We start from the raw sequence: 72,089 nt of genomic DNA on the forward strand, positions 1-72,089 counted from the left end.
CCTGGGCAACATGGCAAAATCTCATCTCTACAAAAAATACAAAAATTAGCCAGGCATGGTGGTGCATGCCTGTAGTCTCAGATACTTGGGAGGCTGAGATGGGAGGATTACCTGAGCCTGGTTGGTAGAGACTACAGTGAGCTGAGATCATGCCATTGCACTCCAGCTCAGGAGACAGAGTGAGACACTGTCTCAAAACAACACAAAATCAAAAAGCAAAACCTAACCTAAAAAACTAAACCAAATCAAAGAAACCAAAACAAAAACCTCAGATAAGAGAGGAGTACTGTATATATTAAGACCCTAGAGGACAGAGTCAAAGGATGTATTTGGTTATAATCTCTCAGCATCTTCATTTCCAAAATGACATCTCTCACTTGAAAAGCAAGGGGGCTAATTGAAGCAATTATATAGATCAATTAAGCAAACAGAACAATACCTTTGGTTTGAATTATTCTTTTTTTAAATTTTATTATTATTATACTTTAAGTTTTAGGGTATATGTACACAACGTTCAGGTTTGCTACATATGTATACATGTGCCATGTTGGTGTGCTGCACCCATTAACTCGTCATTTAGCATTAGGTATATCTCCTAATGCTATCCCTCCCCCCACCCCACAACAGTCCCCGGTGTGTGATGTTCCCCTTCCTGTTTCCATGTGTTCTTATTGTTCAATTCCCACCTATGAGTGAGAACATGCAGTGTCTGGTTTTTTGTCTTTGTGATAGTTTGCTGAGAATGATGGTTTCCAGCTTCATCCATGTCCCTACAAAGGACATGAATGCATCATTTTTTATGGCTGCATAGTATTCCGTGGTGTATATGTGCCACATTTTCTTAATCCAGTCTATCATTGTTGGACATTTGTGTTGATTCCAAGTCTTTGCTACTGTGAATAGTGCCACAATAAACATACATGTGCATGTGTCTTTATAGCAGGATAATTTATAATCCTTTGGGTGGTTTGAATTATTCTAACAGATTGGAACTCAGGAAACTAATTCTTTTTTAAAAAATTTATTTTTTTAATTGTCAAATAATAATTGTACATATTCATGGGGTACAAAGTATCATTTCCATACATATAATGTATGGTGATTAGATCAGGGTAATTAACATATCCATCATCTCAAACATTTATCATTTCTTTGTATTGGGAACAGTCAATACTCTCCTTCTAGCTATTTTGAACTATGTAGTATAATATATATTGTACTATATAATACGTATTAATATATAATATATATACTGTTGTTAACTATAATATACTGTTGTTAACTATAGTCATCCTACAGTGGCATAGAACACTAGAATTTATTCCTCCTGTCCATCTGTAATTTTATAGCCTTTAATGAATCTCTTGCTATCCCTCCCTTCCCCCTATGCTTCCCAGCCTCTAGTATTCTCTGTTCTACCTTTGACACCTATGAGATCAGCTCTTTTTAGCTTCCACATATGAGTGAGACTATGTGGAGTTTAACTTTCTGTTTCTGGCTTATTTCACTTAATTTCCTCCAGTTCCATCTATGTTGTAATGAATGACAAAATTTCATTTTTTTTTTTTATGGCTGAATAGCATTCCATGTTGTATATATACATTTCCTTTATCCATCCATGTGTTGTTGGAAAATTAGGTTGATTCCATATCTTGGATATTGTGAATAGTGCTGCAATAAAAATGGGGATGTAGATGTCTCTTTGATACAATGATTTATTTTATTTCTTATTGGAACAGGAATTAATAAAAACCACAATGAGATACCATCTCACACCAGTTAGAATGGCAATCATTAAAAAGTCAGGAAACAACAGGTGCTGGAGAGGATGTGGAGAAATAGGAACACTTTTACACTGTTGGTGGGACTGTAAACTAGTTCAACCATTGTGGAAGTCAGTGTGGAGATTCCTCAGGGATCTAGAACTAGAAATACCATTTGACCCAGCTATACCATTACTGGGTATATACCCAAAGGATTATAAATCATGCTGCTATAAAGACACATGCACACGTATGTTTATTGCAGCACTATTCACAATAGCAAAGACTTGGAAGCAACCCAAATGTCCAGCAATGATAGACTGGATTAAGCAAATGTGGCACATATACACCATGGAATACTATGCAGCCATAAAAAATGAAGAATTCATGTCCTTTGTAGGGACATGGATGAAACTGGAAACTATCATTCTCAGCAAACTATCACAAGGACAAAAAAACAAACACTGCATGTTCTCACTCATAGGTGGGAATTGAACAATGAGAACACATGGACACAGGAAGGGGAACATCACACTCCAGGGACTGTTGTGGGTTGGGGTAGGGCGGAGGGAAAGCATTAGGAGATATACCTAGTGCTAAATGACGAGTTAATGGTTGCAGCACACCAGCATGGCACATGTATACATATGTAACTAACCTGCACATTGTGCACATGTACCTTAAAACTTAAAGTATAATAATAATACAATTAAAAAAAGAAATTAAAGAGTGTGTAAGCAGAAACTCAGTTGTATGTAAAAAAAACCAATTCCCCTGAGAAGAGAAAGAGCTGTAGTCCTTTAAAATTTAACTGCCTGTTTTTCTGTGGCTAGTGAGCCTTATCTCTCCTCCTTTCCCAGGCATTGTGAAGACCCTATTTCCCTAGATGTGAAGCTGCAAGGTCACAGATAAACTCAAGTCACAAAACATGTTTTTCCTTGAAAAGTAAGAAAAGATGTAATGCATGTCTCAATTGATTGAATAACTGCCTTTGTTTCTCGCTTCCGTAGTATGCTTCCCCCTAGACAGATCTCCCCCAACCCCACAAAATACTTAAAAGGTAACTTAACTCTTTGTTCAGGGCTCAGTCCTTTGGATGTTAATCCAATTAGACCAGTGCACCTAAATAATAAATATCCTCCTGAACCCCACTGGTGTCTCTGATTCCTTAAAAATCCCGCAACATTTCTGGGGGCTTCCCTGGGATTGGAGACGACAGATTTGCTGTCTCCTTTGCCTGTGAGAATACAGCCCCGGGGCCGGGGGAGACCCAGCATCCAAGACGCACTGCGGGGAAGATTCACCTGGATGGAGACCGGCTCTTCCCGCGTCCCAGTGGCCTGCCCAGCAGCGTAACGGAACTGGGGATGGGGTTGCAGGATGATACCAGCACTTCAGGAACCATGGTAAGGAGCAAGGGCCCAAGGCAAGGAAGCCCGTCGCATAAGGATGAAGGGGAGCTTGATCACCTCCTGGGGAACAGCCACTAATCCAACCCAGACGCGGCTGGGGGTGGCAGGAGTGGCTTGTCAACTTGGATGAACCTCATGTCCCCACTAATAAAGTGAAAATGGTTCACTGGATCTGGAGACAGGAACTAGTAGTGTGTCGGTGCATATGAACCTGCCCAGGACATGAGAGAGGCTCGTTTAGTCTGATGAGGTGCCCTGGGGTACGAGTGGTGTATGTATGTGTGTGAATGTGGGAGCCTAACTAGGCCCACCGGGGACATGAGAGAGGCTCATTTTGTGTGATGAGGAGTGCTGGGGCAGGGAAGGAGTATGAAAGTGTGTGAAAGAGAGACAGTCTCAGGAGAGGCCAATGCAGGGAATGAGATGGGGAGGCACAGATCCCTTAGCACGGGCTGTGTGCTCTGAGGCGACTGAGGGAGAAATCAGACCTAGGACACTGCATATGGCTGACCTTAGGACCACCTTCGCAGCTGCAGCAGGCTGTGATGGGGAAGGCACGTTCCTGCCTAAGCAGCATCCGAAACTCTTGTAATAGGACCCATTCTGGTGGACCCGAGAGTGAAAATGAGAGTGAAAGTGTGCCGCAAGGGAGGAAATGAGAGGGAAAGCATCGAAACCAACTCCTTTGGAGTGCGTGATAAAGAATTTTAAAAAGGATTTAGAGGTGATTATGGGATGAAACTGGATGCTCAAAAGTTAAGGACATACTGTGAGATAGACTGGCCTGCTTTCAATGTGGGTTGGCCCTCTGAAGGTACAATAGACATGGAAATAATTGGCCGTGTGTTTAATGTGGTCACTGGAGCTGGAGGATAACCAGGATACCCAGACCAGTTCTCCTATGTAGACTCTAGGCTCAATGTGGCACAAACTCGCCCCAAGTGGCTACAGGCCTGCCTAGAGGGATTTTACAAGGCATTAGTGGCTCAGGCAGCCCAATCAAAGGAAGAAAGAAAAAACAGAAATAGGAACAAAGAGATGGCTCAATTTATAGCTGCTACACTAGCAGAAAGTAATCCTGGATTTGCTAGAAGGCGTGGCCGAGTCAGAGGCTGAGGAAGGGGGCAGAAAAGACCGGGAGAGGAAAGCCAGTCCTGATTGGACAGCAACCAATGTGCAAGGTGCAGGCAAATGGGCTACTGGAAAGATGAGTGTTCTGAAAAGGAAAAGGATGAAAATGATGGTCAATGGTCTAACACCTGAGTGAGATGTTTGGTTGCTAGTCATGGCGCCTCAAAGGCAGATCCTGATTTGATTGGCTTAGCAGGGGCTGAGAATTTTGAGGACTGAGATAGACCGGGTTCCATCTTTTTAGGCCCGGGGAGCCTATGGTCTCTATGGAAGTAGGGGGGCGATTAATGGATTTTTTGGTCAATACTGGTGCTGATTTCTCTGTGGTAACTCACCCAGTTAGCCCCCCTACAAAGAACTGTGCTACTATCATAGGGGCTCCTGGGGCCAAAGAAAAGAGACCTTTTTGCAAATCCAGGAGTTGTGTTATCGGGGGACAAGAAGTGCAGCATGAGTTTCTATATATGCCAAGTTGTTCAATGCCCTTGTTGGGGAGAGACTTACTCCAGAAACTTCAGGCACAAATTTCCTTTACACCTAAAGGGAATATGACTCTGGAGTTTGGAAAATCTAAGGCGATGGTATTGACCCTGACTGTCCCAAGAGTTGAGGAATGGCGGCTATATGAATGTGTGCCAGAAGGCCACCAGAGTCAGGCCTACACAATATGTGGGGGATGCTTTTCAAGGTACTGGGTGTATGCACTCAGGACAACCCCCCTGGACTTGCTGCAAATAGACCCCCGGTGGTAGTAGAGTTTAACCCTCATGCTTCCCCAGTGTGAATCTGTCAATACCCACTACCCAGAGAGGCAATTGATGGAATAACAAAGCACATAAATTGGCTTTATATGCATGAGATTATAGTAAAATGCAAGTCCTCATGGAATACTCCTCTGCTGTCTGTGTGCAAACCAAGTGGGGAATACAGGCCAAGGCAGGACCTCCGGGTGGTAAACAAGGCCACTGTCACTATCCATGCCATAGTAACCAACCCATACAAAATGCTGGGACAGATTCCTGCTGATGACACTTGGTTCACATGTCTGGACTTAAAGAATGCCTTCTTTTGTTTGAGGCTTTCTCCCCAAAATCAGCCTATATTTGCCTTCCAGTGGGGGCAATCACAATATACCTGGACAAGGCTGCCACAAGGGTTTAAGAATTCTCCTACCATTTTTGAGGAGGCTTTGGCTACAGATCTTGAGGCTTTGCGCAACCTAGTGACAATTGTGTGCTATTACAATACATTGCTGATTTTGTTATTCGCAGCCCTCAGGAGGGAGGAATGCCTTCAAGGAAGAAAGAGGCTTCATCACCTGCTGTGTGAAGCTGGTTACAAAGTGTCCAAGGACAAGGCAAAACAAGTCTGTTTTCGGGAAGTTAGATATCTAGGATTCATGGTATCCCAAGGCCAGGGCAGGCTTGAAAGGGCACGCTAGGAGGCTGTATGTGCATTGCCCACCACAGTTAAAGGCAGCAGGTCAGGGAATTTCTAGGCACGGTGGGATTCTGCCGAATCTGGATTCTAAACTTCTACCCTATAACAAGGCCCTTACATGAGTCTACCAAAGGTGGGAAAAGAGAGCCCCTCTTATGGGAAAAGGAACAGGAAAAGGCCTTCAAGGATATAAAGGAAGCTCTCATCCAGGCCCTGTCACTAGGGTTGCCGGATGTAAAAAAAGCCCTTCTTTTTGTATGTGGATAAACAAAATGGCAGTCGGTGTCTTAACTCAATTGTTGGCCTCTTGGCATCGGCCAGTAGCATACTTATCGAAAAGACTGGACTTGGTGGCCTTAGGTTGGCCCCACTGCCTCAGGGCATTGGCAGCTACCACAATCCTCATGGAAGACGCCAACAAGCTAGCCCTAGGTCAGAAGTTAATAGTTCGGGTGCCACAAGCTGTAGTCACCTTAATGCAGCAAAGAGGACATTGTTGGCTGTCCAATTCTAGAAACTAAATAAAATTCAACAAAAAATGAATTGCATTTAAACCTCTGAAAACTCTTTAGTGTCCCTACTTGGTCACAATAGCCATGTAAAATTGAAATCTAATTTTCTTATTTTAATAGCTACCTCTTTTGACAGAAAGATCCAGCCTTCTAACTGATGGTTATATGTTTTATTTAAAAAATCAGTAGACTCTTTGATGTGACAATATTTAGCAAGCATATCATGATTGTGGAAACAAGATGGAAACACTAGCTTCAGGATCAGAAGACATGGGTTTATTTCTTACTGTTCCACTGTATTCATTCCATGACCTTAAATAGCTCTCCCTATTTCTACAAGTAGTTTACTTAGAACATTTAGAAGGTGTTTACAAGTTCTGTGATTATGTCCATACTAAGATATTTATTACGATAAATATTGCTATATTTTATTCTACAACTAGAAGAGGGAAAGTTGGAAGGGTTTTGAGTGATTGTGTGTCTGGAGGCCAGCAGCTGAATACAACTCCAAACTTTTCAATTTTTAATAAACAACTTATGAGATGTCCTCCTGGAATAAAAGGGATTTTAGATTGGACTAAGAAAATATAAGCTCTGCTCTTGAGTGTTTTGTTACTTTGAGAATGTGTTCTTGAGTCTATTGAAGTGCATTAAACTGCCCGTAAGAACACTGTCAGACATCTTATTTTTGTTTAATTAGCTCCTGACTTGGATCTGTCAAATGTTAAATGTACACTCCACTGGTTTCTTACCAACTGTTATCTGATCCACAGGTAATTTTTTTGCTTATTCTGGCTTACCTTTTTAGTTGGAAAAATCTGTGTTGCTTTCTCTTCAGTTTTTCCCACTCACTTTTGGATTTGTATTCTGGAAACAGACTTTTTCTTATAGCTCCAGGAACTCCTCTTTTGAAAAGTTACCTTTATGTTCAACCCTCTTTGACTGGGACCTAACTCTGTAGACTGTCCTTTCTTCACTCCATGCTACTCTACTCTGGGATCCTGGGAGCTTGACTAGACAGGTGTAGGGATTCCAAAGAACTCTATCTATCACCACTCTTAGCTATTCAAGTAGAGACTGGATGGCTACCTAATGGGCCATCATGAATGGAGTTTAATATTTTATTAGGTTGGGCATGATGACCTTGTAAGTTCATGCAAATTCTCTGATCTGGCTCTGTGCTTTCACTCCAGACTTGAAAGACAGTTCAAGACATTTTCACAGATGACAACTTAGCAAAATCCATGTTTATTATAGTTCTTTAGATAGTTTCAAACCCTCATTCAAACTTTGTCACCTACCATCATAAATATTATCATGGTACTACACTAGGTAAATGTTTCTACTAGGAGATAATTCTAACATGCTTCACAATTTGCAACAACATAACAGTTTCATGACACATTAGTTGTAAAGCAATAATTTAAGAATAAGAATCCTGGCCCAGAATTTAGAAGGCTTGGCTTCTAATTTTGCCTTGCCAGATGAGGTTCTAATTCCTTGATTTAGTTTTCCATGTTGTAAAGAAGGAATACTGATGCCTATATCTTTCCCAAGCCATAGGGATATTGTTAGATTAAATTTAAATGACTGAAATAAATGAATTTTACTACTCTGAATATAATTTAAGAATGTAATTATTTTCATCATTGTCATGTTAATCTAATTCCAGAATTAGCAGGAGAAACAACTGCTTTGAAGTACTGTAAGCTACAACTGATGAAGTGCCGCTATTATAATAGGAGTCATTACTATCACTTAATTTACATCTGAAATTAAAATTATAACAGATTAAAATTATGAAAGATAGGTTAATAAGGAAATATTATAATGAAAAATTTAAAAGTCAGTTAACCACCCAAATGTTTAATTTATACAATACCAAATATCCAGACTCCCTACTAAGTTTATTTGATACATTATCAAATGTCCAAATTTATAAGTGGTCAAGTTTATTTTTGACACAATGATTAATCTTCATGCAGACTTAAGCAAGCAGTTAAAATTAAAGATAAATGCTGCAAACATTCTGTTCTCATGTTCAGTTAAGTAACGTGAAACTAATTGGGCTGTAGGCAAGGTCTGCTAATAATAGTGAAATACCCGTGAGGTCTAATTAACCATAGCTAAGAAACTTTGCAGAATTTGCCTGCAAAGAGGATATGTGGTAGCACTTCTAAGACTCAAGAGAAAGGTACCATCCAAAGATGCCATTTATAAATCCACAAAGACCTACTGGAGCTGAGCTAGTTGGCATTTTTTATCTTACAGCTGCACTTCTTGATAAACTAACAGCTGCCTGGGGCTCTGGCCGTGGAGCTATGCCAGACAAGTTAATAGGTGAGATTTGTTTTTTAAGAAATCATATAAACATAGAACCTCAGGATTAAATGGACCTTAAAAATCACCCTTCTTCCCCACCAATCTAAGGTTTAATTCTCTTCTTCTGCATTTAAAATATCAAGAAAGATAGAATCAACTGTAATATAATCCCACCACTTTAGAAGTAAAAATATTTTAAGGTCTTTTTTTTCCCATTGACATATATTTAAATTAATTAGGATCATATTATGTATTCAAATTTGTGTCCACATTTTCCCCACTTAATATTACAACATAAAAATTTTCATTTGATATTACACAAATTTTAAGAACATTGTTAAAAACTACACATAATTCTGAGAGGCTCACTATATTTTACTTCCCCGCTTCTCTAATGTGAGACATTCCATGTAGTTTCTAATTTTCTGCAGCTTTCAATAGTTTTGTTGAACATATTAGTACTGAATGATTTTTCTTTTTTTAAAGTATTTTCTTTTAGGATTTATTCTTAGAAAAAAATATTGTGAAGTCCAAGGAAAAAGACAAGCTGACTTTAATTTATCTATGTTTATTTTTAGATCACGTTTATTATGTCTTCTCTTACTTTATGCACACCATACTCTATCAGATCTGCTTGGTCGACCTCAGAATAAGAGAAAACAATGAAGCGGCTGCACTTTGTTTTCACATATGTACACAATTTTTGTCCTGGACAATCAAAAAATAAACCCCTTTATAGACTTATTTTTCAAAAGAAAAATATTTTTCACAGAATACATTTTGTTATACTTATGTTTTCTGTATTCTTTTTTTTTTTTTTTTTTTTTTTTTGAGATGGAGTCTCGCACTCTTGCCGAGGCTGGAGTGCAATGGCGTGATCTTGGCTCGCTGCAACCTCTGCCTCCCGGGTTTAAGCGATTCTCCTGCCTCAGCCTCAACGAGCTGGGATTACAGGTGTCCGCCACCATGCCTGACTAATTTTTGTAATTTTGGTAAAGATCGGTTTTCACCATGTTGGCCAGGCTGGTCTCAAACTCTTAACCTCATGAGCCACCGGCCTCGGCTTCTCAAAGTGTTGGGATTACAGATGTGAGCCACTGTGCTCAGCCTTGTTTTCATATTTTTGGGAAATGTTTGTCTCCAAACTGGGATGATTTTTCCTTTTCTATTAATAATGCAGTTTTCTCAAAGCAAGAGTGATGTACGATGGATGTTAGGGAAGAGTGGGAGAAAAAGGCATGAGAATGTATGTAGCAGAAATAAAGTAGTAGAAGGTATTATTCATCTTGTGAGTAGGTGAATTGTTGTTATGTGGTAATAAAATGTCAGGGGAGAGCTGACAAAAGGGCTCTGTCAGGAACAAATTTATGATTTTATATGGGCAAACATACATGAATATGTAGTGTCCAATAAGTATTCCCTGAATGAGTGAATATGCAAGTCATAGATACTTACTTATAGTAACTAGTAGATTTTATATGTTAGTGTTTGTGTACGTGTGTGTATATATTTGTATAGTACTTTGTCTTATCTAGCAGTCTATTTCTGTTCTCTACATTGATTTTCTATTTTTAAAACTTTGAAAATAAGGGATTCTTTGGCTTTGACAGATTATGGACTGAAAAACTTCTCCAAGAGTTTTTTTACGTATATATACCTGTCTATAGAAGTTTTAAATTTACTGAGTTGAGACTGTGTTAAATTGTATGTAGAACATAATTTTGAAGAATAAACAATATTAATTAAAGAGCATGACTGGGCATGGTGGCTCACACCTATAATCCCAACACTTTGGGAGGCCGAGGTGGGTGGATCACCTGAGGTCAGGAGTTTGAGACCAGCCTTGGCAACGTGGTGAAACCCTGTCTCTACTAAAAATACAAAAAATTAGCTGGGCATTGTGGTGTGCACCTGTAATCCCAGATACTCAGGAGTCCGAGGCAGAAGAATTGCTTGAACTGGGGAGGTGAAGGTTGCAGTGATCCGAGATTGTACCACTGCACTCCAGCCTGGGCAACAGAGTGAGACTTTGTCAAAAAAAAGAAAATAACATTATAATTATATTGAGATCCAAATTACCCAGTAACATAGTCTTTCCTGCAGGCAATTGATACTTCCATCCTCATCCTATGATATATGCTAGAAACTATTAAACTGGAATGCATCTTCCTTTCAAAAGTTTGTTTATGTTCTCATAAGGTAGACAGCATGGATAAACAGAGTGGGAGGATAAGAGTACTTAAATTCCTAGGTTTATGGGCTGGGGAAACACATGCATCCTTACACATGGAGATGTAGGAAGGGAAGATGTAGGGGAATTCACCAAGCATGTATTCATTGCCTGGTAGGTGCCAGGCACTGAAAATACTCTGTCAACCACTGCATAGTTACAGTGAGGAAAGCAACATGAATAGCATATTTATTATGGTGGGTGCTAGGGAAAGTGTGTCTCTGACAACTTATGTTTCCCTAATCTGCCTGCTTACAATCGATATTTCTTGACCATGTCTTTCTCCCAGTTAGAGCTGTGGGTTCAAATGTAAATTCTGTGGGAAGAGAGAATAATCCTTACCTGTGTACAGCACTTTATAGTTTACAAAATCAATCTCACAACTACAGTTTGTAAACTCACAGATGTAGAGGAAGGCTCAAAAGCATGGGACACTGTAGTAACTTAGCAAAGTCAAATGGAGTTGGAACAAGAGGAAGAATCCAGATCTCATGTATATAGTCAAGTATGTTCTCAGCAAATTACACAGAAACTGTTGCCTTATATATGTTTTACAGGTGATAATACTAGATGTATTTACGTGAAGAGACTGAAAGCATCATGGAGGAAGTGGAAATGAATAATTTAAATAATTAATGGGGTGAGGGAAGCCAAAGACATGCTCCACAGTTAACTACCCTATCTCTATACTGTGAAATTCAGACTGTAATCCTTTAATGATTAATAATAATCTTTCTTTATCTATCTCTTGTAGGTAATTCAGACCCTAATACCTGGAAGGTATTACTCTCTGAATGGATCACCACATGCCTCCCAACAATGTGACTGAATTCATTCTCTTGGGGCTCACACAGAATCCACACTTGCAGAAAATACTCTTTATTGTATTTTTATTTATTTTTCTATTTACCATGCTGGCCAATCTGTTCATTGTCATCACCATCTCCTGTAGCCCCACACTTTCATCACCCATGTACTTCTTTCTCACTTACTTATCCTTTATAGATGCCTCCTACACCTCTGTCACAACCCCCAAAATGATCACCGACCTGCTCTACCAGAGGAGAACTATTTCCTTGGCTGGCTGCCTGACTCAGCTCTTTGTGGAGCACTTGCTGGGAGGCTCAGAGATCATCCTCCTTATTGTCATGGCCTATGACCGCTACGTGGCCATCTGCAAGCCCCTGCACTACACAACCATTATGCAACAAGGGATCTGCCACCTTCTGGTGGTGATAGCCTGGATTGGAGGCATCCTGCATGCCACTGTGCAGATTCTTTTCATGACCGACTTGCCCTTCTGTGGTCCCCAATGTCATTGACCACTTTATGTGTGATCTCTTCCCATTGTTGAAACTTGCCTGCAGAGACACCTACAGACTTGGGATGCTGGTGGCAGCCAACAGTGGAGCCATGTGCTTGCTCATCTTTTCCCTGCTCGTCATCTCCTACATAGTCATCCTGAGCTCCCTGAAATCCTATAGCTCTGAAGGACAGCACAAAGCCCTCTCCACCTGTGGCTCCCACTTTACTGTCGTTGTACTCTTTTTTGTGCCTTGCATATTCACCTACATGCATCCTGTGGTCACCTACTCTGTGGACAAGTTGGTGACTGTGTTCTTTGCAATCCTCACTCCCATGTTAAATCCTATAATTTACACTGTGAGAAACACAGAGGTAAAAAATGCCGTGAGGAGTTTGTTGAGGAAAAGAGTAACAGTTTATGCATAATGGCAAGAAAGTGATGATATATATAAACATGGAGGATTATATCTGTGGTAAATTGTGCAAGAGAATTCACAAATTTTACAGATCATTGACAAAAACTAAACAAACAAGCAAACAATTTAAAAAGGTCCCCAGAAACTAACATTTATTGAGTACTTAGTATTGGCTAGGTCTTTTTGCTAGGTATTTTGATAGATTTTAACATACTTTACCAACATTTTATGTTCATGTGCATTGATTCTGGATATGCAATGGAAAGAACAACCATAAATCCCTAGCTTGATAATTCTAGAGTATGTTTTTTTCTAGTCTCACTGTTACTTTGCTAAATTCTTCATACATATGTTACATACATGAAGTTGACTTTTGAGTAGAATCTTGATCTCAGAACTTTTAAAATTTTGCTTGGCTCATGGTAAAGCAAAAAAGAGGCTAGAAATCCCTAGACATGTGTAGACGGAGGGTGACAATTGAGCGAAAGAACCACTGGTGATTTACTTCCTTTGTTCATTTGTTCCTTCCCTCCCTTTCTCTCTTTCTTTCTTTCTTTTCTTTCTTTCTCTTTCCTTCTTTCTTTCTCTTTCTTTCTTTCTTTCTTTCTTTTTTCTTTCTTTCTTTCTTTTCTTCCTTCATTTCTTCCTTTCTTTTCTTTTCCTTTCTTTCTTTCTTTCTTCTTTTTCTTTCTTTTCTTTCTTCTTTCTCTTTCTTTCTTCTTTCTTTCTTGTCTTTCTTTTTTCTTCTTTCTTTCTTTCTTTTTTTTTTTAAGATTTTAACCACAGCATTTTTATTAGTTTCAACTTGGAAACAATTTAAATGTCTAATAATGGATTTAGTACTATAGTAATCTACATGATAAAATGTTATCCCTTTCTTTCTTCTTTCTTTCTCTTGTTCTTTCCCTTCTTCCTCTCTTTTCTTTTTATTTTTTCTTTCTTTCTTTCTTTTTCTTTCTCTCTTTCTTTCTTCTTTCTTTCTCTCTCTCTCTTTCTTCTCTCTCTTTCTGTCTTTCTTTCTTCCTTTCCCTCCCTCCCTCTTTGTCTCTCTCTCTCCCTCCCTTCTTTTCTTCCTTCCTCCCTTTCTTTCTTTCCTCCTTTCTTTCTTTCCTCTCCCTTCCCTTCCCTTTCCCTCCCCTCCCCTCCCCTCTTCTCCCCTCCCCTCCCCTTCCTTCCTGCTTCTTTCTTCTCTCTCACTTTCTCATCTTCAATCTACTGAAAGCAAAGAGATACCCACAAAAAAGACAGACATAATTAATAACCTATCTTAAAATTGTTTTCCTCAGTGTGAAAAATAAGCTGAGATTGCACTTAACTTGTTCTGATTTTCTTAAATCTCCTCATAGCTCACAGTTTTTCTTGAATATAAAGGACTTTGTTTTGTTTTCCTCACCAAGATTTGAGAAGCAATTTGAAGCAGGAAGATTAAACATTCTTTTATTTATTCTCAACAAAAGGCATATGCTAAGTTTCCAAAGTTATTGCTCATTAAATATGCTATATATATTTATATTCAATGCATGTCTTATTATTTATCAAATGCATTCACTTTAGTTAAGTGACTTAAACCATACACTAAATTGCCAGTTTCAAGATTACTGCCCCCATTTTATAGAGAAGCAAATTAAAGCTAGGACAGGTACACAAATTTGCTTGTTTCAGATCACACATCTGAGTTTCAGCAACAAAATTTGAATCTAGGTCTTCCAAATCTCAGTCGTACTTCAAATAAAACAGTTGTTCATGGTAAGTTTATGTCCATAGATAAGAAATTTATATGTTTCACTTTGTCCTTCAAGAAAGATGATGCCAAATTTGTTGTAGCCTTTTATCACATGTAGTATATATTACTACTGAAATATATTTCATGAGTTATGTTCCTATTTATGCATGGAAAATACCAGATCATTCTTTGTTACTGTAAAACCTTTCATGAATCAAAGTTTCTCTGACTGTAACACAGTTACTTTGCACAAATGTTATCTTTCTCAAGCTCACTGGTCATCTTGACCTATTTCTTCCATAATTTGAGCCCACAGTAATGCCAGATCATGGAATTTCTGTTCTTTTGGGTGGGGGGATGACTGTGTATTTTAGCTTATGCATGAATGTTTTAAATTCATGAGAAATAAAACTTTTTTTCATAAAACATAGGCCCAAAAGATGATATAATAAGCACTTAATCTAATAAAAATAATTAAATTTGCAATTGCTGGTGAGATTTAAATATTTCAACAGAATCTAGATGAAATAATTTGTGGTTCACTTTGTATCATGATTGTTAGATAGTGGCTGAGTGTAAGCCAGGGATAGGGATTGGAAAAGTGTTGAGAAAATGTTATTTCTATTCTAACACAAAAAGAAAGGTTTGAAGATGGAAACTAGGTCCAATGATTGTGTCTTAGGGGCTACACCAAGTGCTCAGTGGTGGGGTGAGAAGATTAGTGAGACACAAATTATAAATTGTCAACAACAAACTTGGAAGGTATAAAACTAAAAGAAGAAATGTAAATAAACCTGGCATTCTCAGTGGATGAAGTCCTGCTGGTTTGTAAAGAATTTTGAAGAATGTTAAGATATCCCTTTGCACCCATCATCAAGAGTCTCATGAGGACCAACTTCAATCTGATTATTTCTGGTTCTTAAAAATAAAATGATCTAAAAACAAGTATGTACGTTTCCCCCTATAAATTAAACAGAAAAATAATATTTGGTTCTCATGTATAAGGATGCTTTGGTTTAATCTAAACATTCAATTCAGTAAAAATACTATGCATTATTTAGGTAGGGGGGGTGAGCTTACTATTGTTAAGACCAACTATGAAGCATACGTATTGTTAGGTTTTTTACATACTTTGCCACCTGCCATGATTGGAAGCTTCCTGAGACCACCCCCCTCCCCCAGAAGCAGAAGCTGCTATGCTTCCTGTACAGCCTTCAGAAATGTGAGCCAAGTAAGTCTCTTTTCTTTATAAATTACCCAGTCTCAGGTGTTTCTTCACAGTAGTGTGAGAATGGACTAATACTGATAAAATAAAATACATAAATTGGTAGATAGTATATCTGTGGTGTTAAAATTTCAGAGGCAGGGTCATTAGGAGAACAAAACATCTAAAAAGCCTCCTCAGAAGGAAAATAAGGAAGAAAAAAAGTTGAAGATCATTACTTTTATCCATGTCTACATGGTTAGGTAAGAACACAGAGTAACTTTGGTGCACTGAAAAGATAATTCAAGTGCAGAGGTTGGCCCATCACCTGTGAGCTCAGATCCAATTAAATTGAGAGACTCTCCCTTCGCAGGATACTTCTAGGGTATTCAATCAAATATGTTAGTGAACCAGTTGTAACCTGTGAAATATATTGCAAACGTAGAATAATAATTTTATTACTGTTGAAGGTTGAAAAAGAATGAAGGCCATAGGCCATACATGGTGGGGCTTACATGTGTAATTCCAGCACTTTGGGAGGCCAAGGTGAGTAGATCACTTGAACGCAAGAGTTTTAAACCAGCCTGGCAACATGGTAAAACCCTGTCCCTACTAAAAACACAAAAATTAGCCGGGCATGGTGGTGTCTGCCTGTAGTCCCAGCTACTCTGAAGTCTGAGGCAGGAGGATCGCTTGAGCTTCAAGAGGTCGAGGCTTCAGTGAGTCATGATCCTGCCACTGTGCTTCAGCCTGGGTGACAGAGTGGGACTCTGCCTCAAAAAAGAAAAACAAAAAGAATGAAGGCTATAACTCCAAATATTTTAAAAATTAAAGCCATATTATTTAAGAATACTAACTGTTGTGGAGTGAGAAGGAATTTAGTCCATTTTTTTTTTTTTCTGGCTGAGGTTCATTTTTAAATTCTTAATAATGGCAGCTGTCCTGCAGTTAGATGTAACACAATTTCAAGAAAAGTCTGAAAACATGAAGAGAGTATCAGACTAGGTATTAAAAAATTCTGTCCTGATACTTGCTAGGTGGCCTAGAGAAGTAGTACTCCCGTTTCTTCATCTGTATTGTCAGGCAGAAGGGTAACTGTGTGGCCATTCTGTTACTGAAGGACAAAATGTAGCTGAGGAGCAAATCATTGAATGGGGAATACCGTGATCTAGTTTTGTGCTTGTGAAGCATCAGCTTGGCTTGGCTCCAGTGAAGCTCCCCAACGGGAAAAACTCAATCACTGCAGGGACGAATGTACTGTGATTAGCTTCTCAGTCAGTAGCGACACAGCCTCAAAGTGAAACAGTTGGAATGAGGCAAGTACGCACATTGTGGAATTCTGTGCTATTTCAAAGTGGCACTCTGCCCTCTTGTAGCCCAGGCCCAGTATCCAAAGGTGGACATCTTATTAATAATGTTTCTTCTGAAATGTGGATTGGAAGCTGTTTAAAATTAAGCTCAAAGTGCAGCCAAATGGCAAGCGTAGTCCCATGAATGATTTTGTAGACAGCTTAGCTGGTTACCTTTGTTGGTAACTTTTCCTATTCAGATAAAATTTAAGCTTCTCTGCCAACCACAAGAGTGGTTTTTCATTTAAGTTCTTGGACACTTAAAACAACTATTTTAAATATTTCTTTTTTTTTTTTTCTTTTTTTTTATTATCATACTTTAAGTTTTAGGGTACATGTGCACATTGTACAGGTTAGTTACATATGTACATATGTGCCATGCTGGTGCGCTGCACCCACTAACTCGTCATCTAGCATTAGGTATATCTCCCAATGCTATCCCTCCCCCCTCCCTCAACCCCACAACAGTCCCCAGAGTGTGATGTTCCCCTTCCTGTGTCCATGTGATCTCATTGTTCAATTCCCACCTATGAGTGAGAATATGCTGTGTTTGGTTTTTTGTTCTTGCAATAGTTTACTGAGAATGATGATTTCCAATTTCATCCATGTCCCTACAGAGGACATGAACTCATCAATTTTTATGGCTGCATAGTATTCCATGGTGTATATACGCCACATTTTCTTAATCCAGTCTATCATTGTTGGACATTTGGGTTGGTTCCAAGTCTTGGCTATTGTGAATAATGCCGCAATAAACATACATGTGCATGTGTCTTTATAGCAGCATGATTTATAGTCCTTTGGGTATATACCCAGTAATGGGATGGCTGGGTCAAATGGTATTTCTAGTTCTAGATCCCTGAGGAATCGCCACACTGACTTCCACAAGGGTTGAACTAGTTTACAGTCCCACCAACAGTGTAAAAGTGTTCCTATTTCTCCACATCCTCTCCAGCACCTGTTGTTTCCTGAATTTTTAATGATTGCCATTCTTACTGGTGTGAGATGGTATCTCATTGTGGTTTTGATTTGCATTTCTCTGATGGCCAGTGATATTAGCATTTTTTCATGTATTTTTTGGCTGCATAAATGTCTTCTTTTGAGAAGTGTCTGTTCATGTCCTTTGCCCACTTTTTGATGGGGTTGTTTGTTTTTTTCTTGTAAATTTGTTTGAGTTCATTGTAGATTCTGGATATTAGCCCTTTGTCAGATGAGTAGGTTGCGGAAATTTTCTCCCATTTTGTAGGTTGGCTGTTCACTCTGATGGTAGTTTCTTTTGCTGTGCAGAAGCTCTTTAGTTTAATCAGATCCCATTTGTCAATTTTGTCTTTTGTTGCCATTGCTTTTGGTGTTTTAGACATGAAGTCCTTGCCCATGTCTATGTCCTGAATGGTAATGCCCAGGTTTTCTTCTAGTGTTTTTATGGTTTTAGGTCTAACGTATAAGTCTTTAATCCATCTTGAATTGATTTTTGTATAAGGTGTAAGGAAGGGATCCAGTTTCAGCTTTCTACATATGGCTAGCCAGTTTTCCCAGCACCATTTATTAAATAGGGAATCCTCTCCCCATTGCTTTTCTCAGGTTTGTCAAAGATCAGATAGTTGTAGGTATGTGGCGTTATTTCTGAGGGCTCTGTTCTGTTCCATTGATCTATATCTCTGTTTAGTACCAGTACTATGCTGTTTGGTTACTGTAGCCTTGTATTATAGTTTGAAGTCAGGTAGTGTGATGCCTCCAGCTTTGTTCTTTTGGCTTAGGATTGACTTGGCGATGCAGGCTCTTTTTTGGTTCCATATGAACTTTAAAGTAGTTTTTTCCAATTGTGTAAAGAAAGGCATTGGTAGCTTGATGGGGATGGCATTGAATCTGTAAATTACCTTGAGCAGTATGGCCATTTTCATATTGATTCCTCCTACCCATGAGCATGGAATGTTCTTCCATTTGTTTGTATCCTCTTTTCTTTCATTGAGCAGTGGTTTGTAGTTCTCCTTGAAGAGGTCCTTCACATCCATTGTAAGTTGGATTTCTCTTGGAAGCAATTGTGAATGGGAGTTCACTCATGATTTGGCTGTCTGTTTGTCTGTTGTTGGCGTATAGGAATGCTTGTGATTTTTGCACATTGATTTTATATCCTGAGATTTTGCTGAAGTTGCTTATCAGCTTAAGGAGATTTTGGGCTGAGACAATGGGGTTCTCTAGATATACAATCATGTCATCTGCAAACAGGGACAATTTGACTTCCTCTTTTCCTAATTGAATACCCTTTATTTCCTTCTCCCGCCTAATTGCCCTGGCCAGAACTTCCAACACTATGTTGAATAGGAGTGGTGAGAGAGGGCATCCCTGTCTTGTGCCAGTTTTCAAAGGGAATGCTTCCAGTTTTTGCCCATTCAGTATGATATTGGCTGTGGGTTTGTCATAGATAGTTCTTATTATTTTGAAGTACGTCCCATCAATACCTAATTTATTGAGAGTTTTTAGCATGAAAGGTTGTTGAATTTTGTCAAAGGCCTTTTCTGCATCTATTGAGATAATCATGTAGTTTTTGTCTTTTGCTCTGTTTATATGCTGGATCACATTTATTGATTTTCGTATATTGAACCAGCCTTGCATCCCAGGGATGAAGCCCACTTGATCATGGTGGATAAGCTTTTTGATGTGCTGCTGGATTCGTTTTGCCAGTATTTTATTGAGGATTGTTGCATCAATGTTCATCAAGGATAGTGGTCTAAAATTCTCTTTTTTGGTTTTGTCTCTGCCAGGCTTTGGTATCACAATGATGCTGGCCTCATAAAATGAGTTAGGGAGGATTCCCTCTTTTTCTATTGATTGGAATACTTTCAGAAGGAATGGTACCAGCTCCTCCTTGGACCTCTGGTAGAATTCGGCTGTGAATCCATCTGGTCCTGGACTCTTTTTGGTTGGTAAGCTATTGATTATTGCCACAATTTCAGATCCTGTTATTGGTCTATGCAGAGATTCAACTTCTTCCTGGTTTAGTCTTGGGAGGGTGTACGTGTCAAGGAATTTATCCATTTCCTCTAGATTTTCTAGTTTATTTGCGTAGAGGTGTTTGTAGTATTCTCTGATGGTAGTTTGTATTTCTGTGGGATCAGTGGTCATATCCCCTTTATCATTTTTTATTGTGTCTATTTGATTCTTCTCTCTTTTTTTCTTTATTATTCTTGCTAGCGGTCTATCAATTTTGTTGATCCTTTCAAAAAACCAGCTCCTGGATTCATTAATTTTTTGAAGGGTTTTTGTGTCTCTATTCCCTTCAGTTCTACTCTGATTTTAGTTATTTCTTGCCTTCTGCTAGCTTTTGAATGTGTTTGCTCTTGCTTTTCTAGTTCTTTTAATTGTGATGTTAGGGTGTCAATTTTGGATCTTTCCTGCTTTCTCTTGTGGGCATTTAGTGCTATAAATTTCCATCTACACACTGCTTTGAATGCATCCCAGAGATTCTGCTATGTTGTGTCTTTGTTCTCGTTGGTTTCAAAGAACATCTTTATTTCTGCCTTCATTTCGCTATGTACCCAGTAGTCATTCAGGAGCAGGTTGTTCAGTTTCCATGTAGTTGAGCAGTTTTGAGTGAGATTCTTAATCCTGAGTTCTAGTTTGATTGCACTGTGGTCTGAGAGATAGTTTGTTATAATTTCTGTTCTTTTACATTTGCTGAGGAGAGCTTTACTTCCAAGTATGTGGTCAATTTTGGAATAGGTGTAGTGTGGTGCTGAAAAAAATGTATATTCTATTGATTTGGGGTGGAGAGTTCTGTAGATGTCTATTAGGTCCACTTGGTGCAGAGCTGAGTTCAATTCCTGGGTATCCTTGTTGACTTTCTGTCTCGTTGATCTGTCTAATGTTGACAGTGGGGTGTTAAAATCTCCCATTATTATTGTGTGGGAGTCTAAGTCTCTTTGTAGGTCACTCAGGACTGGCTTTATGAATCTGGGTGCTCCTGTATTGGGTGCATATATATTTAGGATAGTTAGCTCTTCTTGTTGAATTGATCCCTTTACCATTATGTAATGGCCTTCTTTGTCTCTTTTGATCTTTGTTGGTTTAAAGTCTGTTTTATCAGAGACTAGGATTGCAACCTCTGCCTTTTTTTGTTTTGCATTGGCTTGGTAGATCTTCCTCCATCCATTTATTTTGAGCCTATGGGTGTCTCTGCATATGAGATGGGTTTCCTGAATACAGCACACTGGTGAGTCTTGACTCTTTATCCAATTTGCCAGTCTGTGGCTTTTAATTGGAGCATTTAGTCCATTTACATTTAAAGTTAATAGTGTTATGTGTGAATTGGATCCTGTCATTATGATGTTAGCTGGTTATTTTGCTCGTTAGTTGATGCAGTTTCTTCCTAGTCTCGATGGTCTTTACATTTTGGCATGATTTTGCAGCGGCTGGTACCAGTTGTTCCTTTCCATGTTTAGTGCTTCCTTCAGGAGATCTTTTAGGGCAGGCCTGGTGGTGACAAAATCTCTCAGCATTTGCTTGTCTGTAAAAGATTTTATTTCTCCTTCACTTATGAAGCTTAGTTTGGCTGGATATGAAATTCTGGGTTGAAAATTCTTTTCTTTAAGAATGTTGAATATTGGCCCCCACTCTCTTCTGGCTTGTAGGGTTTCTGCTGAGAGATCCACTGTTAGTTTGATGGGCTTCCCTTTGTGGGTAACCCGACCTTTCTCTCTGGCTGCCCTTAACATTTTTTCCTTCATTTCCACTTTGGTGAATCTGTCAATTATGTGTCTTGGAGTTGCTCTTCTCGAGGAGTATCTTTGTGGCATTCTCTGTATTTCCTGAATCTGAACGTTGGCCTGCCTTGCTAGATTGGGGAAGTTCTCCTGGATAATATCCTGCAGAGTGTTTTCTAACTTGGTTCCATTCTCCACATCACTTTCAGGTACACCAATCAGACATAGATTTGGTCTTTTCACATAGTCCCATATTTCTTAGAGGCTTTGCTCATTTCTTTTTATTCTTTTTTCTCTAAACTTCTCTTCCACTTCATTTCATTCATTTCATCTTCCATTGCTGATACCCTTTCTTCCAGTTGATCGCATTGGCTGCTGAGGCTTCTGCATTCCTCACGTAGTTCTCGTGCCTTGGTTTTCAGCTCCATCAGCTCCTTTAAGCACTTCTCTTCATTGGTTATTCTAGTTATACATTCTTCTAAATTTTTTTCAAAGTTTTCAACTTCTTTGCCTTTGGTTTGAATGTCCTCCCATAGCTCAGAGTAATTTGATCGTCTGAAGCTTTCTTCTCTCAGCTCGTCAAAGTCATTCTCCATCCAGCTTTGTTCCATTGCTGGTGAGGAGCTGCGTTCCTTTGGAGGAGGAGAGGCGCTCTGCTTTTTAGAGTTTCCAGTTTTTCTGTTCTGTTTTTTCCCCATCTTTGTGGTTTTATCTACTTTTGGTTTTTGATGATGGTGATGCACAGATAGGTTTTTGGTGTGGATGTCCTTTCTGTTTGTTAGTTTTCCTTCTAACAGACAGGACTCTCAGCTGCAGGTCTGTTGGAGTAACCTGCAGTGTGAGATGTCAGTGTGCCCCTGCTGGGGGGTGCCTCCCAGTTAGGCTGCTCAGGGGTCAGTGTCCCACTTGAGGAGGCAGTCTGTCCGTTCTCAGATCTCCAGCTGAGTGCTGGGAGAACCACTGCTCTCTTCAAAGCTGTCAGACAGGGACATTTAACTCTGCAGAGGTTACTGCTGTCTTTTTGTTTGTCTGTGCCCTGCCCCCAGAAGTGGAGCCTACAGAGGCAAGCAGGCCTCCTTGAGCTGTTGTGGGCTCCACCCAGTTCGAGGTTCCTGGCTGCTTTGTTTACCTAAGCAAGGCTAGGCAATGGTGGGCGCCCCTCCCCCAGCCTCGCTGCTGCCTTGCAGTTTGATCTCAGACTGCTGTGCTAGCAATCAGTGAGACTCCTTGGGTGTAGGGCCCTCTGAGCCAGGTGCGGGATATAATCTCGTAGTGCGCCGTTTTTTAAGCCAGTCTGAAAAGCGCAGTATTCGGGTGGGAGTGACCCGATTTTCCAGGTGCCATCCGTCACCCCTTTCTTTGATTAGAAAAGGGAACTCCCTGACCCCTTGTGCTTCCTGAGTGAGGCAATGCCTCACCCTGCTTCAGCTCGTGCACGGTGTGTGCACCCACTGACCTGCACCCACTGTCTGGCACTCCCTAGTGAGATGAACCAGGTACCTCAGATGGAAATGCAGAAATCACCCGTCTTCTGCTTCGCTCAGGCTGGGAGCTGTAGACTGGAGCTGTTCCTATTCGGCCATCTTGGCTCCTGAAATATTTCTTTAAAATCACTAGAAACTCTAGCCCTATCAACTTTCCATTAAATGATGAGATGATTTATTTTTTGGGCGGTCCTTACTTACTTTGACCCTCTAATGTGTTGTGATTCCTAGCTCTTCTGTAGAAGAAAGTTCACGTGAGTACATACTGGATGGGGCCAGACTTTCAGTCCCACTGACATGATCTTAAGAAAGTTTACTTGCATAATCTCTGCCTTCTACTTAGCGGGATCATCAGGTAACTGGCTTTTGGGAGTCACAGAGATGACACCAAACACCAAATGAACTTTGGTGATGACCTTAAATTTTTATTCGAGCATTAAACATGTTCCTATTAATTTGAGCTACTATTTTGAAACTGTTAAAATAATTGAATCACCTAATTGCATGCACTATCATATTATGCTTAAAATGCCCATTAATTTCCTTGTTTTATTTGTATATGTAAATTCAGATCTCAGAATGGAGAGACTTTATCATCAGTTTCTAGCTTGATTTGCTTTAATCTTTTTGACAAGCTATCAAAATTAAGTATCTACCTTTTGGCCTCTATCCAGATAATTAAGATTAGAAAATAAAATAGTGTATTAATATTCTAGAAATGTGCTCTTAGGAAAAGGAGGAACAGTTATAGCTGGTATGCCTAGTATGGTTTTCAGAGAGATCTTCTGTTTCTCTTCTTTCATTTGACTCTCTCTCTGTGTATATATATTATATATCCATTTCTGCTTTCCTCTTGTTCCAGTTTCATTTAATCTTTATTTTTCTACTAATACGTTTTAAGAAAGAAATTAGGTTGTGTCTATTTGAATTAGTTAATACTTCAAATTCAGGTTTTCATTTTTAATGAAAAGATGAATTGTGTTGTAAAAATGTATTTATCAATATAAAACCATGCACATTTATTTGTGAGCAGCCCTGCCCACAGACGTGATGTTGGTTCTGAGGATGATGCTGGTGATTTGCTTGGGAATGGGATGGTGAAGTCAAGAAAGCTTGTTTAGGGACTAAGCCCTCTTCCTCTGGAAGCATTCCAAGAAAACATCAACATTTTAATCTACACTGTTATAGTAATTTTCATCCTAGAAAAGTGCTATGAAGATAATTCTCCCTCCACTCATCTCTCAAGGAAAGAAAAGTGAATTAAGAAAATTAATAATGGTGCATATGTTTAGGGTAGATATCTTCCAAGGAACACAAGGTCACAGATTGCTAGTTAAAAATGATGACCCAGAGTCACTCACTAAACACACCACTGCCACCTTTTTACCATTCAAGATTTTACTGAAGAAATTATTTAGCCCCCATAAGGAATTCAGACACAAGATAGACATACGAGCTATAAGGTGAGTTTCCTGGATTCACATGACTATCACTTCCAAACCGTATCGCTGTGAGCAAATTAATTATTTTGCTTTTTTGAAGCCATAAAATGTGTCACGTCATAGTCAGATGTGAAGACTAAACATGTAAACAGCTATAAAATATTAGCAAAATGTTTGGTAGGTAGGAAGTGCTAACTAATGTATTAATTATCAGTAGTTCAATCTGGATATCTGTGTATAAATGATGTATCTATATTTAGATATTACACTGATTTTAATTTAGCTTTATTTGGAGACCAAAAATAAGTTTATTGTTTATATCATCAATTAAATTCTATGATTGAATAATTGAATGAATGCAAATGAAAACAACATATTATTTTTCATTTTATTATTTGGTGAATATAACCAAGATTGATAATATTTAGTGTGAGTAAGGCTATGAGGAAGATTACTCTTTAATATAATATTAATGGTGATAAAATCTAGTATAGGATTTCGAGAGTAACATTATAGAATCTATAAATGTGAAGCATATAAATTCATTTTGTCTTTGTGATGACATTTCTAGGAATTTCTCCAACTGGAATATTCAAATCAGTAAGTAAAGATGTCTGTAAAGTGTTGTTCATTGCAACATTATGTGAAAGGTGGGATATTATAAACAACATAATGTCAAGTAAAAATGCATTGATTAAAAGAATTGTGATGCAACTATAAAATGAAATAATATTAAGCAATTTAAGAAAAGGATAATTCATAAATACTGTCATTAGATAATGCCCACCCATGCAAACAGATTAAAATTTCTAGCATATTAATATATTTTATATATTTTTATATATAAATGACAGCACTTATACAATATACCTACATACAAATGACCTTTTGAAGAACATGAACTAAACTTCTTTTATTTTAAAATTTTTAATTAACAAAAAACAATTGTCTATGTTTATGGAGTACAATATAATGTTTGGATATATCCATACATTGTGGAACGATTAAATGAAGTTACTTATATCCATCACTAGAGAAGCAAGTGAGTCCTTGGGATTGGAAGTATCCTTTGACTTTAACCTTTCCATTACTTTGTATAAAATATTTTTCAAGAGCCATTCTTTGCCTTCATAATTTATAAGAATACCAGTGAAAAACACTTGTTTTATTTAAATAATTTTACTTTTGGTTAGAACTGCAGGTGTTTTAGGAAATGGTTTTGGAAGACTTGTCTTTTAAAGTCAATTCAAAAACTTACATTCTGCTGCGTGTTGGGAAATCATTAGGCTGATATTCTGCTAGCCAATAGAGTATTTAATAGAAGTATATCTAAACACATGTTTCTTGAAGATATATTCGAAGGCAGGAAATTTATTTTATTTTATTTTACTTTAAGTTTTGGTATACATGTGTAGAACGTGCAGGTTTGTTACATAGGTATACATGTGCCATGGTGGTTTGCTGCACCTGTCAACCCATCATCTAGGTTTTAAGCCCCGGATGCATTAGGTATTTGTCCTAATGCTCTCCCTCCCATTGCTCCTCACCCCCTGACAGTCCCCAGTGTGTGATGTTCCCCTCCCTGTGTCTATGTGTTCTCATTGTTCAACTACCACTTATGAGTAAGAACATGTGGTGTTTGGTTTTCTATTCCTGTGTTAGTTTTCTGAGAATGATGGTTTCCAGCTTCATCCATGTCCCTGCAAAAGACATGAACTCATCCTTTTTTATGGCTTCATAGTTTTCCTGGGTATGTATCTGCCACATTTTCTTTTTCCAGTCTATCATTGATGCACATTTAGGTTGGTTCCATGTCTTTGTTATTGTAAATAATTCTTCAATAAACATATGTGTGCATGTGTCTTTATAGTAGAATGATTTATAATCCTTTGGGTATATACCCAGTAATGAGATTGCTGGGTTAAATAAATGGTATTGCTGGTTCTAGATCCTTTAGGAATCACTATACTGTCTTCCACAATGGTTGAACTAATTCACACTTCCACCAACAGTGTAAAAGCATTTCTGTTCTCTACATCTTCACCAGCATCTGTTGTTTCATGACTTTTTAATGATTGACATTCTAACTGGCTTGAGATGGTATCTCATTGTGGTTTTGATTTGCATTTCTCTAATGCACAGGGATGATGAGCTTTTTTTATATGGTTTTTGGCCGCATAAATGTCTTCTTTTGAGAAGTGTTTGTTCATATTCTTCACCCACTTTTTGAGGGAGCTGTTTGTTTATTTCTTGTAAATTTGTTTAAGTTCCTTGTAGATTCTGGATATTAGACCTTTGTCAGATGGATAGATTGAAAAAATTTTCTCCCATTCTGTAGGTTGCCTGTTCACTCAGATGATAGATTCTTTTGCTGTGCAGAGGCTTTTTAGTTTAATTAGATCCCATCTGTCAATTTTGGCTTCTGTTGCCATTGCTTTTGATGTTTTATTCATGAAATATAGTCATTTCCCATACCTATATCCTGAATGGTATTGCCTAGGTTTTCTTCTAGGGTTTTTATGGTTTTAGGTTTTACATTTCAGTCTTTAATCCATCTTGAGTTAGTTTTTTTTATAAGGTGTAAGAAAGGAGTACAGTTTCAGTTTTCTGCATATGGCTAACCAGTTTTCCCAGCACCATATATTAAATAGGGAAACATTTCCCCATTGCTAGTTTTTGTCAGGTTTGTCGAAGATCAGGTGGCTGCAGATGTGTGGCGTTATTTCTGAGGACTCTGTTCTATTCCATTGACCTATATATGTATTTTGGTAACAGTACCATGCTGTTTTGGTTACTGTAGGCTTGTAGTATAGCTTCAAGACAGGTAGTGTGATGCCTCCAGCTTTGCTCTTTTTGCTTAGGATTGTCTTAGGTATGTGGGTTCTATTTGTTTCCATATAAAATTTAAAGTAGTTTTTGTTCTAATTCTGTGAAGAAAGTCAATGGTACTTGATGGAATAGCATTGAATCTATAAATTTTGGGGGGCAGTATGACCATTTTCATGATATTGATTCTTGCTATCCATGATCATGGAATTTTGTTTCCATTTGTTCGTGTCCCCTCTTATTTCCTTGAGCAGTGGTTTGTAGTTCTCCTTGAAGAAGTCCTTCACATCCTTTGAAGTTGTATTCCTAGATATTTTATTCTTTTTGTAGCAATTGTGAATGAGAACATACTCATATTTTTCGCTCTGCTTGTCTATTATTGGTGTATAGGAATGCTTGCAATTTTTCACATTGATTTTGTATCCTGAGACTTTGCTTAAGTTGCTTATTAGTTTAAGGAGTTTTTGGGCTGAGATAAATGGGTTTTCTAAATATACAGTCATGTCATCTGCAAACAGAGATGATTTGAATTCCTCTGTTCCTATTTGAATACTCTTTATTTCTTTCTCTTGCCCGATTGCGCTGGCCAGAACTTCCAAGGGATTTTTTTTTTTATTTTTTATTTTATTTTATTATTATTATACTTCAAGTTTTAGGGTACATGTGCACAATGTCCAGGTTTGTTACATATGTACACATGTGCCACATTGGTGTGCTGCACCCATTAACTTGTCATTTAGCATTAGAAATCTCCTAATGCTATCCCTCTCCCCTCTCCCCACCCCACAACAGTCCCTGGCATGTGATATTCCCCTTCCTCTGTTCATGTGTTCTCATTCTTCAATTCCCACCTATGAGTGAGAACATGTGGTGTTTGGTTTTTTGTCCCTGAGATAGTTTGATGAGAATGATGGTTTCCAGCTTCATCTATGTCCCTAAAAAGGACATGAACTCATCATTTTTTATGGCTTCATAGTATTCCATGGTGTATATGTGCCACATTTTCTTAATCCAGTCTATCATTGTTGGACATTTGGGTTGGTTCCAAATCTTTGCTATTGTGAATAGTGCCACAATAAACACATGTATGCATGTGTCTTTATAGCAGCATGATTTATAACACTTTGGGTATATACCCAGTAATGGGATGGCTGGGTCAAATGGTATTTCTAGTTCTAGATCCCTGAGGAATCACCACACTGACTTCCACAGTGGTTGAACTAGTTTACAGTCCCACCAACAGTGTAAAAGTGTTCCTGTTTCTCCACATCCTCTCCAGCACCTGTTGTTTTCTGACTTTTTAATGATCACCATTCTAACTGGTGTGAGATGTTATCTCATTGTGGTTTTGATTTGCATTTCTCTAATGGCCAGTGATGAGCACATTTTCATGTGTTTTTTGGCTGCATAAATGTCCTCTTGAGAAGTGTCTGTTCATATCTATCACCTACTTTTTGATAGGGTTGTTTGTTTTTTTCTCATAAATTTGTTTGAGTTCATTGTAGATTCTGGATATTAGCCCTTTGTCAGATGAGTAGATTGCAAAAATTTTCTCCCATTCTGCAGGTTGCCTGTTCACTCTGATGGTAGTTTCTATTGCTGTGCAGAAGCTCTTGAGTTTAATTAGATCTCATTTGTCAATTTTGGCTTTTTTTGCCATTGCTTTTGGTGTTTTAGACATGAAGTCCTTGCCCATGCCTATGTCCTGAATGGTATTGCCTAGGTTTTCTTCTAGGGTTTTTATCCTTTTAGGTCTAACATTTAAGTCTTTAATCCATCTTGAATTAATTTTTGTATAAGGTGTAAGGAAGGGATCCAGTTTCAGCTTTCTCCATATGGCTAGCCAGTTTTCCCAGCACCATTTATTAAATAGGGAATCCTTTCCCCATTGCTTGTTTTTGTCAGGTTTGTCAAAGATCAGATGGTTGTAGATATGTGGCATTATTTCTGAGGGCTCTGTTCTGTTCCATTGGTCTATATCTCTGTTTTGGTACCAGTACCATGCTGTTTTCGTTACCGTAGCCTTGTAGTATAGTTTCAAGTCAGGTAGCATGATGCCTCCAGCTTTGTTCTTTTGGCTTCAGATTGACTTGGCAATGTGGTCTCTTTTTTGGTTCCATATGAACTTGAAAGTAGTTTTTTCCAATTCTGTGAAGAAAGTCATTGGTAACTGGATGGGGATGGCAATGAATCTATAAATTACCTTGGGCAGTATGGCTATTTTTGCAATATTGATTATTCCTACCCATGAGCATGGAATGTTCTTCCATTTGTTTGTATCCTCTTTTATTTCATTGAGCAGTGGTTTGTAGTTCTCCTTGAAGAGGTCCTTCACATCCCTTGTAAGTTGGATTCCTAGGTGTTTTATTCTCTTTGAAGCAATTGTAATGGGAGTTCTCTCATGATTTGGCTCTCTGTTTGTATGTTATTGGTGTATGATGCAAAAATCTTCAATAAAATACTGGCAAACCGAATCCAGCAGCACATCAAAAAGCTTATCCACCATGATCAAGTGGGCTTCATCCCTGGGATGCAAGGCTGGTTCAACATATGAAAATCAATAAACGTAATCCAGCATATAAACAGAACCAAAGACAAAAACCACATGATTATCTCAATAGATGCAGAAAAGGCCTTTGACAAAATTCAACAGCCCTTCATGCTAAAAATGCTCAGTAAATTAGGTATTGATGGGACGTATCTCAAAATCATAAGAGCTATCTATGGCAAACCCATAGCCAATATCATACTGAATGGGCAAAAACTGGAAGCATTCCCTTTGAAAACTGGCACAAGACAGGGATGCCCTCTCTCACCACTCCTATTCAACGTAGTGCTGGAAGTTCTGGCCAGGGCAATTAGGCAGGAGAAGGAAATAAATGGTATTCAATTAGGAAAAGAGGAAGTCAAATTGTCCCTGTTTGCAGACGACATGATTGTATATCTAGAAAACCCCATTGTCTCAGCCCAAAATCTCCTTAAGCTGATAAGCAACTTCAGCAAAGTGTCAGGATACAAAATCAATGCACAAAAATCACAAGCATTCTTATAGACCAATAACAGACAAACAGGGATATTTTTAAAGATAGTTTGTGTTCAGTATCATTCTCCTCATCCTGAAAAAATAAGTGGGGATGCTAATCTAAGCCCTTTATATTTATAAACTCATTTAATCCTTACAAAACTTTTTGAGATTGGTGACACTAATTTGTCACTTTATAGAAAATGAAACTGAGGCACAAGGATTTTGTCTGGCATATAATAGGTGCTGAGACTGAAGAACAACTGTAATTTGTAAAACCGGGATTTTTACATGGTTTATATATGATTATAACCCTTACTATCCATTCCCAATTAAACTCCAGTCTAGCCAGTTGTGTCTACTCAAGGCATCTTGCACCTAGATCCAGTAGGGGTGTATGTGACTAAATTTTATGAGATACTTACAATATACTGGATAGTATAGTGTTTAATAAATATTTAAATTATAATTTAATATTAATATTTTATTATATTTTAATATCTGTAAGTTTAAACATTTAAGTATAAACCATAAATGCTAGGTATTTAATATGTTTAATGCAACACTAAGAAAAGCAACTATGATTTACAGATAATGTATAACCTGTAGTAAATTATATCCCTGGAAGTCTATAATAAAATCCAGGTTTTGGGGGATGTCAAAGTCCATACATTTCACCCACGTTCACCACATTTTTCCTTGCTCATGCTGTTGTCCTTGTTGCTCACTTTATAAATTATAAAGTTAGGATTTTCTAAATTCTCATGCCAAGGCCTAGCTCATTTCATCTCCTTTGAAATGTGCAGACTTAAAGGGTATTTTTTCATTCTGAAGTTTATATCCTACATGCATGGTTTCATAGGTGCTTATTCTGTATTCTTCTTTATGGATAGAACACTTCCTTTTGTTTCTCACACCATTGGATGTACTCTGAAACTAGAAAAAAATAATGTCTACATAATAAGTAGACACCTGAAGAAATGCAAGTCCCCAATCCTTTAAATAAGCAGTCTTTTGAACAATGATATTTTGCAGAAATTCTGGAAATAAATGACAATACATGTCCTCTTTGACTTATGATGGTGTTATATCCTGATAAAGTTGAAAATACCTTTAATACACCTAACCTACAGAGCATCAAATCTCAGCCGGTATACTTTAAACATGCTCAGAACACTTTACATTGGCTTACAGTTGGTCAAAATCATCTAACACAAAGCCTTATTTATAGTAAAGTGTTGAATACTGTAAACAAATGGGTGTTTTGTAGACATGATGGGATGCAAACACACAAAACACTAGATTCAAATAACACTGGTGGCCCAGCATGGTGGCTCACACCTATAATCCCAACACTTTGGAAGGCTAAGGCAGGTGGATCACTTGAGCCTATGAGTTTGAGGCCAGCCTGGGCAACATGGTGAAACCCTGTCCCTACAAAAAAATACAAAAAAGTAGCTGGGTGTGGTGGTGTGTGCCTGTAGTTCCAGCTACTTGGGGAGACTGAGATGGGAGGATTGTTTAAACCCAGGTTGCCGAGGCTGCCTTGAACAGTGATTGTGCCACTCCACTCCAGCTTGGTGACAGAGTAAGACCCTGCCTCAAAAACAAAGCAAAACAAAACCAACCAACCAACCAACAAACAAAAACCACTGACAATGCAATACACTGTAGAGTGTTTGCCGTTTACCAGCATGGTTGACTGAGATTCAATACTAAACTGGAAGTCCAAGTTATGGTTCAGCTCTTGAGTCTGGCTAAAGCATGCCTAGAAATGGAAATCATAAAGATGGGAGATGGTAAGTGGGGTATTTGAGCCTGGATGGCAGAACAATCAACCTCTGACAACAGCACTTTTGTTCCTGGAAGCAGGGACTGGCACTGCCATTGCCTGGGCCCCACGGTTCATTCCGGTTTTCCTTGGGTGAAATCAATTGCATAGATTTAATTAATTTAATTAAATTTTAAGTATGTACACAGAACAACATTAGAAATGGGGTGGGAAGAGAATAAATTAGCCACCCTTAAGCATGCCCAGAGGAAGATAAAGTCAACATGATATTAAAAACATTAACAAAAAAGACAATTTAATTATTGCTAATATGCAACCTCTACAGGTGCATGTAACAAATATCCAGGACGAAGGGGGACATTGGGGAGGAAGTGAAGCATTAAGGAGAAAGGGTAATAGAGGGCCCTCTGTTAACAGAGGGGAGAGGCAGCAGACGGTCGGGAGCTTATATGAATGGAAAATAATAATGATGAATATCTGAAAAGTGCTCTCCAAATATTATTATGCTTGTTACTTCCTGTAATTCTTGCGAAAGTGCTGGAGGCAGACACAAAATTCTTGGATAGGTTGTAGAGCACAGAGGTTAGTGGTCTGTGCTGTGAACTTTATGGCATTACTCACCCACAGGCTTAATCAGTTTCACTAGTTACCCAAAACTATCCACTGCAGCAGAAAGTAAGGATAACTATAGTGTCTATCTATTCATATGGCTTTTGTGATAATTAAAATAAAAAATCATGAAAATCTTTGCACAGTACCCTGAAATAGTGAGTACTCTGCACATCGACTTTAGTTATGATTGCGTTGTCTTATTTTCACAAGATTTGAAGTTTTTGTTGTCAGTAAGTGGCAGATTGGGGCAGAGAGTAAGTCTGATCCCTCTGGACCTACGAACTTTTCCACTGCGGAAGACAGGCTAAGGCTCTGGTAGTAAGAGTTGGGTTTGACTGCAGTGGAGGAAGACTACAAAAAGAGAGGTTGGTTACTATGGGAAAGAGGCTTGGATGTCAGGCTGAGAAGTGGAGATGTGTATTAGAAGTCAAATAAGATAGATTCATAGATTTTAAGGCAGAAAGGACATTATTATTATTATTGTATAGTGTACACCATTTTAAAATATTTTAGGTTTTGAGATTGCGCAAAGAAAATCTTACTTGAAAGTGTAAATGCTTAATACAGATAAGAAGCAAGCTGCTATTTCTCCACATCCTCTCCAGCACCTGTTGTTTCCTGACTTTTTAATGATTGCCATTCTAACTGGTGTGAGATGGTATCTCATCGTGGTTTTGATTTGCATTTCTCTGATGGCCAGTGATGATGAGCATTTTTTCATGTGTTTTTTGGCTGCATAAATGTCTTCTTTTGAGAAGTGTCTGTTCATGTACTTCACCCACTTTTTGATGGGGTTGTTTGTTTTTTTCTTGTAAATTTGTTTGAGTTCATTGTAGATTCCGGATATTAGCCCTTTGTCAGATGAGTAGGTTGCGAAAATTTTCTCCCATTTTGTAGGTTGCCTGTTCACTCTGATGGTAGTTTCTTTTGCTGTGCAGAAGCTCTTGAGTTTAATTATATCCCATTTGTCAATTTTGGCTTTTGTTGCCATTGCTTTTGGTGTTTTGGACATGAAGTCCTTACCCATGCCTCTGTCCTGAATGGTAATGCCTAGGTTTTCTTCTAGTGTTTTTATGGTTTTAGGTCTAACGTTTAAATCTTTAATCCATCTTGAATTGATTTTTGTATAAGGTGTAAGGAAGGGATTCAGTTTCAGCTTTCTACATATGGCTAGCCAGTTTTCCCAGCACCATTTATTAAATAGGGAATCCTTTCCCCTTTGCTTGTTTTTCTCAGGTTTGTCAAAGATCAGATAGTTGTAGGTAGGCGGCGTTATTTCTGAGGGCTCTGTTCTGTTCCATTGATCTATATCTCTGTTTTGGTACCAGTACCATGCCATTTTGGTTACTGAAGCCTTGTAGTATAGTTTGAAGTCAGGTAGTGTGATGCCTCCAGCTTTGTTCTTTTGGCTTAGGATTGACTTGGCGATGTGGGCTCTTTTTTGTTTCCATATGAACTTTCAAGTAGTTTTTTCCAATTCTGTGAAGAAAGTCATTGGTAGCTTGATGGGGATGGCATTGAATCTATCTATTACCTTGGGCAGTATGGCCATTTTCACGATATTGATTCTTCCTACCCATGAGCATGGAATGTTCTTCCATTTGTTTGTATCCTCTTTTATTTCATTGAGCAGTGGTTTGTAGTTCTCCTTGAAGAGGTCCTTCACATCCCTTGTAAGTTGGATTCCTAGGTATTTTATTCTCTTTGAAGCAATTGTGAATGGGAGTTCACTCATGATTTGGCTCTCTGTTTGTCTGTTGTTTGTGTATAAGAATGCTTGTGATTGTTGTACATTGATTTTGTATCCTGAGACTTTGCTGAAGTTGCTTATCAGCTTAAGGAGATTTTGGGCTGAGACAATGGGGTTTTCTATATACACAATCATGTCGTCTGCAAACAGGGACAATTTGACTTCCTTTTTTCTAATTGTATACCCTTTATTTCCTTCTCCTGACTGATTGCCCTGGCCAGAACTTCCAACACTATGTTGAATAGGAGTGGTGAGAGAGGGCATCCCTGTCTTGTGCCAGTTTTCAAAGGGAATGCTTCCAGTTTTTGCCCATTCAGTATGATATTGGCTGTGGGTTTGTCATTGATAGCTCTTATTATTTTGAAAAACGTCCCATCAATACCTAATTTATCAAGAGTTTTTAGCATGAAGGGTTGTTGAATTTTGTCAAAGGCTTTTTCTGCATCTATTGAGATAATCATGTGGTTTTTGTCTTTGGCTCTGTTTATATGCTGGATCACATTTATTGCTTTTCGTATATTGAACCAGCCTTGCATCCCAGGGATGAAGCCCACTTGATCATGGTGGATAAGCTTTTTGATGTGCTGCTGGATTCGGTTTGCCAGTATTTTATTGAGGATATTTGCATCAATGTTCATCAAGGATATTGGTCTAAAATTCTCTTTTTTGGTTGTGTCTCTGCCAGGCTTTGGTATCAGAATGATGCTGGCCTCATAAAATGAGTTAGGGAGGATTCCCTCTTTTTCTATTGATTGGAATACTTTCAGAAGGAATGGTACCAGCTCCTCCTTGGACCTCTGGTAGAATTCGGCTGTGAATCCATCTGGTCCTGGACTCTTTTTGGTTGGTAAACTATTGATTATTGCCACAATTTCAGCTCCTGTTATTGGTCTATTCAGAGATTCAACTTCTTCTTGGTTTAGTCTTGGGAGAGTGTATGTGTCGAGGAATTTATCCATTTCTTCTAGATTTTCTAGTTTATTTGCGTAGAGGTGTTTGTAGTATTCTCTGATGGTAGTTTGTATTTCTGTGGGATCAGTGGTCATATCCCCTTTATCATTTTTTATTGTGTCTATTTGATTCCTCTCTCTTTTTTTTCTTTATTAGTCTTGCTAGCGGTCTATCAATTTTGTTGATCCTTTAAAAAACCAGCTCCTGGATTCATTGATTTTTTGAAGGGTTTTTGTGTCTCTATTTCCTTCAGTTCTGCTCTGATTTTAGTTATTTCTTGCCTTCTGCTAGCTTTTGAATGTGTTTGCTCTTCTTTTCTAGTTCTTTTAATTGTGATGTTAGGGTGTCAATTTTGGATCTTTCCTTCTTTCTCTTGTGGGCATTTAGTGCTATAAATTTCCCTCTACACACTGCTTTGAATGCATCCCAGAGATTCTGCTATGTTGTGTCTTTGTTCTCGTTGGTTTCAAAGAACATCTTTATTTCTGCCTTCATTTCGTTATGTACCCAGTAGTCATTCAGGAGCAGGTTGTTCAGTTTCCATGTAGTTGAGCGGCTTTGAGTGAGACTCTTAATCCTGAGTTCTAGTTTGATTGCACTGTGGTCTGAGAGATAGTTTGTTGTAATTTCTGTTCTTTTTTGTTTGCTGAGGAGAGCTTTCCTTCCAACTATGTGTTCAATTTTGGAATAGGTGTGCTGTGGTGCTGAAAAAAATGTATATTCTATTGATTTGGGGTGGAGAGTTCTGTAGATGTCTATTCAGCCATCCCGTTACTGGGTATATACCCAAATGACTATAAATCATGCTGCTATAAAGACACATGCACATGTATGTTTATTGTGGCATTATTCACAATAGTAAAGACTTGGAACCAACCCAAATGTCCAACAATGATAGACTGGATTAGGAAAATGTGGTACATATACACCATGGAATACTATGCAGCCATAAAAAATGATGAGTTCATGTCCTTTGTAGGGACATGGATGAAATTGGAAATTATCATTCTCAGTAAACTATCGCAAGAACAAAAAACCAAACACCGCATATTCTCACTCATAGGTGGGAATTGAACAATGAGATCACATGGACACAGGAAGAGGAATATCACACTCTGGGGACTGTGGTGGGGTGGGGGGAGGGGGGAGTGATAGCATTGGGAGATATACCTAATGCTAGATGACGAGTTAGTGGGTGCAGCGCACCTATAAAAAAAAAAAAAAAAAGAAGAAGAAGCAAGCTGCTGAGTTTGGAAAGGACGCAGTCCCTGAGGTGGCTTCTTTGAATTCCTAGCATTCCACTCATCTACTACAACCACCCCATACTGCAGATGAGGAAATAAATTGAGGCCCAGAGTAGTGAGTAATGTAATAACATGATTTAGGAATTAGACGGACAACAAAGGTATGAAATCCAGTTGCACTGATTTCCAGGATTGTGTTCTCTCTACTTCATTAGAACTATTCAAGAACTTTAGAAGTTCTTGGGCTGCAGGTGGGAGAGGTTGGGTTTAGTAACCTATTACTGATCTACAAAAAAATCTTTTGGCAGCTGTCTATTTAGTAAAGTGCAGAATACTAAGAATGGGCCTCTAGGTATTTAGAAAAGTCTTAGGGAACAGAGTTTACATCTCCATTTAAAGCAGTTGTCTCTAATGTATTCTAACCAAGTGGCACACAGACTCTATTTAAGTGTCTTTAACAAAGATAAATTTGCTATTTACTGAATCAGTTCCCTTACCATGTCATTTGTCTGTGCTAGCAATTGCATTTAGCCAGCCAAGGCTGCTGTTCACTTCTTTAGAGATACAACATAAAGATTCAGAACTTATGCTTCAAGATGAGGTTACCTAAATTCATAATTCCCACTCATCTTAGATGAGATATTTAACATCTCCAAGCCTCAGTTTCCTCATCCTGAAGAGAAGATTTTTTTTATAGTGCACATCTTGTATGATACAAAAAATAAATGCAATTATGCATATAATAGATGCAGTTCATTGACAATACATAGTGAGTACAAAATAAAAGTTTTTAATTGATATTTTGATTATTCTTTAGAATCCTTTCTTTTATCTGGTAGCAGCCTTTCATAAGGAAAATTGGAAGTGAGAAAGTGAGTAATGAAGGCGTGATATGGATTTACATTATCCACAGAATGATTTAGAGTGATTTAGACTTATGTGCAGGGATGGTGTCAGTTAAGCTGTACATCTGAGTCTTCTTGCAGCACAGAAAGAGGCTTAAGATTAAATTTTCTTTAATAAGCATATCTGGACAATGATTAGAATACTTGAAAACTTAGTTAATCATTGTACCTTCTAGTTTCAGGATTGGAACATACATATTCCAATATACATATATATAATGAGAATATGATCTTAATTATGGGATTTTCATTGGATTTTATTACAGAAGTTTTGAATAAAATAATCCCAGGATGCATAAATCTATCTTACTGGATTGTTATGAAAATGAAATTATAAAGGACACTATTTCCTCCATATTGAGTATTTGATATTACAAAATAAGCAATAAAGATTGTTGTTTGTATGAATTTTAGAATAAGGAAAAGCTGGATTTGAGTTTTACTTCAGTGTTTACTAGTGGTGGGAAATTGGTGTCACTTTTCTTCACCTCTTTAAGCCTCAGTATCAAATATCTAAGAGTATCTCATAGGATATTCCACTGACTGAGACACAGTAGGGACTAACTGAATATCAGAAATATGTAATAATAATGATAATCATTCAAATTTGGAAAAAAGACATGTAGATTAAAAAAAGTATAGTTGTTAATAAGTGAATAATCTTCAGGATGTGAACTGTGCTGTTAATTTGGTGACACGGTATCAATGTCATCAAGAGCCTACAAGACTCTTAACCAGCTCTCAGCTAGCTCAATAAATGTATGGAATAAATAAGTGAAAATTTATATGACATTTTCTTGGGTGTGTTAATGAAATGAATGTCAGCATCCTAGCTTGAAATTACCCAAAAGCAAAGGCTAAGAGAACGTCTTGTATATAAGTAGTTTATTTCAGAAAACAGAATAAAGGTATTGGGGAGAGTGAAACAGGGAAGGAAAGAAAGTTAACCCAAGATGGTGTTAAGGTGATTACCATTTATCAATTGGCTCCTAGTTACTGATGGTCAAGTGTGTTATTCCCTTCTTATTTTCAGATGTGTGCACTAGAATGATGAGGCAGTGTCTCCTATGTGTCACAGCAGCATGCACTGCAACAGAATGCAAGAGAGTTGCACCAGTGAAAGGAGGCATCGTTGTGGGGATCAGTAGGATGAAGCTGCTGCAAGGTTTTAATTCCTAGAAGCTGTTTTCTGTAGCAACAACTAAAGAAAAAGTGTAGGTTAAGAGGGTGTGAGACAGAGTACAAAAAATACCCAACATACCTGGTGATTACTAATTCAAAATCATGCTGATTTTGAAGATTTTTCAGCTCAGAACAATAGGCATTCATCAGCCCGTCTTAAATGGGGACTTCAAATAATGAGACTGAATTCATTCTTTTGGGCATTACAAAAAATCCAGAACTAAGGAAAATATTCTCTGCTTTGTTTCTAGCCATGTATGTGACCACAGTGTTGGGAAATCTATTCATTGTGGTGACTCTGGCTGCAAGTTGGAGTCTGAGATCACCTATGTACTTTTCCCTTACTTCCTTGTCTCTCATGGGTGCCACCTACTCTTCCATCACTGCCCCTAAGATGACTGTGGACTCTTTGAGAACACTACCATTTCCCTTGAAGGCTGCATGACCCAGCTCTTTGCAGAGCATTTCTCTGATGGTGTAGCGATCATCCTTCTCACTGTGATGGTCTGTGACTGCTATGAGGCCATCAGTAAGCCCCTGCATGACACAACCATCATGAGTCCACGGGTGTGCTGCTGTTGGTGGTAGAAGCTTGGGTGGGGGGATTAACACATGCCACAATACAGCTTTTTTTTTTTCATATATCAAATACCCTTCTGTGGTCCCAATATTATTGACCATTTTATATGTGATTTGTTTCCATTGTTAAAACTTGCTTACATGGACACCCACATGCTGGGTCTCTTAGTCATCCTCAACAGTGGGGTGATGTGTATGGCCATCTTCCTTATCCTAATTGCATCCTACATTGTCACCCTGTACTCTCTGAAGTCTTGCAGCTCGGTAGGTTGACGCAACACACTTTCCACCTGTGGCTCCCACCACACAGTGGTCATCTTGTTCTTCGTGGAGTGTATTTTCTTGTACATAAGACCTGTGGTCACTTACCCCATAGACAAGGATATGGCTATTTCCTTTACTATTGTTGCACCCATGTTAAATCCTCTGATCTATACCCTGAGGGGCATCAAGGTAAAAAATGCCATAAGAAAAATGTGGATGAAACAGGGGACCCTAGGTGGTCACTATCTTACATGCTAAGAGTAAATTTTTAATGTAAAACCAGTAAAGTTTTACCCTCCTCATTCCCTCTAATCCACTGGATACACAGGAGCCAAAGGCATTTTTTTAAAAAATTTCATTTGGAGACAGGGTCTCACTTTGTCTCCCAGGCTGGAGTGCAGTGGCACAGTCAGGTCTCACTTCAGCCTCAGCATCCCAAGCTCAAGCAATCCTCGTGCTTCAGCCCCCAAGTAGCTGAGAATACAGGCCATGTGCCACAACATCTGGCTAATTTTTTTGTATTTTTAGTAGCAACGAGGGTTTTCACCATGTTGTCCAGGCTGGTCTCAAACTCCTGGGCTCTAGCGATATGCGATTACAAGCATGAACTCCCACGCCCAGGCCAGAGGCATTTTTAAGTACACACAACAGGCTAAGATAACAGTGTCCTGCCTAATCAGGGTATTGACTACACCTCCAGCCCACTACACCAGCACATTTTGTATTTCATCCCCTTTTTCCCAAAGCTCTACACACAATTAAAACAAACAAACAAACAAACAGCAACAACAACAACAAAAAACAACCAACCATGGTATTTTGAATAATCTGAGCTTTTCCCAGTTCAGGGATTTTGTTGTTTTTCTCACTACTATAGTGATCTTTCCCAGAGCCTTTGGTTGGCTGGCTCCCTGTCACTGTTTTTTTATCTTCAGATAGACTGCTACCTCTTCAGAAGAGTCTTTCCTGGTGATGTTCTTTGGTCATTCCTTTCAGTTATTTTCTAATTCCACATACTAGTTATATCCTTATTATTGATGGTCACAAATTATACTTTAAAAATTTTGTTTTGGCTTTTACCTTATGTTTTCTCTAAAAGCTTGTAATTCTTCTCAAGGCACAAAATATGTTTACTCACTGGTGCTGTAAACCCAATAATTAGAATACTCCCAGTCACCTAGTATGTGCTTACTAAATATTATTGGATGAATATAAGTCTAAAAGAGACTTTGAGTTAAAAAAATTTTTGCAAATAAATATAAAGAAAGAAGTGGGGAGGGCAAATACATACATGCACTGGGGGAGTCAGAATCCCCTATTTGCCTGATGCCAAGTTGTTACTTTGAAAGCAAAGACAATCTCAGCTTATTAGTGTAAAATTTAATAAAGGAGCCACCACTTTACCAAAGTTCTCTAGTAACTCTTGTCACTCATGGGAGAAGCAGAATAAAGTTCATTGTGTTTGATTCAAGATACCTTGGAATCTAAGGTTCTGTCTTGGAGCCCAGGCATGGTGGCATGCACCTGTGGTCCCAGCTACTCCAGAGGTTGAGGTTGAGGCAGAAGGATGGTTTGAGCTCAGGAGTTCAAGACCAGGATGGGCAACAGAACAAGACCCCATATCTAAAAAAGAGTTTTTAAAAAAGTATCTATGTCTTGGAATTATATGTTCTTTATGGGACCAGAGCAACTGTATACATCTATTTTATTAACTGTGAAAGAATGGTTTTGCTGAGATTTGAGATTTAAATTTCCAAATCCAAAGGATGTTTATTTTCTCCTAGATCCTTCTGTGAAAAAGCTTTCACTAGAAAGACACTAATTCTGTTTTAAACTGTCTCCCTTGATGAAGTAGCTGGGACGCCTAAGGTCATAGCAATGTTTACCATTCTGTTTTCTTATTAAAACAAATATATAGGCTGGTGGGGTGGCTCACACCTGTAATCCTAGCACTTTGGGAGGCCAAGGTGGGCAGATCACGAGGTCTGGAGATCGAGAACAGTCTGGCCAACATGGTGAAACTCCGTCTCAACTAAAAATACAAAAATTATCCAGTGTGGTGGCAGTCGCCTCTAATCCCAGCTACTCTGGAGGCTGAGGCAGGAGAATAGCTTGAACCCAGGAGGCAGAGGTTGCAGTGAGCTGAGACAGCACCATTGCACTCCAGCCTGGGTAACAGAGCTAGACTCCATCAAAAAAAAAAAAGAGGATATACACACACACACACACACACACACACACACACACACATACACATATATAATAATAATTATAAGATCAGTTATAATATTTGGAAAAAACAATATTTAAATAAAAATGTTTATTTTAAAATTAAAATATATATGTGCAATCGCCAATTATATGAAATAATTACTAGGTTCATTCATTCATTGAAGAATATTTGCTGAGCTTGTAAAAAGTTTCGGTTCCTCTTCCAGCAACTGGGTATACAGTGTTAAATAAGACATCCCTATGTTTTCATCATGTCTTGGAGCTTACATTTTAGTTCAGGAGATGACATATAGAAATGAAAATAAGATCATAGAGATAATTGACTCTCAGAAAATTGTAATAAAGTGGTGTGGCATGACTAGTTCTAATTCTAGTTAGGTGGACATGGGGGCTTTTCTGAGAGGAATTTCTAAAATGAGATTTCAGTGATGAGATAAAACAAACTTTAAGCATTTCAGTTGGATGTGCATTCTAGGCAAAAGAGAAAAGGCTGTCCAGAAACCCTAAGGCAGGCACTAGCCTGAAGTAAAGAATTTCCAAAAATCAGTGCACAGTGGACAAGGGGAAATGCAGTGCAATGTGGGATATGAAAAGTAGGCAGGGCTTTGATCAGAGAAGGCTATTACTTTTTAATCATTAGTTTATTGAGTTTATGGAAATTAAAGTAATGCTTAAATTAATAATAATCACATCCTGTATTAATCCGTTTTCATGCTGTTTATAAAGATATACCCAAGACTGGGCAATTTAAAAAAGGAAGAGGTTTAATGGACTTACAGTTCCACGTGGCTGGAGAAGCCTCACAATCATGGCAGAAGGTAAAAGGCATGTCTCACATGGCGGCAGACAAGAAAAGAGAGCTTGTACAGGGAAATTCCACTTTTTAAAACTATCAGATCTCTAAATCATCTCGCTCAAATTCAAAGTTTAACAGATCTCTAGAGCAGGGACACAATGCTTCCAGTCTCCTTGATAAAACATAGCAAAACATGACATTTACTTTACTCCCCAATAAGTTCCTCATCTCCATCTGAAACCACCTCAGCCTGGACTTCACTGTCCATATCACTATCAGCATTTTGGTCACAACTATTCAACAAGTCTTTAGGAAGTTCCAAACTTTCCCTCATCTTTCTGTCTTTTTCTAAGCCCTCAAAACTGTTCAAATCTCTGCCCATTACCCAGTTTTAAAGTGTCAGGTATCTTTATAGCAATGCCCTACTCCTGGTACCAATTTTCTGTATTAGTCTGTTCTCACATTGCTATAAAGAACTACCTGAGGCTGGGTCATTTATGAAGCAAAGAGGTTTAATTGACTCACAGTTCCACAGGCTGTGCAAGAATCATGGCTGGGAGGCCTCAGGAAATTTTTAATCATGGTGGAAAGCAAAGGGGAAGCAAGCACACCTTCACTACTTCACATCAAAAGAGAGAGTGAAGGGGGAAGTGCTACACACTTTTAAACAACCAGATCTTGGGAAAACTCACTCACTATTATGAGAAGAGCAATGAAGAAATCCACCTCCATGAGCCAATCACCTCCCACCAAGTCCCTCTCCCAACATTGGGAATTACAATTTGAGACGAGATTTGGGTGGGGACACAGAGCCAAACCACATAAGAGTCCATCAACAAATGATTGGTTAAGAAAATATGCTGTGTGCATATGTGTGTATATCAATATACCATGGAATACTAAAAAAAAGACCTATTGGTACAATGTTCACAATTTGAACAATGGGTACAATAAAAGCCCAGACTTTACCACCTCATAATATATCCATGTAAGAAAACTGCGCTGTACCTCTAAAATCTATAAAAATAAAACAAAAAAGGCAAATAAATAAATAAATAAAACCTCCACCCATCAAGGTCTTATAGATGACTTCAGAAACTTAGCATCAAAATTCTTTGCATATGGCTTCCATTTAACTTTTGCTATGACAAGAGTAGAACATAGGTTTTATTGCCTGCTTAATAATATTTTATAATTAGGGCTCAGCTCAGTGACTCATGCCTGTAATCCCAGCAATTTGGGAGGCAAAGGAGGGAGGATGGCTTGAATGAGTCCAGGAGTTCAAGACCAGTGTGGGCAACATAGTGAGACCCTGTCTCTACAAAAACACAAAAAAATAAAATAGCTGTATGTGGTGGTGTGTGCCTGTAATCCCAGCTACTTGGGAGGCTGAGACAGGAGGACTGCTGGAGCCCAGGGGTCTGAGGCTGCAGTGAGCTGTGATTGTGCCACTGCACTCCTTCCAGCCTTGGTGACAGAGCAAGACACTATCTCAAAAAAAGAGATTAAAAATTAGAAAAGCCATAATATTTTAGGAGTAAATACCTGGATTCATTTTACATGTCTTCAGCCTGCCTTATGTCAGAAAAGAAGAAAATGCCTTGATAGTATGATAACTTGAGTCTATGTAAGAGCTTTATGATGGCCACATTCTTAGTTCAATTATAAAATTAAAGAAGTGAAAGGATCATAATGAGATCCCTAACTTCAAATATTTGTAATCTGCTTGATAATTTTTATAGTGTCAGAAGTAGTCCTAGAATCTATATCTTCTACTTAATAGATAAGAGCTCTTCTGAACACTCATGCTGAAATTGTTACTGGTCAGTTATATCCAAAACAAATTCTTCTCTTCTATATTCTATACATCCCCCAAATTAATTCACATTAAATAGTTTTACTAATAAAACACATTACCTGGCAGCTCAATGCCTGACTTTTTGTTTTAAAACACTCTTGACTTCTGGAATAAATCTTGGTCTTCATTTTTTTATAAGTGCTTACTGTTATTAATAGTTTATAAATCATGAATATCTATAGATTTGAATTTGAAAATTTAGTTCTATTCATGATTTAAATGCATAGCAAACTAGGAATAGAAGGGTACTTTAATATAAAGGAGATATGCCTTAAAAACTACTGCAAATTCATTGAACCATAAGGTGAGATTCCTTCTCATTTTACTAAGAAAATGTAAGTGATAAGAAGAGAACTTCCAGACTCTTACAAATACATAAACACTACCAATCTGCCAACATCCATTCACTTATATGCTGTCTCCCTACCTGCTACTACACATAAATTATCTGTTCCCCAATCCAAAGCCAAGAAAACCACTTTGCTGTGTGCTGGACTGAGGCCATGCTCTTATTGCTTACACAAGGGCATTGGTCTAACAGTCTCTCCTTTTCTTCTTTGATCGACATTTACTTCTATATTGGATCATTACATCAGAAAAGAAGCAATTTTTAAGTATCTCTTTTCTTTAAAAAAATCCTTCCATTGAGCCTACTTCTTTCATCAATTGTTATCCCATTCCATTCTTTCTCCTTTGGAACAAAACTCAAGAGATATCTATGCTTGTTTCCCACTTCTCTCCTTTCATTCTTTGATAGTGCCTTTTAGTCATACTCAATATCTAATGCTTTCTGAAAATGCTTTTCTCAAGGACACCAATGACCCTTGTATCATGACATTTAATGGTCACTTCTCATTTCTAATTTTATTAAATCAATTAGCAACATTTAAATCAGTTTTCCTTGTCAGACTCTCTAAACTTAACCAAGATTCCCCAATTAGTAAATATGTCCAGCTCTGACTTCTGTCTTGAAGTTAAGACTTGGAAATCCAATCTCTTTTATGTCACTTCCATCTGAATGACTAATAGATTCCTTGAACTGAACAGGTCTAAAGATGTGCTCCCCAAATCCAGTCTATCAGGAAATCCAATAGACTCAACCTTCAACATGTATTCCAAATTCAACTATTTCTAATCACTTTTAGATCTGTCACCCAGTTCCAAGCCACCATTATCTTTTACCTGGATTATTGCAATTGCCTCTCCCTACTCCTCCTGCTTTTATTTCAATTTCCCCCAGTCCAATATTTGATTCTCAACACCATACTCAGAGGTATCTTTTAAATTCACAAGTCAGTCACATCATTTCACACCTCTACTCAAAACTTTGCAATAGCTCTCTATGTCACTCAGGGTAAAATCTAAAACTACTATAATTGCTAAATATCTGACAGCTATACTCTGGCTGCCCTATTCTTTCTCTGAACACCTCTCTTACAACAAACAGCCTTTCTGTTCCTCTTCCTAGCCAGGTAGACTCTTGCTATAAAACCTTTACATAGGCTATTTTCTCGGCCTGGAAAACTTTATTCCAATCATTTGCATGACTAACTCATTTCTTATTTTTAGATGGGAAGAAATAATATATTTATTTTGAGATGGAGTCTCACTCTGTCACCCGGTCTGGAGTGAAATGGCACAACCTCAGCTCGCTGCAAACTCCGCCTCCCAGGTTCCAGCGATTCTCCTGCCTCAGCCTCCCAAGTAGCTGGAATTACAGGTGTGTGACACCATGCCTGGCTAATTTTTGTATTTTTAGTGGAGATAGGGTTTCACCATGTTGGCCAGGCTGGTCTCTCCAACTCCTGACTGCAAGTGATCTGCTCACCTCGGCCTCCCAAAGTGCTGGGATTACAGGCATGAGCCACCTCACCCAGCCCAGAAATAATATTTTAGATAGTATTGTCCTTACTCCTGCACAAGTAGGGCTGCTACTCTCAAGTCCAGACTTTGGAGTATCTTCATTAAAATTTTCCAAATTTTCTTTCAGTATCTGGGACTGGGCAGTGCTTTTGATGGGGCATTCCAGCCCAGACCCAACTGCATGGATCCCCTTCCTGTTTTTCCTGTTTGGGAAGCTTTTTGTCACTCTATTCCATGGGATTACCCAGACATCCTCAGAAGCTCTGGCTGCTGCACCTATGAAGTTATCCCAGGCTCTGTGGCCAGGATCAGAGTAGCAGGAGTACAGCTTGACAAGCAAATGTCTTCCAGAGGCTAGTTCATTATTTTTTTCATGGGATTGTACTACATTGGTTACTAGAATTGTATTGACATGATGATTCTGGGTGACATAGGACAGGGACAAAGTTCTGGGATATAAATGAGCCCCTACCAACCCTTGGCCTTGGAAATGTGTGTGGGGCTTAGTCAGCTTTTATCTGTTCATACTTCGATGCAGTGCCAGCATCTATGGCCCTGCAGGTGGTAAGAGTGATGGCAGACATCTTTTATCTTGTGCATCCTTAATGCTGGCACACAAAAAGGCCATCTCGTCTCTTCCGCAGGCTCTATGCTATGTGTCAGGAAGTTCTTTATGGGTGGCTAGGCTTATCCATTTCAACGGCTTTAACGACCTTTGCTCTGGAGTGTTGACTAACCTGTCCAATGGTTGCCCTTTCTTGCTTCCTTTGGTAACAAGGATGTTAACATTGTATTCTCCTGTGTTGATCTTAAGCCGTATGTGATGAGGGACATGTCTCGCATGAATGAAACCACTTTTCTTGATTCTGCAGTCAGTTTTTTCATCTGTCCTCTGCCTTGGTGGTGGTGTTTGCAAGGTAGGGCTATTGACAATGTCAAAAGATATCACTTTCCAGGAATACCTTGATTATAGTCTAATGTGCTCAATAGAAGTCATGGTTGGAAGATGTATAGTCCTATACTAATGCTTTAAAATTCCTAAAGGTCAATTTGACATAACCAAGAAAGGAACTTGTTCACATAATCTTGCAGGCTCTGGTTATCAGACTTGTGTCTGTGATCATTACTAAGAAAATGTCTTTGAGAGAGTCATTGGAATCCCATATTCATGGACAGCCCCATAAATGATGCAACATCATAAGTAATGAGGTAAAATAGAGTTAAATAAGTAGTAGTAAAGAAGTGCAAAGGCATTATTTCAGCATATGCAGGATTTGCAAAGAACAAGAAGAGATGGTTCCTGGACATGAATAGGAAGAGATGCCTGGACAGCAGGCTATTCCTTCACCTGCTATTTCTTCTCCTTGACTATGGCTCTCTCTGTCTCTGTCTTTCTCTTTTCTGATTTAAACTATTTAAACTTTTCTGAGTTATTCTATTTTTCATAACTGTGCAAATATAATATATTTCTTATATTATTGCCTTACTCCATCTTTACAATCTTTCTCTCTTTTTTTTTTTTTTTTTGATACAGGATCTTGCTCTGTCACCCAGGCTGGAGAGCAGTGGTGCAAATACAGTTCACTGCAGCCTCGACCTCCTGGGCTTAGGCAATCCTCCTACCACATTCTCTGGAGTAGTTGGGACCACCAGCAAGTGCTGCCATACCCAGCTAATTTAAAAAAAAAATTTATAGAGTTGGGGTCTCCCTATTGTTGCCTAGGCTAGTGTCAAACTCCTGGGCTTCAGTCATCTTCCTGCCATGGCCTCACAAACAGCTTGGATTACAGGTTTGAGCCACCATGCCTGGCCCATCTTTACAATCTTATTTTCATGTTACAGTACTAATAAAAATTAAGCAAAGCAGGATATGGGATAAAGTAGAATATTCTAACTGTATAGCTGTGGTTTGAAGTGAGAACCAGGATTCAAGAATGAATTGCTGAAGTCTTGTTGCTGAGTGATATTTCAAAAATATCACCATAACCAGGACTGTGGTCTATGCCAGGTGACTTTTCTGTTTCAGAACACACATCTAAAATCCAATGACAAGGAAACACTTCTCTGTAAATTACTAGACAATTGAAGTAACGGTGCTTCTGGCCCTTGACTTTTTTGATGAATCACTTCAATCCTACATTTTTCTGTGGGATGTGAATAGATATAAAAATAGGCAGGATATCACACACACCAAAAGAAAAACTGAAAAAAAATAATAAAGTGGAATTTAGTGAATGGGTTGAAGTACAGATGAAACAAAAATGGCACATGATTAGTAATTGTTGAGGCTGAGTGATGGGGTCTATTACGCTATTTTATTTGTTGTGTATATGTTTTAAATTTTCTATAATATAATACTTGTATAAGAAGAGAAAGTTGATGTACAATGTTGGCTCTTAAGACATTGGTTACCTTTATAGGGGAAGGAGGAAGAAAGTGATTGTTGGTGGTGTAAGTGAGGCTGGTTTTACTTCTTGGTTACGTACGTATATTTGCCTTGTAATAATTCATCAACCTTTACATGAATGCTTTGTGTGTGTATTTCTGTAAGCATGTCATTCATCACTGAGAAAATTAAAAATTACATATTTGCAAAGAAATAGGTAAAAATGTTTAGAGACTGTGGAAAGCAGCCAATTGTTTGATGTGGTCCCTTTCTAAAGGGACCTGAGGAGATCAGTTTAAGTTGTCCCTCAAGCTTCAGTCTCAATGCTACGTTATCTTAAACAGACCATATCTTCTTTTCATATAAAATAAAATAAAAAGATAAAATTTTCTGGGAGAAAAAAGATCATGTTTCAATTACTCTATACCTCTTTGCATACTTATACATAAAATGTTATTCTTTAATAAGCACTCATCTCATTGCTACCATAGTCCCAAAACAACACACGTTGTCCTTATTGACTAATGCTGCCTTGTCCCAGAAATCGCTCTTTAGTAAGTAGTGAGTAGGCATTTTCCCCGAATTCTGCAGAAACATATTTCATCACAGTACACAGTGTTGTATTCCTGAACACAAAGGGAAAGGAAAGCATCTTCAAATAGAAACCCAGAAGAAGTTAAAACAAACAAACAAACAAAAACTCTAATTATCAGGGCCATGAAAGTTTTGCAAACTCTCGAACAAGTCAAACCACATAAAATTGCTTCTTAGAAAATCATACTGATGGGACATTTCCAAACCCTGGGGGAATGGAGGAACTATTCTGCAAGTTCATGACCTCTCAGGGAAACCTCTTTAAATTCCTGTTAGAAATCAAGGAGGAAACTTTTGCTCCTTTATTTTTATTTTTTTCCTGAGACCATGTTGAAGACAGCACCTGAAAAGGAGTGGGGAACACTCCCTACCTCATCTGCCAGAGATGCTCTTCCTTTGTCTATTAAATGTAGAAGGAAGAGCTGAAAACAACATCATGTTTAGCCACTGGATGGATTCTTCACTATAGAGAATAGGAGACTGGCATCACCAAAATTTTCAAGGAACTGATAAATGGTGAGATTATAATTCAAATTTTTGCATTTTCTGAGAGGATTTCAAGTTATGTTGTAGTGCTTCAAAGTGTGGGTGTTGTGGTCAGGATACAAATTTTAATGCCATGCATGAGCTTACACTTAATAATTGTAAACTTGGGCAGTTACATAGCCTTTCTGATTCTCTGACTCCTCATATTTAATGAGGACAATAATATTAGTAAGCTTGAAGAATGTGGAAACAAATAAAATAATACATGCAGAGACCATAGGATGGCACTTGACACATAATAGGTACCCAGTAAACAGCAGCTGTTATAACAAAATGAAAGCTGGTGGTTTTTGGAGGATCAAAGCACCTAATTACTTCAAGTTTAATAAAATAATTACCATTTATCCTCTAATGCTCCCACTTTCCTGATGTTTTAAAGAGTAGAATTTCCTGAGGCTGTATAGAGAAAACTGATGTAACATGGATAATTCAAGTACTACTGTATCATTTACAGAGCTAAATACTGATTATATTTACTGATATAGAATGATACTGACGATATTTACTGATATAGAGTGAAACATTCACTATTTCCACAATTATCCCCTAACAAATGACCCTGAGAAGGACACCAAGGATGAAAAATCATGACCCAAGCCACAGAGTAAATTCTTCTAACTATGGCCCCCTCACTTTTCCCAAGTGCATCTCATGTCATAAGTAGCTTTAAGTTCCCTCCTTTGAATTGTTTAGGAAAATTTAAATGCCTGAAGCTGTGAATTGCTTTAGAACTAGTTGTCATGGCTTTGTCTCCTCCTTAAAATGAGATAAATCACTAAGAAAACAGAAAAAAAAAAAAAAAAAAAGAGCCAGGCATGGTGTCCCATGCCTGTAATCTCATCACTTTGGGAGGCTGAGGCAGGCAGATCACCTGGGGTCAGGAGTTCAAGACCAGCCTGGCCAACATGGCAAACCCCAGTCTCTACTAAAAATACAAAAATTAGCCAGGTGTGGTGGTGGGTGCTTGTAATTTCAGCTACTCGGGAGGATGAGGCAGGAGAAATGCTTGAACCCACGAGGGGAGGTGGAGGTCTCAGTAAGCTGAGATTGTGCCACTGCCCTCCAGCCTAGGAGATAAGAGAAATTCTGTCTCAAAAAAATAAAAGAAAGAAAAAGAAAAAAGGAAGGGTCAGGCATCCAATAGACAGGAGAAAGGACACGAGTGGAAAAAGAAAACTTTTTTTTTCTTTCAAATTCCAGAAAGTAATGGTATAAAAGTTGGAGCATTTAGGGAAATCAACAGAGCAACACTGAAAACAGGAAATGATCTGAAATTCTGAAAGTTGAAGAGAGCATTATTTCCCAGATTGCTAGGGAAAGGAACATGCTTAGCTAGACAGGCCAGGAAAAAACTTTTCATTGTTGAATAATAATCCTGGATCAAAAATGTGGTAGATTTAAGAAACTTAACAGGGGGGATAGTTAAAAATAGGATTTTGATTTGTTCTTCTTCTTTGTCATAACAATATTTATTTGGAAAAATGTATGCAAATGTGACTAATATGCATTCATATGTCCATATAAATGTCTCTAAAATTTACTGCTTGAACTATAACTACAAAATGTTACTTGTAATGATAACCTTACTACTAATACTTCTTATAGTTTTGAATGTTGTATATACTTCATACTTGAAATAGGAATTCTATTATTTCCAGGACAAATAGAATTAGTTTTGTTGTTAAAACTGATGGGAAGGAAATAGTAGGCAATGTGTATAGAGGGGAATGAGGAAGCCACTTCCTCAGGTCACAGCCCAAGAAATGGCCCAGCAACCACAGTTCATGATGTGAGGGGCCATGGGGCAGTCTCAGGGGTGGCTCCAGCATATTAAGTGTGTGGTTATCAAGAAAGGAAAGACCACGGAATGTTCTATGAGAAACATGAACAAAATAAACCACTACCTATAGGAAAATATGAATTTTAAATTGATATTAAAATAAATGTCTAAAGGGTGGAGAGGGCTGGGCCCATAATATGGCTATTTATGGGAAGTATAGGAAGTTTAAAATTTTTAGTATTTGATTCTGTGTTATGTTAGCTTATTAGTTTCATGTGTGCAAATGAGTTATCCCCAAACTCCATCTCCTTTTTGAACTGTTTAGATGGTGGAAAATATGGCTGTGTGAGTTTTAAACTTGATGTTTAATTTTAAATATTCTTACAATAATACAGGATATACAGAGAAAATAGAGTCTCTGTCATTTTATATGTTTCCTTCTAGATCATAAAATTATATTAAAAATATCTATCCAATTGGCAGAGTTATATTTTTTCTGTTTTCTCACTTAAAATACTGTAAAAATACCTCAACTTCTATGTCCTCATGTCATTAATTAGTATTTTATTTATAGCAAATGTGATATTAATTTGTGATAGTCTAATTTAGATGAATATCTTCCTATGATTGTATATTTTAGATATTTCTCAATTTTCACATTGAAAATTGAGATGACATTGCACCATCTTTTATTATAAAACTTTCCCATCTCATTTCACTTTTGGAATATGTTCTTAGAGTTGAGGTTACTGGTATAAATAAAATAAACATGTTTATAATTCTGAAGCTATTTACTAATATGTTTTACAAAAGGATGACATGAATTAAGCAGTTTTATTGTAATTTTAGAATGGATGTAACTTAAAAATAGCATGATTTTGAACACACGTATTATACTCTTATGATCGATTCAATTTTCCAGCTCACTTTGTGTATGTAGATGCTGCTTAAAAATAATGTTGACATAAAGATTTCATATCTTCCTTTTAATTTATACTTTGCAAAGTACATTCACAATAACTGTCTATTGGACTCTCATGGGTCAGGAAGCTTCAGGTATTGCTACCTATTTTATAGCAGAGGATGCTGAAACATAGCGCTTTGTTCATGATACATGGCTAGTAGATGAAGCAGAGATTGCTATCTTTTTGATAGCAGAAAAAAATTACTTTTTAATTAACTTTTCATTAGAAGTAATTTTAGATTAAGAGAAAGGTTGTGAAGATAGTATAGAGAGCTTCTGTATACTACTCACTTAGTTTCCCTTAATATTTTCTTCTTACACTACTATTTGTGAAGACTATGAAATGAACGTTGATATATACTATTAACTAAACACCAGGTTTATTCATATTTGACTATTTTTTCTCCTGTCTTTTTTCTATTCTAGGATTCAATCTTAAGCAACACATCACATTTAAGACTCTTTTAAAATGATTTAAAACCATAAATCTTGTTATCATACATTATGAAGATGCTATACTTTCTATTGTCAAAGTTTCCACACTAATTTTGGAAATTCCTTTTATCTGAAATAAGTGGTTGGTTTCTTTATATCTACTAAATATTTTAATTCTAAAATGTTATTCTTCTTAGAACAGCCCAGCTAAAGGAAGTGGAGAGATTAAGAATTGTTTAATTATTAGATTAATATAGAGCCTTGTCTTTCTTTCCATCTCCAACTTTTATGGAGTTTTCTATGTACAATGAAGCTATTTGAAATAGAAGTGGATATTTGACAGAATGGGGGCCACAGTACTTTATTCAGGGATTACTAAAGACATTTAAAAGTGTTGTGCATTTTAAAATATCATGTCTGCACTGAGACAGACCAAATAAAATATTTAACATTTTTCAAAATTTATTTTTATTTTTATTTTTTTCTCTTTTAAAATTTTTTTATTATACTTTAAGTTCTAGGGTACATGTGCACAACGTGCATGTTTGTTACATACGTATACATGTGCCATGTTGGTGTGCTGCACCCATTAACTCGTCATTTACATTAGGTATATCTCCTAATGCTATACCTCCCCCCTACCCCCACCTCACAACAGGCCCCGGTGTGTGATGTCCCACTTCCTGTGTCCAAGTGTTCTCATTGTTCAATTCCCACCTATAAGTGAGAACATACAGTGTTTGTTTTTTTGTCCTTGTGATAGTTTGCTGAGAATGATGGTTTCCAGTTTCATCCATGTCCCTACAAATGACATGAACTCATCCTTTTTTATGGCTGCATAGTATTCCATAGTGTATATGTGGCACATTTTCTTTTTTTTAAATTTTTGATTATTATACTTTAAGCTTTAGGGTACATGTGCACAACGTGCAGGTTAGTTACAGATGTATACATGTGCCATGTTGGTGTGCTGCACTCATTAACTCGTTATTTAACATTAGGTGTATCTCCTAATGCTGTCCCTCCTCACTCCCCCCACCCCACAACAGGCCCCGGTGTGTGATGCTCCCCTTCCTGTGTCCATGTGTTAAAGGATGAGTAAAACCACCTTGGTCTTGGTAAAGCAAAAATTAGTGTAAAAATGTTATTTCTGCTCTGTGTCAATGGCTCTGAGGGCTTGTTCTCACCACTCATCATGATCTTCTATGCTTCTTACTGCATCAGTGCTTTTGTGTGTATTGCTTTCTTATACTCACAAGATATGTATAGATAGACATCATATCCATTTACTGAAGTGGAAGCTGAGGCTTTGAGAATGTTAAGAATTTGAAGTGACTTGTTCTAACATGCCATAGAACAAGTAGGAGAGCTTGGATTTGAACCTACGTCTATATGAGTCTGGAACTGAAGTTCTTACTCATTTCACTTCATCGTATTTCCCACTTTGGCTCTCGGCTAAGCTGAGCACTGTTGGATCATTTACTAACATGCTTTCCTTTGCAATAAATGGTTATTGACTTATCTAATAACCTTATAAGGTTTGTTCCAGCTCATATTTTCCTGATGATAACTTATAACTGTATATGGAATTCCTAGTGCAGACACTGGTTACAAATGAAACTGAAAACATAATGGAAATGATTGTTTTAAAATAAGCAAAAGAACATATATTAACATACACAATTGTATATTTGTTAGTTTTATTAACATTTTAAATTGTTTCTGTTAACTCCAAGTGACATTCATAAAAATCAGCTTATTTAAATCTCAAAATAAATCTCTTTATTCTTTTTTATTCACTTATTTTTTAACAAAGGTGTATACACATATAAATATACACATATACAAATATTCAAACACACACTTATATATGGTAATTGAAAAACACATTTCAATTATATATATATAGGTGAAGACAGAATTATCCTTTAAAGCTGTGTCTGCCTGTGGAAATGAAGTCAAAAGTTGGAGAGTAATTATCTAGATGACTCATGAAAAAGCTTTTTGTAGATAAGGTGGCTGACTTTTTAAGTGAGTAAATACAATTGGTAAGAGCACTTTATTATAAGTAAAATTTTCACATTTTCAAATCTGACCATCATCATAATCCTGAGACATGAGCAGGTAAGCTATATATAAACACCTCTGCTACACAATAATGCATATAAAGTTGAAATATACACTTCTTTTAGGAATTAAACTTCATTAGACCTGATTACTTTATATAAATAATTGGAAAATAATTAATAAAGCCTCAAGATTCCGGTTTATATTCAATATATTGTTTCTCTTCCTTACTTATGTGGTTGATGCCAATTTGTACATGCAAGTGTTTGTAGAAAGGCCATTCCTACTTTGAAGTTCTTACTGGAAAAGGAATATCCCCACTCCTTTCCCTGCTGATCTAGTGGAAAGGAATTGGGTGTTGGAGCCTGAGATTTTGTGTTAATATCCCAGATTGTCTGTTATTTGCTTAAACTTAACTTCTTTAAGCATGAGTTTCCCACCAATCAAATAGGAATAATAAGACCTAATGCAGACCATTCCCTAGGGCAGTCGGTCCTTAGCCTTCCATTGTTTCACCAGTTATCATAACAACATTCTGTTGTAGGCATTATTACTTTTATAATAATAATAAACTTCTGTTTTCATTTTAAAATGACAGATTTAAGAAAACACTCCGCACTTAATGCATACTTTTTATGTTTTAAATGTCAGGCTAGAGATTTTTCTAAAGATCTTTCTCTTTTGTAAAGAATGAATTCAGTTAAGACTTTTAAAGAAATATTTGAAGAGCAGCCATAATTTTTAAGTGCCTCTTGAACTATACGCTGTTTTCTTCTAGTTGCAGATAAAGCAGTCTCCCGATTAGGAATGGGATGCTGGTCATCCCTGCTCTCATTTGATGCCAATGGCAGAAATAAGTAATAAGTTACAATGCTCCTTCTCTCAAAATTTAGAGGTAACTTCAGAATACTTCTCAATAATTCACTCCAGGAAGCCACTAGTAAATGATCAAAGCTGGCACTTGATATGAAAACTCTTTCTCTTCTCTACCACATATCCTTCCCCCATATTGAACCTCTTGTTTCTTTCAAGTATTCTTTAAATTATCTCTATCACAATTCTGTCTGATATTTCAGTACTACCTTCAATAATTTCTAATTTATGTTCTCAATGACAACAGAAGCACTCAATAATTTTGCACTTGGATGTACCAACTTGTTAATGACTATGATACCACAAATTGATCTGAAGCAAATTTTCCTTTGTCCTAATTGCAGACTATACATGATCCCTGTTGGAGCTTTCATCTTTTCCTTGGGAAACATGCAAAACCAAAGCTTTGTAACTGAGTTTGTCCTCCTGGGACTTTCACAGAATCCAAATGTTCAGGAAATAGTATTTGTTGTATTTTTGTTTGTCTACATTGCAACTGTTGGGGGCAACATGCTAATTGTAGTAACCATTCTCAGCAGCCCTGCTCTTCTGGTGTCTCCTATGTACTTCTTCTTGGGCTTCCTGTCCTTCCTGGATGCGTGCTTCTCATCTGTCATCACCCCAAAGATGATTGTAGACTCCCTCTATGTGACAAAAACCATCTCTTTTGAAGGCTGCATGATGCAGCTCTTTGCTGAACACTTCTTTGCTGGGGTGGAGGTGATTGTCCTCACAGCCATGGCCTATGATCGTTATGTGGCCATTTGCAAGCCCTTGCATTACTCTTCTATCATGAACAGGAGGCTCTGTGGCATTCTGATGGGGGTAGCCTGGACAGGGGGCCTCTTGCATTCCATGATACAAATTCTTTTTACTTTCCAGCTTCCCTTTTGTGGCCCCAATGTCATCAATCACTTTATGTGTGACTTGTACCCGTTACTGGAGCTTGCCTGCACTGATACTCACATCTTTGGCCTCATGGTGGTCATCAACAGTGGGTTTATCTGCATCATAAACTTCTCCTTGTTGCTTGTCTCCTATGCTGTCATCTTGCTCTCTCTGAGAACACACAGTTCTGAAGGGCGCTGGAAAGCTCTCTCCACCTGTGGATCTCACATTGCTGTTGTGATTTTGTTCTTTGTCCCATGCATATTTGTATATACACGACCTCCATCTGCTTTTTCCCTTGACAAAATGGCGGCAATATTTTATATCATCTTAAATCCCTTGCTCAATCCTTTGATTTACACTTTCAGGAATAAGGAAGTAAAACAGGCCATGAGGAGAATATGGAACAGACTGATGGTGGTTTCTGATGAGAAAGAAAATATTAAACTTTAAAAAATCCAAAGTTAAGAGTAAAAAAGGTCAAAATGGCCTTAAATAAAAACTTAATGAGATACATCTTTCATGGCAAGAGATAAAGTAATGCTAGAAAAAAATCATTAATGTGGGATCAGAAAACTTATGTGTCCACCCTCAGAAAGCACAAATATGCACCTCCTCAGTCACCTATATAGGCCTAGTCTTACCCCGTGACTCCAAGGGCTCACAACCAACTGCATATTGCACCTCCACTCCCTTCCACCTCTGCAAACTAAGCAAGACATTCTCTCTTTTCTAGGACTAGTGGTTTATTTTAGGCTCTGGGTTCCCTCCTTCACTCTACTTGCCAAACCGTTATACCAGGCGGCTAAAGGCCCTCTCCATGAGCCTTTAAACCCCACACAGCCTATTACCCAACATTTCCATCCTCCAGAAGGCTCTCACATCAGCCCCCATTCTCACTCTCCCAGACCTCACCAAACCTTTCTCCCTCTATACCGCTAACCAGCATGGAGTTGCAGTAGGTGTTCTAACCCAGTCTAAGGGACCCATCTTCCAGGTTGTTGCCTACCTCTCTAATCAGCTTAAAGCTGCAGTTCATGGATGGCTTGCTTGTCTCTGAGCTTGGCAGCAGCTGCTGTCCTCACTCTTGAAAGCCTAAAATGATCTCTCCATGCCAACCTAACAGTCGATTCAACCTGAAACATCAAAGACATGTTAGCTCACTGCTGTGTACTAAGTCTCATCTCTGCCCCACAGCTCTTCCAACTGTATGCTCTATTCATAGAAACTCCCCACATTACCATGCTAACCAGCTCCCATCTAAACCCAGCCATGCTCTTACCTGAAGCTACAACCACCCAAGACCCTATACAATTCGGTGTGAATGCTGCTCTTACATTTTTCCAAACATAACAGACCAACACCTTCCAGATGCCTCCTTTACTTGGTTTGTAGATTACCCAGTCCTGCTCTGTCTGCTACTCAGTATCACCCCAAGGTTCCCTCCAGCCACAGCCTTTTCCTACCCACCAAGCCTGGGGCCTGGTATCCAGGCAAGATTGGCAAGTAGACTTCACTCACATACTGCCCAATAAATGGTTCTACTATCTTCTAGTCTTTGTCTGTACTTTCTTCGGGTTGGTAGAAGTGTTCCCAACAACTTCAGAACATGCAAATGTCATCACACAAACTCTCATCATGCATATAACTCCCCATTTTGAACTCCCAACATGCATCCAATCCAATAACAGGCCCGCCTTTTATCAGCCAAATTACCTAAGGCGTCTCTACACCCTTCAGGCCTCAATCTTCAGGCAAAGTTGGAAAGGTCAACTCTGTCCTTAATGCCCAACTCACCATGCTGGCCTTAGAAACCTGCTAGTCGTGGACAAAAAAAAAGTTCCCTTTTACCCTCGTGAGACTCCATGCAACACCAAAAGCACCCTTTTTATAGTCCCTTTGAAATCATGTGTGGCCAAACTTTAGTCTTAGGGCCTTCACCCTTACCAGACTCTGAGCCACTCAGGAGTTACCTCTCCTCCTTAATCCAGACATGGTCTTTCATTAGTGAAACAGCAAATGAGGCCATACCTCTCCCTGTAGACACCTCCTTGTCCTCTCAACATAAATGTCTTGCAGGCACAGACATATTTATCTGCCAACCTGACCCTCACCAAAAACTACAACTGAAGTGGACAGGTCCCTTACACTGTGATACTCAGCACACCAACTGCAGTGAGAGTCTAAGGAATCCCCCACTGGGCCCATCACACCAGAGTCAAGCTCACCCCCAAGGCTACTCCTTCCTCCAAAACATTAACTGCGGTTAACACACTGGGAGTCCCTGTGTATAATAACCTAAACAAAGAAAAATGATCCTTAAAGGTAGGAGGAAGCTAAAGATGGCAAGAAGACGAATGGCCTCCATAATGAATCATTGAATATTACTGTCCTGGCACTTGGGCTGAGGATGTTTCATGGTGTTATCTCACTCCCATATATATGCTAATTAGAATAATTAGATGACAGGCAGTTTTAGAGATAATCGCTAACCAAACTGCCTCAGCCCTGGAAATGCAAGCACAACAACAAAACCAAATGCACGTGTCAATTTATCAAAACAGGCCATTGCTAGATTAGCAGAAGAATGTGGGGTCTGTGGCAAGTTTAATATCTCCAATTGCTGTCTTAACATAGATGATCATGGAAAAGTGGTTCTTGAAATCACTTCAAACATCGGAAAAGTAGCCCATGTACCAGTCCAAACCTGGAAGGGATGGGACCCAACAAACCTTCTAGGAGGGTGGTTCTCTAATTAAGGAGGATTTAAAATACTGGTAGGTACAGCAATCTTCAACAATGGGTTCCTTCTGTTTTTTCCCCTGTGTTATCCCACTAATAGTAAAAGCCATTAAATCTCTTGTTGAAACTACATTTAGTTGCCAGACAATCTAGATGATGCTCCTCCTGTAACGACACAATGGATATCAACTGGTCTCTCAAGAATACCCCCAAAATTAAGTTTTTCTTTTTCTAAGGGGCCCACACCACGCCTATGTCAGGCCTGAAGTAGTTATTGAAAATGTCGTTCCTTTTCCTTTTTCTATAAGCAAATAGACAGGAATGAAAGATTTCTCCCCATGGCTGGAAAACTTGGGGGGATGAATAACTCCTCCCTTCTCAGGCCGAGTCTCAAGGTGCAATGCTACTTCTGCCAGCAGTGTGTGTCAGCAAGATAGCAGAAGCAGGAGGAGAGCCAGCTGGAGGACATGTACCCTGCCTGGAAGACACCTACCCTGGACAGAAGACATGTACCCTAGGAGGAAGACACATATACCTGAAAATCGAGAAAGAGGCCGTCTGGGTACTATGTGCAGTAACGTCAGACTGGGATGCTTTCTGTTTACAGGAGATTATAAAACTGTTGCCCCATCCTCACTTGGAGCTGACGCCATTTTAGGCCTCAGCCCACCTGCACCCAGGCGCTCATGAAAAGAGCATGTTGCTCCACACTGCCTTGTGTTGTCTGTTGGCACACTCTCAGGTTTCCAACCAATACAAGAACCTTTCAGCAAGCAAGTGAAACTCCAAAAGAAGAGATGTACAGCAAAATATACATTAGATCTTAACAGAATTTTGGGAGATCAGGGATTCTCCTGAGGGTGTGCTCTCAGACCTCAGCCAATTGTCCTGTTGGTTTGACCCATAAAGTTAGCTCATGTTGGTACCAAGTTCCAATAAGATATTTGTGAAAGGCCAGGGCATCTCCACTCAGAATCCTTCTGTGGTTACCAAAAATGTGAACCCCAAAAATTTGAGATAGATCTCAGTTAATTTAGAAAGTTTATCTTGCCAAGGTTGAGGATATGCACACATGATATAGATTCAGGATGTCCTGATGACATGTGCCCAAGGTGGCTGGGGCATAGCTTAGTTTTATACATTTTAGGGAGACAAGAGACATCAATCAATATATGTAAGAAGCACATTGGTTTGGTCTGGAAAGGTTGAATAACTTGAAGCAAAGGCAGGAAGACTCAAAGCAGGGAGGGGACTTTCAGGTCACAGATAGGTGGGAGACAAACAGTTGCATTGTTTTGAGTTTCTGATTAGCTTTTCCAAAGGAGGCAATCACATATGCATCTGTCTCAGTCAGCAGAGGGATGACTTTGAATAGAATGGGAGTCAGATTTGCCCTGAGCAATTTCTAGTTGGAAGGGGCCCAAGATATTTTTCTTTCACAAGTGTGTACAAGGATAAGTGAAAATCTACACAATGAGCTCTGGGAGTCCTTTCCTCTTGCAGCTCCCAGGATGTCAGCAGCCAGTACACAAAACAACCTTATTGATTTTCCACTACCATGCACATATCATAAGAGATGGTGGATTGTTTTCGTAAGAAAAGAGATGATCTATGTACTGCATGATAGCTCACAAATTAAGCCAAAAAATATACAAGCAATGCCCACACATTTGGAGATTCCAAGTAACTATTTTTCAAATTTCCTCTTCTTTAAACATAAGTGTCAGGCCTCTGAGCCCAAGCCTGCCAGTATACATCCAGATGGCCTGAGACAACTGAAGAACCACAAAAGAATGGCTGGTTCCTGCCTTAACTGATGACATTAACTTCTGACATTCCTTCTCCTGGACAATGAATCTCAGGAGCTCCCCACCAAGCACCTTGTGACTCCTGCTCCTGCCCCTGCCCGCAAGAGAACAACCCCCTTTAACTAATTTTCCACTACCTGCCCTAATCCTATAAAACTGCCCCATGCCTTTCTCCCTTTGCTGACTCTTTTTGGACTCAGCCCACCTGCACCCAGGTGATTCAATAGCTTTATTGCTCACACAAAACCTGTTTGGTAGTCTCTTCACATGGACTCACCTGACATTTGGTGCTGAAGACATGGGACAGGAGGACTCCTTTGGGAGACTAGTCCCCTGTCCTTGACCTCACTCCGTGAGGAATCCACCTATGACTTCAGGTCCTCAGACCAACCAGCCCAAGGAACATCTCACCAATTTCAAATCAGGTAAGCAGTCTTTTCACTCTCTTCTCCAGCCTCTCTTGCTACCCTTCAATCTCCCTGTCCTTCCAATTCCAGTTCTTTTTCCTCTCTAGTGGAGACAAATGAGACACGTTTTATCCATGGACCCAAAACTCCTGGACCATCACAGATGCTTCAGGTAACTCTTACAGTGGAGGGTAAGTCTATCTCCTTCTTAATCAATACAGAGTCCAACCACTCCACATTACCTTCTTTTCAAGGGCCTGTTACCCTTGCCTGCCAAACTGGACAACATTCTTTTATGCACTTCTTTTTAATTATCCCCACCTGCCCAGCTCCCTTATTAGGTGGAGGCATTTTAACTAAATTATCTGCTTCCCTGACTATTCCTGGGCTACAGCCACATCTTATTGCTGCACTTTTACCCAGCTTAAGTCCTCTTTCACATCCTCCCTTTGTATCTCCCCACCTTAATCCACAAGTAGGGGATACCTCTACTCCTACCTTGGCGATCCATCATGCACTCCTTGTCATCCCGTTAAAACCTAAACACCCTTACCCCATTCAATGCCAATATCCCATCCCACAGCAGGCTTCAAAAGGGTTAAAGCCTATTATCACCCACCTGTTACAACATGGCCTCTTAAAGCCTAAAAATTCTCTTTACAACTTCCCTATCTTACCCGTCCAGAAACTGGACAAGTCTTACAGATTGGTTCAGGATCTTCACTTAGTTAATCAAACCATCCTTCTCATCTATCCTATAGTGCCAAACCTGTACACTCTCCTGTCTTCAATATCCCCTTCAATATCCTGTCTTCAATAGTGAGTCTTCAACTCACTATTCTGTTATCTACCTCAAAGACACCTTCTTTACTATCCCCTTGCATCCCTCCTCCAAGCCTCTTTTCACTTTTACTTGGACTGACCCTGACACCCACCAATCCCAACAACATACATGGACTGTTCTGCCCCAAGTCTTCAGGAACAGCCCACACTACTTTGGCCAGGCATTTTCTCATAATCTGCTTTCTTTTTACCCATCTGCCTCCCACCTTATTCAATATTTTGTTGATCTTCTTTGAGGCCCTCTTACCAATCTTCCCAGCAGGACACTATCCTGCTTCTTCAACATATCTACTCAAAGGGGTACCTACTATCCCCCTCCAAGGAAAAAATTTCTTCCCCTAGTTGTACCTATAGTATAATCCTCTATCAACATACATGTCCCTTTCCTGCAGAAAGTATTCAGTTGTTCTACCAGACCCCAATCCCCACGACCAAACAACAACTCCTTTCCTTCTTAGGCATTGTTGGATATTTCCGACTCTGGATACCAGGTTTGCTATCCTAAACAAGCCACTTTACAGGCTCACAAAGGGTAAAATAACTGATCCCATAGGCCCTAAGTCTTTTCCCCATTCTTCCTTTTGCTCTCTCAAAAAGGCCCTGGAGACAGCTCCCTGTTGCCTTTCTATCAAAACAACTTGACCTCACAGTTCTGGGCTGGCCTTCATGTCTGTGTATTAAAGTGGTGGCTGCCACTTTAATACTTCTAGAGGACTTTAAAGTCAGAGGCTATGCTCCACTTACCCTTTACAGTTCTCACAACCTTCAGGCATCAATATCCTCCTCAAACCTTTCACATTTATTGTTTACCCCACAACTCTGCCAGCTCTATTCACTCTTTGTTGAAACTCCAACAGTAACTATTTCCCATGGGCCCAATTTCAAACCAGTTTCTCACTTAGCACCCAACACAAGTCCTGAATCACAGGACTGTATTTCCCTAATACACAGAGCATCTTCCCCCTTTCCTCATATTTCTATTCTTCCAATTCCAAACCAAGACCACACTTGGTTTATCGATGGCAGTTCTTCTAAACCCAATCAATTTTCACCAGCTAAAGCTGGATATGCTGTCATGTCCCACACCTCTATTATTGAAGCTGCTGCACTTCCTCCCTCCACCACTTCCCAACAAGCTGGACTGTTTGCCTTAACTCGTGCACTCTCTCTCACTAAAGGAATGTATATTAACATTTATACTGACTCCATATATGCTTTCCACATCCTCCATAACCATGCTGCCATCTGGGCTGAAAGAGGCTTTCTTACCACACAAGGCTCTTCCATTATCAATGCCTCCTCAATAAAGGACCTCCTTAAGGCTGCTCTACTGCCGACCAAGGCTGGAGTCATTCATTGTAAAGGACAACAGAAACCTATTGATGTTATTGCAAAAGGAAATGTCTTTGCAGACAGGACAGCAAAAAAATAGCTAATGCCTCCACTCCCTCTAGTATTCCAGTCCCCACTCCAGAAGGACAGTAATTTTCTTTCTCCTCTATCACTCCTACCTACTCTTCTTCTGAAAACCTGCTCTACCAGTCTTTCCCAACTCAGGGCAAATGGTTCTTAGACTATGGAAAATTCATTTTTCCTGCCTCACAAGCTCTACCCATTCTTTCTTCTCTTCATGACCACTTCCATGTTGGATACAAGCCTCTGGCTCACCTCCTGACACCCCTCATCACCTTCGCTTCATGGAAATCCATCCTTAAGACTATCACCTCTCAATGCTCTGTCTGCCATGCCACAAGCCCTCAAGGCTTTCTCAGGCCTCCTCATATTCTTATGCATCAGGCTCGTGGATATACTCCAACACAAGATTGGCAGTTTGACTTTACTCATGTGCCCTGTGTTTGTAAATTTAAATATCTCCTAGTTTGGGTTGACAGCTTCACCGGATGGGTCGAGGCCTTTCCCACCAGCTCCAAAAAGTCTACTTCAGTCATTTCTTCCCTTCTAACAGATATAATTTCCTGATTTGGCCTCCCTACTTCTATTCAATCTGACAATCGTCTGGCTTTTACTAGTTAAATTACCCAAGCCATCTCTCAGGCTCTTGGTATTCAGTGGAATCTTCATACGCCTTACTGTCCTCAATCTTCAGGAAAGGTAGAATGGACTAATGGTCTTTTAAAAACACACCTTACCAAGCTCAGCCTCCAACTTATAAAGGAGGACTCTGTATATTTTTAAATGAAGAGTGTTGTTTTGACCTAAATCAGTCTTGCCTGGTATATGACAACATAGAATAACTCAAGGATAGAGCCCCAAAACTTACCAACCAAGCAAATAACTATGCTGAATCCCCTTGGACACTCTCTAATTAGATGTCCTGGATCTTCCCAATTCTTAGTCTTTAATACCTGTTTTTCTTCTTCTCTTATTCTGACATTGTGTCTTCCATTGAGTTTCTCAGTTCATACAAAACCTCATCCAGGTCATCACCAATCATTCTATATGACAAATGCTCCTTCTAACAACCTCACAATGTCACCCCTTACCGCATAATCTTTCTTCAGTTTAATCTCTCCCACTCTAGGTTCCCATGCCACCACTAATCCCACTCAAAGGAGCCCTGAGAAACATCACCCATTATCTCTCCATACCACCTCCAAATTTTTGTGCCCCCTGAACACTTCACTACTATTTTCTTTGGTTTTTCTTATTAATATAAGAAGACAGGAATGTCAGGTATCTGAGTTCAAGCTAAGCCATCATATCCCCTGTGACCTGCATGTATATATCCAGATGGCCTGAAGCAACTGAAGAACCACAAAAGAAGTGAAAATAGTCAGTTCCTGCCTTAACTGATGACATTCCACCATTGTGATTTGTTCCTGCCCCACCCTAACTGATCAATTGACCTTGTGACATTCCTTCTCCTGGACAATGAATCTCATGAGCTCCCCACCGAGCATCTTGTGACTGTTGCCCCTGCTCACAAGAGAAAAGCCCCCATTAACTGCAATTTTCCATTACCTACCGAAATCCTATAAAACTGCCCCATGCCCATCTCCCTTTATGGACTCCTTTTTTGGACTTAGTCCACCTGCACACAGGTGATTAAAAAGGTTTATTGCTCACACAAAGCCTGTTTGGTGTTCTCTTCACATGGACGCATGTAACAGCATGGAAGTGATTTCAGTAACAAACATTCTATTATAGTTAAAGCATTACATCAGCCTTGGAGACCAAGAGAACATGTTGGAAGTAGATATTGACCATTTTACAATATACCCCAGGGAATGTATTTTTTCCTTTCCTGCTTCATGAGCCAGAGGTCAGGGTTGGGTTCAAAGAAATGTGTAAGCAAGGCTGATCTAAAGAACACATCATGGTCATGACCTCATCATAGCTCCTGGCACAAAGACATTACACCCTAGAGAAACATGACATGTGGAATCAATCTCTATACCTTATCTGAATAAATTATATTAGATTTTAAATTATGAAATAGGATGAAGATATCTTTAACTTTGAGGCAAATTATCTGCAAACAGTGTGCCAGTAGAAGGCATCAGGTCCATTTAAAACTCATGGATCTGGAGGTGAATCTATGTATTGAACTAACAAATCTGAAGGAGAACACACATCATTATCATTCTTTCAACAGCAGATCTTACTTTACTTGGGCAGGCTTTTGAGACTAGGCTATACTCTAGAAAAAAAAGAACTAGGGCATCATCTAATATTCTAAGGTTTTTAAAAAATTATTATTATGCCTCTGCTAGCCTGTGCAAGTCTTAATTTTAACATTTTAATTAATGTATTTATTTCCCCCACTATAAACAGATGTGAGTCATCTTTAATTGATTCCATTATGTAGGGGTAGAAAAAATATTCTTATAAATATGGTTTCATTAATAGAAAAAACATAATCTTATGGCTCAGATCTAACTTTCTAGATCACATATTGTAATACTATTTAATAAGTAAAGCAATATTTACACCTCAAATGAACTATTTCTCTCAAAAGACAGTCTATTTAGTGTTCAAGAAATTTTAGTCCAAATATATGACGCAGATCAAGTGACTAAGCATTGACATTTTGAAATTGACATTGAAAAAGAAGTCCATGTAGTTTGGATTGCAAATTGATTCATGTACATAACTAAAACAATAACAACAAAATGCAGCATTCTTCAAATTAATTTTTTAAGTCATAGTGTAGAGATTTTTGGGTCTGTTCACAAATATTCCACATAGTGGAAAAAAGAAGATCTCATTATATGTCAAAAAAACACAAATATTCCACTATATGGAAAACTGTTTCTTAATGCAGCTATATGGAAAAGTATATGGAATATTTGTGGGTTTTTTGGCATATAATGAGATCTTCTTCTTTTGGTATATAAAGAGATCATATTTCCTGTATCTCTTATGGAGATGTCATAATCTTATCCTGTAAAGCTAAATGTTGGTACATCCTGAAATGCATTCCTGCCAACTGTATTCCTAGGGACATATTGAAAAATGTTCATAGTTGCACTGTTCATAGTAGTCAAATATTCACTGATAGGATAATGAATAAGCGCATTTTTAAATGATAACAGTGGAATGTGGTATAGAATGAAAACAATTCAACAACAACATTCAACAATGGAAAAAAACTTAGTAAAATTAAGGTTGAAGGAAAAAATTTTAAAAACTACTTAAGTTTTTTCATATAATATGATAAATTGTGTACAAGTCTAAACCAAGGAAAAATAAAAAATAGATACCTGAGAAAGATAACTTACTTTTAAGGAGTAAGATAATTATACATTAAAAGATCAGGACATTGGTTACTTTTAGAGTGAGGCAGGGGGCAGGATAGGAAAGGAGTTAAAATAGATTTGGTCATTGGTAATGTTTAAATTTGGAGGATAGATAGTAAGTTTACAAGTATTTTTTGTACAATTTAAATAAAGGTAGAAAAATCAATAATATAAAGTTGATAAAGGAGTCTGGAAATACATGAACTCTAGTTGACATCTTATTAGTAGAACTGCTTGTTTGTTGTTCTTTTCTTCTGCTTGTTTGTTGTTTTTGCTTTCTTTGGTGTTGACTCCATTTTTGATCAGGGTTTCTTTACTCATGGTAAGATTACAGGCAGGAGTTGTGGGTCTGCTCCTGCAGAAACTCCTTTAGGAAAAAAGAACCAGCATTACACAATATAACCATGTAACAAACTTGCACACATACCCCCGAATACAAAGTTTTTATAAAGGAACAACTTTTCCTAAGAGTTCCAACAAAAGTACTAAGTCTGCATTTCATTTGCTGCTGGATACCTGACCTTATTATTACAGCTTTGGAGATATGTTTTCTGATGATCAAACAGGAGTTGTATTTCCATCCTTGAGAGATATTATTACCCAAACCTTATATGCTGAATACAGGCAGGTTGTGATTCTTCAGAGGAATATCAGGGTTGAGTTATCCAAGAAGAAGGATGAATTCCTGTCGGGCATGCACAATCAGGGCCCACTGAGGCAGTTTTTAAAACTCACCTTCAGCCATCATTATGTAACAGGTCAGATGTATCTGCAAAACTGTTTAGATATTATGCAGCAAAATATCAAATGTCCTGCAAAGGGTTGAATGCATCCTCCTTATTGATACTGCATTCCACACCACATCAAGAAATATAACACATTTCTATTATGCAGGACAACCTAACATATTTCATGTCTCATGATCTCTCCCAGTGCTGGAAATTGTGCTAGTGTTGTAGGACTTTCTCCTTAGTTCAGCTAAAAACGGGGTCCTTGTCACGTTGCCAGGAGAGATTAGGCTTTTAGACACTTTGAAGGGTGAGAAAAATGGAATTTATTGGCCTTAAGGGAAGAAAAGGGAAACAGGGACTCTCAGCAGAGCGAGATTCTCGCTAGTATAGGCTTCCCACCTCACTGATTGAATCCCAGGTACCACCCAGGAAGAGGAGGGGCCAGCCTGCTCCTCTTCCCTGCAAAGGGGTAAAATTCTGGAGGCTCTACCCCAGTGCACATTCCTCCCGGTAAGCAGGTTTGTAGGAGGTTCTTCAGGGACCACTTTCTACTTGGCCGTCTCACTAGTAATAATCTATGCAAGGGATTATTCCAAAATCAAACTTCATTTCTATTTGCTGCCTTCTAAATTAGTGGCCTTAGTGTAGTTCAAAAAGAAACAGAAGAGATTATTTTGTTTAACACCATAGAGGTGGTTTTTCAGAAAAGAAAATTATATATTGTGACTCAAATTCTTTTTCAATTTCTTTCATTTGTTTTATTCATTCATTCACTTACTAAACTCTTCATTATTAATTGTATACTAGAAATTATGATTTATAAATGCCTACTGTGGTGGCTATGGTGGAGAACAAGATAGTCATGATGCCTACCTTCAATAAGTGCTTATAATTTATAGAACATGCTAAGAGTTTGAGGAAGAAATAAAGTTTCTTTCTTGGTTTCTAGCCTTATGTAAACTTTTTCTTTATATATATATTATATATACATTTTTATTATACTTTAAGTTCTAGGGTACATGTGCACAACGTGCAGGTTTGTTACATATGTATACATGTGCCATGTCAGTGTGCTACACCCATTAACTAGTCATTTACATTAGGTACATCTCCTAATGCTATCCCTCCCACCTCCCCCTTCCCCCCACCCCACAACAGGTCCCGGTGTGTGATGTTCCCCTTCCTGTGTCCATGTTTTCTCATTGTTCAATTCCCACCTATGAGTGAGAACATGCAGTGTTTGGTTTTTTATCCTTGTGATAGTTTGCTGAGAATGATGGTTTCCAGTTTCATCCACGTCCCTACAAAGGACATGAACTCATCATTTTTTATGGCTGCATAGTATTCCATGGTGTATATGTGCCACATTTTCTTAATCCAGTCTATCATTGTTGGACATTTGGGTTGGTTCCAAGTCTTGGCTATTGTGAATAGTGCTGCAATAAACATATGTGTGCATGTGTCTTTTTGTATTTTTTTTTTTTTTTTTGAGACGGAGTCTCGCTCTGTCACCCAGGCTGGAGTGCAGTGGCAGGATCTCGGCTCACTGCAAGCTCCGCCTCCCGGGTTCACGCCATTCTCCTGCCTCAGCCTCCCAAGTAGCTGGGACTACAGGCGCCCGCCACTACGCCCGGCTAATTTTTTGTATTTTTAGTAGAGACGGGGTTTCACCGTTTTAGCCGGGATGGTCTCGATCTCCTGACCTCGTGATCCGCCCGCCTCAGCCTCCCAAAGTGGCATGTGTCTTTATAGCAGCATGATTTATAATCCTTTGGGTATACACCCAGTAATGGGATGGCTGGGTCAAATGGTATTTCTAGTTTTAGATCCCTAAGGAATTGCCACACTGTCTTCCACAATGGTTGAACTAGTTTACAGTCCCACCAACAGTGTAAAACTGTTCCTATTTCTCCACATCCTCTCCAGCACCTGTTGTTTCCTGACTTTCTAATGATTGCCATTCTAACTGGTGTGAGATGGTATCTCAAATATAGAAGTCTAGTATCTCAAATATAGAAGTCTAGTATAACTAATTTAGGGAGGGTTGAGTGGTTTAAGAGATTACTTAAGGAATACAATGCTTCTCACCTTGGCCTCTGTAATACCACATAGAAGCATAGAAGGAGCCTCTTAACCCTGGATTCCACTCCCTTCTGTCCTCCACCATTTCCTGGTTGCTTTTATGTTAGCTCTTCTCTGTTACCTCCAACATCAATACATTGTTTGTTTACTATTGTTTTAACCAGTGTATCTAGCCATCCTAAAATGGGCTAATCTTGTTTGAAGAGTTGTGGAGAGTGCAGTAGTTATTAGAACATGTGCTGTATTACTGGTAATACTTTGTCTCCAGACTATTGTAACCCACTTTTGTGTCTGATTCCTTTGAGAATTTGTTGAAAGGTGTTAACACTACTCTGCAAAGAAAATGGATGTAGAATCATACACATAGACATGCACAAAAGTGTGCTTCAGTATCAGAAGGCTATGAAAAACATCGAGGCTCTCCTTGCAACTCTAAAGATTCAAGGATTCATATAAAGAAAATAACCCAACAAATTCTTCAGATGATCATTTTTATGGGAGTCAGAGTCCCAGATTCTTTCTTGGCCATGTGGTGCTGTGCAGAGTACATCTTCTACTCCAGGTCATGGATCTAATTCATGGAGTTATCTGAAATTGATCTCAGCGGGTTCTTTTGTTTGTTTTTTTGCTTTTTAATTGAGAAACATATTTGTCAGTGTGCTATTCATAATACATAGAAATCTCCAATAAGTAATAAGTGGATGTGTCTTTCCATCACAATAGTACTGAAATAATTAGATATTATTATTACATTTTTAGTTCAACAAAGAACGTTCAGTTACAAAACACTAAGCACTATTAGCAATATCAAGACAATAGCACAGAAAGCAAAAAAAAAAAGGCACTAAACACCTATATTGTATTAGACATTGGGTTTTGTACAGTGGAGAATAATATGCAGAGAACACATAGCTTTCCTGTATTCTTATTCTAGGATAGAAGCTAAGCATACACAAATAATTGAGTTTAAGCAATTATATATAGCAGTATAAGAAAAGAATAAGGGAGTCTTTTAAAAAGCAGCAGAGAGAATTTCCTTTATCACAAGGCAATTTTTGAAGGCTGCTTAGATGAAGTTTCTTCACAGTTGTGTTTTGAAATTTTGTAACAGTTGAAGTAGATAGAAGTGGAAAGGAATTCCAGGGAAGAAGACAGATACCGATTATTGATTAAACTGTTAACTAAATATTTGATGAGGACCTATAATTATTACCAAATTAATTACATTACATATCTGTAATCCTTAATTTACCTAAAAAACTTTATGTCCCAATATATAAAGTAAATAATACAGACTACCTAGAAATGAATAGTCTACTAGGATTACTGATATACAGACCACAGACCAAAGGTTATACCCTCAAAGGAGTGCTCAAAGTCATAAAGTATTAGAGGTGAAAACTACTTCTACATTATCAGGCCTCCAAAGCCTACCACATTTTCAAGTACAAATACTTTGTAATGGATCACCCTTTTAAATGAATAAAGGAAAAAATGAGCTTATTGTAATAATTAAAATACCAACTCAGTTCCCTTATAGTTTAAGATACATTTCAAAGATTACAGAGTCCAAATATATATATACATATATATAAAATATATATTACTGAGTCCAAAGAGTCAAAAGATATATATATAAAGTATATATATGTATATAAAGTGTATATATATAAAATATATATGTATATAAGATATACATATATACTTTTTTATTCTTAGCACACCAAAGTGAACAACTTCATCAGACACTTTCCTGGGAGTATTTTTTTTTTTATTTGGAGGAAGATAAGGGATATTTCAAATCTGGTGAGGAGAAGAAGGAGAGGAATCTGGAGAGAGGAAGAAGTATATATAAAGGGAATTTTGTGTCTGTT

At 38.4% G+C, this 72,089-nt stretch overlaps 1 protein-coding gene and 2 pseudogenes across 1 annotated transcript; all 3 read left to right on the plus strand.

The window, feature by feature from the left end:
• Window positions 11,514–12,638, plus strand: OR4C1P (olfactory receptor family 4 subfamily C member 1 pseudogene; annotated as a pseudogene).
• Window positions 38,879–39,801, plus strand: OR4C14P (olfactory receptor family 4 subfamily C member 14 pseudogene; annotated as a pseudogene).
• Window positions 56,345–57,295, plus strand: OR4C15 (olfactory receptor family 4 subfamily C member 15). Its single transcript, NM_001001920.3, has one exon. It carries the CDS (start codon window positions 56,345–56,347, stop codon window positions 57,293–57,295), a length of 951 nt encoding a protein of 316 aa, NP_001001920.2.
• Window positions 57,296–72,089: the final 14,794 nt, after the last annotated feature.

This window comes from Homo sapiens, chromosome 11 (assembly GCF_000001405.40).
Source record: "Homo sapiens chromosome 11, GRCh38.p14 Primary Assembly".
Taxonomy (NCBI): Eukaryota; Metazoa; Chordata; class Mammalia; order Primates; family Hominidae; genus Homo; species Homo sapiens.

Coding starts and splice junctions, on each gene's coding strand:
- OR4C15 (NM_001001920.3), top strand. CDS start 56,345: ATGCAAAACCAAAGCTTTGTAACTGAGTTTGTCCTCCTGGGACTTTCA.